We start from the raw sequence: 72,089 nt of genomic DNA on the forward strand, positions 1-72,089 counted from the left end.
GTGAAAGAGGAAAGTGAAAAAGTTGCCTTAAAACTCAGTGTTCAGAAAACTAAGATCATGGCATCTGGTCTCATCAATTCATGACAAATAGATGGGGAAACAATGAAAACAATCAATTCAGATCAGTTTGGTTGCTCAGTTGTGTCAAGACTCTTTGCGACCCCATGACTGCAGCTCACCCGGCCTCCTATCCATCGCCAGCTCCCGGAGTTTACTCAAACTCATGTCCATTGAGTGGGTGATGCCATCCAGCCATCTCATCCTCTGTCATCCCCTTCTCCTCCTGCCTTCAACCAATCCTAGCATCAGGGTCTTTTCAAATGAGTCAGTTCTTTGCATCAGGTGGCCAAAGTATTGGAGTTTCAGCTTCAACATCAGTCCTTCCAATGAATATTCAGGACTGATTTCCTATAGGATGAACTGGTTGGATCTCCTTGCAGTCCAAGGGACTCTCAAGAGTCTTCTGCAACACCACAGTTCAAAAGCATCAGTTCTTCAGTGCTCAGCTTTCTTTATAGTCCAACTCTCATGTCCATAAATGACTACTGGAAAAACCATAGCTTTGACTAGATGGACCTTTGTTGGCAAAGCAATTTCTCTGCTTTTTAATATGCTGTCTGGATTGGTCATAGCTTTTCTTCCAAGGAGCAAGCATCTCTTAATTTCATGGTTTCAGTCACCATCTGCAGTGATTTTGGAGCCCCCCAAAATAAAGTCTGCCACTGTTACCCCATCTATTTGCCATTAAGTGATGGGACCAGATGCAGTTGATTTTCTGAATGTTGAGCTTTAAGTCAACTTTTTCACTCTCCTCTTTCACTTTCATCAAGAGGCTCTTTAGTTCTTCTTTACTTTCTGCCATAATGGTGGTGTCATTTGCATATCTGAGGTTATTGATATTCCTCCTGGTAATCTTGATTCCAGCTTGTGCTTCTTTCAGCCTGGTGTTTCTCATGATATACTCTGCATATAAGTTAAATAAGCAGGATGATAATATACAGCCTTAACATACTCCTTTCCCTATTTGAACCAGTCTGTTGTTCTATGTCCAAAACTGGAACTGGACATTGAAACAATGACAGACTCTATTTTTGGGGGCTCCAAAATCACTGCAGATGGTGACTGAAGCCATGGAATTAAAAGACACTTGCTCCTTGGAAGAAAAGCTATGACCAACCTAGACAGCATATTAAAAAGCAGAGACATTTCTTTGCCAACAAAGGTCCATCTAGTCAAGGCTATGGTTTTTCCAGTGATCATGTATGGATGTGAGAGTTGGACTATAAACAAAGCTGAGCACTGAAAAACTGATGCTTTTGAACTGTGGTGTTGCAGAAGACTCTTGAGAGTCCCTTGGACTGCAAGGAGATCCAACCAGTCCATCCTAAAGGAAATCAGTCCTGAATATTCATTGGAAGGACTGATGTTGAAGCTGAAACTCCAATACTTTGGGCACCTGATATGAAGAACTGACTCATTTGAAAAGACCCTGATGCTGGGAATGGTTGAAGGCAGGACAAGAAGGGGACAATAGACAATGTGATGGTTGGATGGCATCACTGAGTCAATGGATATGAGTTTGAGTAAACTCGGAATTGGTGATGGACAGGGATGTCTGGCATGCTGCTGTCCATGGGGTCACAAAGAGCTGGACAAGACTGAGTGACTGAACTGAACTGAACTGGGGTGTTCAGCCAGGATTTCTATTTCTTCTATTGTTCAGTTTTTCAAAAAAGCTTTGTAAGACATGAAAAGAATCAAGAAATAGGCCCAGGGGCATATATGGCTCATCATCATTTTGATATTTGAAGCAAAACAATCGTAACAGCAAACTGGCTTTTAATTTTTTCAAAATTAACATCGTTTATTTATCAAATTTAACTCTTGGGCACATAGATAAATATTTTCCTATCATGCTGTTTAAAGGGCAAATCTCAGGGTGTTTAAATCCTCAGAGAGTTATTATGCAAAGTTTCTTTATATGAATTACTTAGAATTAAATATTAATAAACTAAATTCTCTCATTCTAAGGGTTGGTTTTTTTTTTTTTTTGGTGGTGAGGGAAAGACAGTAATCTAATTCTGCCTCTTTCTCATAGTGAAAATTCAGTTATCTTATTTCTCAAGTAAGGTGGGTGGGCTTGTTGAATGAAGGCCTTTTCTGTTTTATTTGGACAGGGTAGGATGCAGTGTTCACAAGGTCTGTGAGATCTGGAGAACATCCAGGTCATGGAGAGAAGGCAGGGTCCAGGTAGCATGTACACCATATATTTGAGCAGGAGGTTTAAGGTGCTCATTTTCTCTCTTTACTTATATTTAATGGTTCACTTAATACTTATGATTTCTTGCGCAAGAGAAGAGTGTTTTACCAGTGTGGCACCTCAGGGGAAGATCTCCATTTATAATAATTTACACTAGTAGGTACTGTAGTACTCTTGCTGCTGCTGCTGCTGCTAAGTCGCTTCAGTCGTGTCTGACTCTGTGCGATCCCATAGACGGCAGCCCACCAGGCTCCCCCATCCCTGGGATTCTCCAGGCAAGAACACTGGAGTGGGTTGCCATTTCCCTCTCCAATGTATGAAAGTGAAAAGTGAAAGTGAAGTCGCTCAGTCGTGTCCGACTCTCAGCGACCCTTAGTCCCAGCTAAATTTGAGTCATCTATCAGCACACCTCTTCCCCGCTAACACACTACTGGGTGTCCTGCTCCTCACCTTTTCATAAGAACGCTTGTGAAAAAAAGACAATCCACATGACCCCTTATTAAAAATAGAGATCAAGATATTTGGGGCCTAGACTGGTATCTTCTTGCTGGTCAGTGGGTGATGTATTGACCGTAACAGAAAGGAGAGTCTATTGGTGGAGTAGGAAGGAACACATGTAGATCTCAGCTCCAGAATATTACATTCTGTCCTAATTAGAGACATGGATGCTGCTTCTAAGTATAAGGTGGGCAGAGATAGAGCTGGGCATGTAGCACAGGTAGAATCAGGGACTCAGGTCTCTCTAGAACTTCACTCTCAGTAGAGACTAGATTTAGCCAGAGTGGCAACATTGTTGCTCTTAGATCTCAAGCTTACATCACACAACTTCTCTCTCAGTAACTTTCAACCAGAGTTGGACCAACTCTTCATCAGTGTCTGTTTAAAAAGTCCCGAGGGAAAAGGCTGTGAATAGTTCATTTCAAGCCTTATTGATGAACTATGGCCTGGAGATAGAGTTAGGTAGGAAAAACGGACATATTCTTGGGTGAGTTGGGAAATTCCCATGGTAAGGGGGGAGGGACATTGTACAGATAGTTCCACAGTGTCCTCTACAGAAATCCATCAACAAGAGTGGCTGTAGTTATGGATGTCATATTTTAACTGATTTAGTCACATTGTTAAATTTGGAGAGTCTGGCTTTCTGATCATCAGCTCCAATATTCCACCTCTTCCATTTCCCTTTACATTCATTTTCAGTCTTATCAAAACCAACAGTGGATAATTCAGAGGACTTTTTCCTTCCCCAAATGCAGCCTGCACTATATAAAATTTGTTGAATTTTGCCCCATACCATTTTCTGCTGTTTATCACTTGCTTCCCTTCCTGATATTTAGATTCTTTCTTCCTCTGGTTGGTCTGGATCCAGTGACTCCACCATGGTTCTAGTGACTTAAGCATCTGTATGCAGCTCTCCTGGAGGTGTGCACCCTGACTTTTGAGGCAGTTTGTGGCTGCACCCAGGCCTCCGCTGCTTTTTTTTTTTTTTTCCGTGTCTCATCTGCCCTTGATTCATTGTCTTCACTGCTCTCAGGGAAATCATCCTTTACACCAGTGTTCAAAATCCCCTGGGACTCAATTTCTTCACTCATTTCACTTCACTTTTGTGACCTGTCTGAATCTATTTTCTCTTCTTTGGAGTCTTTCCGTGGACTGGCAGTCAAGCTACTTCTCACTTGGCTTCCTTTCATACTCCTTTTAACAGCTGGTTGAAATGTTTACTGTGCATTTTAAGCTGTATGTTACATAACTCTAGTCCCCTAGTACAGAGTAGGTAACCGTACAAAATTTGTTGAAACTATGAATTAATCAATTATTGGCTGAAAAAATGAATTTATCATGGGGGAAACTAGGATTGAAATGCAAATAGGAATATACAAATACATATATTGCACTTGAGTTCCATTGAGCACCTAGATCCTCATGGTGAATATTCCTTTCTTATTAATTCACAAAATATCCCAAGAAATAATGAATCCACCTAACCTCTAAATATGTTAATAAATAATAAACCATGGCATACCATCTTAAGATTTAGGTAAGTCATTTCAACTTCAAAATTAAGTTGGTCTCACTGAAAAAGCAAGATTAATCATGAAGTTACCAATATCTATTTCACAAAATGGGGTGGGGAAAATCACTGTATAATTTGATGAAATAAAAGTGAAAACAAGGCCTGAAACTTATTTACACCAGTTAATCAATACATGAGATAGAGGATATCTGAGTACAGTTATTAATATCTACCAGAAATCTTATCAGCTATGACTTATAAAATGTTCTAGCAAGTTTGAAGTACTGGTAATCATTTGACTTAAATGACTATTGAATAAAAAATGAACTGTTACATAGCAGATGTAGAGGGAGCTCAAATAGGGTAAGTTTACGCTATAATTTGGAAAAGGCAATGGCAACCCACTCCAGTACTCTTGCCTGGAAAATCCCATGGACGGAGGAGCCTGGTGGGCTGCAGTCCATGGGGTCGTGAAGAGTCGGACACAACTGAGCGAACTTCATTTTCACTTTTCACTTTCATGCATTGGAGAAGGAAATGGCAATCCACTCCAGTGTTCTTGCCTGGAGAATCCCAGGGACGGCAGAGCCTGGTGGGCTGCCGTCTATGGGATCGCACAGAGTCGGACACAACTGAAGTGACTTAGCAGCAGCAACAGCATGCTATAATTTGAGACCAGCTAGAATTTATTTTTCAGGAGTGATTCTTTGTGAAAATAGTACAGGATGTTTGGAGGTAGCGGCTGGTATTATATATCTGTGAAATCTAAAAAATCATATAAAAGGAAAACGAGGCACATGTAACCACAGTTATTCACTAAATAACTGTATCCTTGGGAATGTGAACATAATATGATGCTTCATGAATCCTGCCCAACCCCCAAGCCCTCTCTAAATGCTCCCCCCACCACACCTCCCATCAACTCCTTTATTTATCACACTAGTCTTTGGCCACTGTGGATGGAGTCAGATGAGTATCTCCACCTGCTCTGTGCAGATTCTCCAGAATGACAATGGCCTCTAGGATGAGGCAGCTGCTAAGGGCAGGAGAAACATTACAGCACTTTCTTCAATACAGTCGCATCCCTGCTTTTGCACATGGCACTTGAATCCTTCCAGTAAAATTTTTTTTTCTGCTGAAATCTATTAAACATTCCTTGCTGCTGAGGCTATGGTGAGATATGGTAGCATTGAAAGCAATTATGTTTTCTGGAAAATATTTGGCGAAAGGTATGTTAAGAATACAGGGGCTTCCCTGGTTGCTCAGAGGTTAAAGTGTCTGCCTCCAATGCGGGAGACCCGGGTTCGATCCCTGGGTTGGGAAGATCCCCTGGAGAAGGAAATGGTAACCCACTCCAGTATTCTTGCCTGGAGAATCCCATGGACGGAGAAGCCTGGTAGGCTACAATCCATGGGGTCGCAAAGAGTCGGACACGACTGCGTGACTTCACTATTCACTGTTCACTATGTTAAGAATATTAAAAATGTTCATATCTGTATAATCATTTATACCACTTCTAGGAGTGTATCAGAAAGGATTTATCAGATTCATGTATTTGAATGTTTATGTACAATATAATTTATGATACTGAAAAATCAGAAAAAAATATGCTCAAAAATTTGAATACTAGCAAACTGATATGTCTGTATTTTGTACTGTTATACAGTTACTTATTTATTTTTACATTTGTTTGGCAGTACCCAGTCTTAGTCTTGGCATACAGGATCTTTAGTTACGGCTTGTGGGATCTAGTTCCCTGACCAGGGGTCAAACCTAGGTCCCTTACATTGGGAGCATGGAGTCTTAGCCCTGGACCACATTGTAGGGAAGTCTCCTACAATAAAGATCCAATAACTGTTTTTCTAAATCAAGTATTAAATTGTTTTAGAAAAAAAATTTAATGGTGTAGCAAGCTTCTATGCTATGTCATTAAAGGGAAAATTTGCATACAAAATACATTATGATTTCAGTATCATGATTTAAACATGTATGTGTGTATAATGAATACAAGAAAAGTATAACAAGGTACCCAAATATTAAAATGGTAATTTTTGAGCAGGAGAACTAAATATGACTTTTTTTTTTTACTGCTTTCTTATATAGTCTCTATTTCTTACAATTATCATGTATGTGAATAGAAAAACCATATTAAAATTTTGTGTAAAATAATATATTATTTTAGTGTTATAAGGAAGGAGTTTTTCTTTGTTGCATGACAAACTTTGGAAAGCTCAAAATGGTATATTTATTCCATGTTGTGCAGTGGAAGAAAGTGTGTTCTTCGTATTTTCAATAGCAGGATATTAAATTAAAACCAACAGTATTAAACTATCAGTTGTATCAAGATTTAAATACAAATACATTTGTACTTATTCACAGTTGTCCTGTTTAAAAAAAAACATTTATTTTAAGTAATGAAGATTAAATACATTGAATAACATTATTTTATGTGAATATGACTTTGCTAAATTTTAATAAGATAACAGCAGTTTAGAGAGATACATACACAGGTTGAATATATACTTTTTAAAACAGTAAGGCATATTTTATGATATATAATCTTTTCACCACAAAATATATATACTTCTTAGATCTGAAATAAAACTAACATGACTACCTGGGACTGGAATAACACCTTTACAAGTAATTTAATTTTTATACATGACTACAGTAACATCATTACACAAATAAGCCACTCAGCTGGCATATTTTGGCAATGTGAATCTATAGGACATGGGTTGGATTTCACAAAAGCGTCTGGAACCTGACAACTACTGCTTAGCAAGTACATTTCTTTGTATGAAATGTACAGTAGCAGGTACAAGTGGGCCACAGTTGCTAATAACTAAATAAACAAGAAAGCTTTGCTGCCCTTTGGAAATTGGGCATGGCAGTCTTAAGCTCTTCTCTCCTGTTGCTCCTCTTGAGGTTTAACATATTCTAAGTACTTTCATGTGGAAATCAAATATAACAGAACAAGAGCAGACTAGGGAGAGGGCATTTCTCCCAGTAAAATTTTCCAAATCAACACTTTCATCCAGTTTCTGACATCAGTTCTTTGAGTGGGCATCATCTATCTAATGCAAAACATGGCAGAATGTGGCTTTGCTTTGTTGAGTTGCAAAGGAAAAGAACTTTTGTTCAGAGCTGTAGACAAGTCAGTTCAGTCCACATAATCTATTTTATCCTTTAATTCTGAAATGTAGCCATGCTCATTTGGTAGTGAGGTGTTGTGCAAGAATGTTTTTCTTGCTCCTTCTTTAAGGTGACTTCACAGACAGATTTCAGGTGTATCACTCAACCTCAATGCATGGGGCAGGCTTCTTGGTAGAGGAGTTTCCATTTTCTGAGGGGCGGTAGGAGAGTGTGCTCATTTTTGTTGACAGGTTTGAGTGGGATTTGGCCTTTGGGGGAATGTATTTCAGAAGCTGTAGAAAATATTTTTTAAATTTTTTCCCTAGAAAGCCATAAAAGAGAGGATTCAGGCAATTGTTAAAATAAGCCAAGCAAATAGTGATGGGCATGGCAGTATCAACAATATCTTCAATTTTACAGTCACGAATGAGGCCCAACTGAATTAACACATCCATAAAAGTGAATATCTGGTGGGGAACCCAGGAAAAGAAAAAGAAAAGCACGATTGCCAAAATTATCTTGAAAATATCATCTTTCCTTGGTTTGTTCTTCTGAATTTCATAAGCCTTCTTGAGGGTCTTCCAAATAAGAGTGTAGCTTGTAAGAATGATCAGAAAAGGAAACAAGAATCCCAGTATATTCTTGGTGAGGCCCAGCCCTACCGGGAGGGTAGAATTTTGGGATTCGTAATGGAAAGCGCAAACTGTGATATTGGTATTCTCGATGAAAAATACATTGCGGTGGATTATAGTTGGCAAACTGGCCAAACCTGCCAGCAGCCAAATAATGATGCAGGTGACTTTGGCCACAAGCATTGTGCGCCGGAGGCGGGACTTCATTGGGTGAACAATAGCCAGGTAGCGGTCAATGCTTAGACATGTGAGTAGAAACACACTGGCGTAGAGGTTGAAACTGACACTGGCGGAAGCGATCTTACATAGGTAATTGCCGAAGGGCCAGCGGTATTCCATAGCAGTATAGACAGCCCACAGCGGCAAAGTCAGTAAAAAGCATAAGTCAGCCAGAGCTAAATTCAAAAGAAAAACACTGGCCACAGTCTTCAGTTTCATGTAAAAGTAAATGACAATCACCACCAAGCTGTTTCCAAATATCCCCACCACAAAGATAATACTGTATAAAGTAGGGATCATGATAAATATGTAATTGTGCCTTCCAGCTTTGGGACAGTCATCTTGGATTCTTTTAATACCATCTTCGGTGGAAGAGTTGAGGATCATTTTGATCTCTTGGCTGAGTCAGTCTCAAACACTATGCCAAATGCACCTAGAAAAAATAAAAATGAAAAAGGTGAAAAAAAAAAAAAGAAATTTCCAGTTGTAAACAAATAGTTTTGTTTCTTATTCATAAATACAGTACCTCAAATTTAGTTTTAGGAAAAAAAAAATCAGATCATATTTTCTGGAGAAAAGCTGTGAGCAGAAATCTTAAAATCTAAGATTGCACATTAAAATCTTTAAAATCTTAAAATCTTTAGATTAAAATCAAAATCTTAAAAATCTAAGATTTCTCACTTAAATTAAGTTTCAGAACACATTGCTTTTCAGGGAATGATGAAATTCCCCCAGATCAGTGGAAGTGGGCTCCTAGGTGAATATTCACATAGGTCCTTTGCCTTTTTCTCTAAGAGTAAATCCTAGATTAAAAAATATAATGTAAATCTCAGAAAGTACTACTGAATTAAATTAGTTATTCAGAAAGACTTGAGGTTTTCCTTAGGTATGCAAGGCTAATTGTCTTAAACCTCAGAAATGTGACATAGCTGTACCTTATTCTTTGAACCATTTCTTTCATCTCACAATCTTAGGTATAGAAATTATTAGCATCCTCTCTTAAGTGGTTGGAATTGCTGTCTCTAGGTTACTGAGGAACTGATTTAAGAGGGGATAAAAGGGAAGGCTGAAGGCTTTGGGGAACAGCATTTTTTGTATGGTTTTCCAGGTCATTACATGTAGTCACCAATTATTCTTTTTTTAAATATAAATTTATTTTAATTGGAGGCTAATTACTTTACAATATTGTATTGGTTTTGCCATACATCAACATGAATCTGTGACATGTGTACACGTGTTCCCCATCCTGAACCCCTCTTCCACCTCCCTCCCCATACCATCCCTCTGGGTCATCCCAGTGCACCAGCCCCGAGCACCTTGTAGCATTCTTTAACTTCCAACTCAGTGTAGCAAAAGGGCCTGAATCTCCTAACTTTTGTGCCCACAAGCCATTTCTAGAGTTTAATCTCAATTAACCATTTGTTTAATAAAGGGTGTAAAATGAATAGATTAGGTCAGGATTGCCAATAAAATGTGTTTTGTTGGGGTTCAAGGCAGCAGCAGCAGTTCTTTAGGATTTTAGGAAGAATAAGATGCTCTGAAATGAGCTCCATAAAGATCTCTGCAAATATTTGCTCCAACATTTTACATAATCGACAATCAAGCTTTTCATTGATGTGATTTAGAAAAGCATCATAGTCTGCCCTAGACAAGAGCCGATATAAAAACCCTTGGAGGGGAGCTGAAGGTGCTGTGATGGTCACAAGGCAGGATGGGGCACAGGTATGCTCTGAGGTGAAAGGCGGCCCTAGGCATCAGCAAGGCTGGCCACGTAGGGGAGGGATGTTGGGTAAAGACCCCATTGCTCCACCAGGAGTGTGTCCCTAGATGAGCATGGGTCCCTAGATTTGCTTCCTCTTGTAGCAAAGTGTCCAGGGTAAGAAGAGGAATGGGAATGAGACACTTCTAGTCTGCCCTGCTTATTTAACTTCTATGCAGAGTACATCATGAGAAACGCTGGGCTGGAAGAAACACAAGCTGGAATCAAGATTGCTGGGAGAAATATCAATAACCTCAGATATGCAGATGACACCACCCTTATGGCAGAAAGTGAACAGGAACTAAAAAGCCTCTTGATGAAAGTGAAAGAGGAGAGTGAAAATGTTGGCTTAAAGCTCAACATTCAGAAAACAAAGATCATGGCATCTGGTCCCATCACTTCATGGGAAATAGATGGGGAAACAGTGGAAACAGTGTCAGACTTCATTTTTTGGGGCTCCAAAATCACTGCAGATGGTGACTGCAGCCATGAAATTAAGACACTTACTCCTTGGAAGGAAAGTTATGACCAACCTAGATAGCATATTCAAAAGCAGAAACATTACTTTGCCAACAAAGCTATGGTTTTTCCTGTGGTCATGTATGGACGTGAGAGTTGGACTGTGAAGAAGGCTGAGTGCTGAAGAATTGATGCTTTTGAACTGTGGTGTTGGAGAAGACTCTTGAGAGTCCCTTGGACTGCGAGGAGATCCAACCAGTCCATTCTAAAGGAGATCAGCCCTGGGATTTCTTTGGAAGGAATGATGCTAAAGCTGAAACCCCAGTACTTTGGCCACCTCATGCGAAGAGTTGACTCACTGGAAAAGACTCTGATGCTGGGAGGGACTGGGGGCAGGAGGAGAAGGGGACGACAGAGGATGAGGTGGCTGAAAATGGCATCACCAACTTGATGGACGTGAGTTTGAGTGAACTCCGGGAGTTGGTGATGGACAGGGAGGTCTGGCGTGCTGCAGTTCATGGGGTCACAAAGAGTCAGACATGACTGAGAGACTGAACTTGACTGAACTGAGTCTGCCCAGGAGAGCTGCACGTAGTGTCTGGGAGAGCTGGCTTGACACATGCACCTAAGGTAGTAGTGAAATGGTGCTGTGAGAAGGATGAGGCTCAATTAGCCAGGTTATAAAATATAACACTGGGAAAAAGGGGTTCTTAAGTCATCTCTTTGGAGAAGGTGATGGCACCCCACTCCAGTACTCTTGCCTGGAAAATCCCAGGGATGGGGGAGCCTGATGGGCTGCCGTCTATGGGGTCGCACAGAGTCGGACACAACTGAAGCGACTTAGCAGCAGCAGCAGCAGCAGCAGCAAGTGGTCTCTGCCTCCCCCAAGGGGCGCAGTCATTCTCCCTCCCTGAGGTGTTTGGCTCTACACCCTCTTTATCTTCTCCTTTTGTAGTCAGAGCTGTATGAACTAAATCCCTTTCTTATCTTCTCATTCACGGGCGTCTCAGCATTCACCAACAAGCAAATGTCACATGCTCTGTGGGGCCTTCCTAACTTGCCTGGGCAATTGGCTGTTCCATTTTTATGTGCTCTTTTGGCACTTTGGATGTAGGTTTTGACCTATATATTATAATGGCATGTTGACTTATCTGTCTTCTCCACCAGTTTGTAAGTGATTTGAGGATAAGGCCTGTTTGGAATCATCTTGTTCACTAGTGTAAACCCTCATACCTTCCAGAATGCAGATGTTAAATGTCTGATGAATAAGAAAACAAGTGGACACATGAATGGGTGAATATTATATAACTTAAAGCTGTAAGTGGAAAGTATTGAGACTAATTTCTAGGGGGCTAATGAAATCAATTTACATTCTGCTCCCAAAGAATCTGATAGAAAATGCTCAGTGTCAACCTGAGCCTCACTTTTGATAATAAGCTAAAACCTAAACCCAACACAATTTAAATTGACAAAATAAACCCTTGGTACTTTTAGAAATCTGTAGTTTACAAAACAAAAGAAGATGAAAAGAAGGAATAATTTAATAGAAACTAGGGCTAGGTTATGAGGGAAGTTTGACCTATTTCTTTTTCACCCAGAAGGATTTCTCTACACTTTCCTGATTTTTCAGTTTTTAAAAAAGTCATAGTTACTAAAATTATGCCAGTTTAGAAGTATATATTGATTTAAGTAAACAAATATTCTCTATTAAAAAGTAAATGCTTCATAAATGGCTAGCAGTTATTTACACCTTAATGTGGATTAATTATTTGTTCTTCTAATATCTAGTTGAGATAAGTTGGATTTTGCCTTAGGAAAAATGGAAAATGTCAAGGTTTTAGAATCTCAAAGATTAAAAGTGTCCTGGGTTGAACTCCATAACTCTGTAACTGAAAATAGGGAGAGTTAAATATTTGTTTCGATTTGGGCATAAGGGCACTAAAAGGAAGGAATACATTTGGGTGGCCTGAGTTGGGTGCCCAAGAGCAGGGAGGAAAGTCTCTTTATTCTCTTCATCTTACTTTGAGGGCACACAACTCTGGTTGGTTCCATTAATTTTTGTCTAGAGGGGGTAGCATTTTATTGAGTAGGCCTGAATTGTAACCATCATTTATAAAAGAATTCCTGTGGAAAATTTTGTATTTGAAAGGATCAATTTATAAACATGGATTTGTAGTCCAATTCTTTCACATTGTGAGGTCAGCCTTTTCATAAATTTCCATTGATCTATATTGACTAATATAAAAGGTTGCTCTGAACAACTAGAGAAATATCTCTGGAAATGTGAGTGAGGTATCTATTGTTTTAATGAGTATATTACTTGAGGAACTCTGAGCATAGCACTGAATATACTAATTGGAAGAACATTTTATACAAATGTTTATGTAAGTAATGACCAAGACTTCCTACCTAGTAAGGAGAGAGGGAGAGGAACTTCAGTGATGAAAACATCAGGAACAAGCATAAGGAGGCAGAAATGCAAACCGTGCATTTATCAGGCAGTTATCCATTCATCCCATGTTCACTCAACACCTATTATGTGTTGGGGTAAGGAATGCAAAGCGAATAAAAACAGTCTTTCTGCTCCTCCTGATAATTTGAGGCTAGCTGGGGGATTAGGAGTCTTAAAGCCAGAATTATCTCCAATGTGTTGAATCCTTATACCATACTTAGACATGTGAAATGTTCTGTATTTATTGCTGACCCTGCCTAGTGGTGAGGATTTCCGATAATGATCAGGGATGCTTCCCAGAGATGGCCCTAGGCTTTGGAGGATGTATGAAAATCAGAGTGGTTAGCACTTAAAGGCAGGCATCTGGCCAGCTAAGGTAGACTAGAGATTTTGTCATCGCTTGAACTTCTTTACAAGCGTCTGCAGCTTCATCTATGGGAAACTGCTCCTGTAAATTTATAGATACTGCAAAACCTTCTGGTTATGGATGGTGTATGAATGTGTACTGGATGGAAGGGTGACACAGGCCTTACGGGTGTGTAAAAAATATTGTTCTCTTAGTCTGCACTGTTGCCACTCATAGGCTTCCCTAGAGAAAGCTGGTTCTGAGAAAGAGAGAAGAATGAAACTCCTATGATTGGAGTCGCCTTCAATTGATAATAATTAAATGGAAAAGACTAGGCTGCTTCTCCTATTTTATAATGACATTTAATCCACTGGCATTTTATTTTATTTTTACTTTTTAATCATTGATCATTTATTTATTATTATTATTTTTATTTTTTAATTAATTTATTTTTAAAATTATTTTTCAATAATTAAATGGAAAAGACTAGGCTGCTTCTCTTTGAAGCTTGAAAGGATGCTCTTTTGGTGAGCAGCTGAAGGAGGAAGAGATGTGGTCTTCAAACTTTTGAGTCCTAGAAAGCAGCTAATTTTTTGGTTTCATTCTGCTGCTTCTCCCAGTAGGGTTACAGGCGGATAGGTTATTGAGTGAAAACATAGGAGGGGCCATCTCTCTTTATTCCTGGGTCTTGCTGTAGCTTTTACTTAGGCTCTGTGGTTTACATGAACTCCACAACATCATTTCCTCTTGGGGGAAAGAAAATGGAATTCAGAGTCAAAATGCTCGTAAATGAATTCCTTTACCACTTACAGATACGTGTAGCTCTGAGTAAGTCATCCCATTTCTCTGAATATAAGTCTCAGTTTCCTCATCTATAAGAAATGGGAGCAATGCCTTCTATTGCACTAAATTGTTGTTGTAATTAAATAAGATAACTTAAAAGTACTGGCTCTATCTCTCAAGCAGTAAGTATTTAATAAGTGTGTTTTATGTGGATCTTACTATATTATTTTGAATGCAAAGCAAGGGCTGGTTCAGCCATAAGTCAAAAAAGCATGAGAGATTAAAAAAAAAAAAGTTTATCACTGGTAAGCTCTTTTTCTTGCCATTCAAAGGTTAAAAACACCAAGCTGTTTCTCAACGTATGAGTAAAAAATAATCTTAAGCAGCTGAATACATTTTCCGTGAGTCAGGTGGGAACTCTCAGTCTGCTGCAAACACAAGGTTGGCTCACGGTGGCCACACCACATTTATCTACTGGTTGTTTAGTAGGAATTACCTTGCAGTCCTTGACAGCTTCCCTGGTTCTTAAAAACAAACCTGAGAAAGGTTTTCTTTTTATCTTTTTTTTTTTTAAATTCTAAGAATATTTCCCCCAAGACTTTCAATTAGAATATTTTTTTGACTTTTCAAGAACAGCTTTGTGTATTTTTTTCTTAATTTTTATTGGAGTATAGTTCCTTCACAATGTTTTGTTAGTTTCTACTGTATAGCGAAGTGAATCAGCTTTACATATACATGTATCCTCTCTTTTATGGATTTTCTTCCCATTTAGGTCACCACAGAGCACTGAGTAGAGTTCCCTATATAGTAGGTTCTCATTAGTTATCTATTTTCTAGATAGTATCAATAGTGTATATATGTCAAGGCCAGTCTCCCAATTCTTCCCACCCCGTCCTTCCCCTTGGTATCTATACATCTGTTCTTTATGTCTGTGTCTCTACTTCTGCTTTGCAAACAAGACCATCATACCATTCTTCTAGATTCCACATACATGACTTAATATATAATATTCACTTTTCTCTTTCTGACTTACTTCACTCTGTATGACAGTCTCTAGGTCCACCACATTTCTAAAAATTGATTAGAATATTAATACCTCCTTAAGCTTTTACTCAAGCCCAAACCAATCTAATTAAATTGTCCATTAGAAGCTCCTTTTTAAATGAGTTTGCAATCTGAAGAAAAAAAAAAAACACTCTGAAGTTTCCTATGATAATAAAGAGAGAACTAAAAGACCAAGTAATTATATTTTAGGATAATCTATCAAAGTATCTTTCTTAAATATCAGAAAGAGTAGGTCAGTGTTTGTAAGTTTCTTGTCGTGATGGAGAGCTCAATAAACCATCCTGTTCAAAAGGCATTCTCTTTAGTGATCCTATCTTATAATTCAGTCATTAGAAAGCGACTGATTTTGCTCTGTGTGTTCTTCCCCCAGTAATGAGTGAGGCATCCTACAGGGAACAACTCCTAAGTCAGTACCTGTTTGTGAATTCATTGAATCATAGAAGCCGGCACTAAAATTTTTAGAGTTTCTACTTGTTTCTTTTTCAAATCCACTTGTTCTTATATCTTAACCTTCTGTTCTTATTTTATGGGATCCTTACCTCCTTAAACATTTTGAACATCTGTGTTAAGAGCACCTATTCAATTGCTTTCCTGTTTGTAGTTCTTCAGATGTAAATTCTATTTGTTTCATCTACAGACATGAAAGCATTTGCCTTCATTTTAGATTTTGTAGTCTTTGACTGTGAGTCCATCTCTAGTGAAAATTAGCTTCTTTAGGAGGTCTGAGTGGATGATGGTGGTGGGTGAAATTTCTGCTTGGACATACGACTCTCAGTTGATCTGGGAAAGTTCTTAGAGCCAGTTCTCAGCCTAGTTTTCTACCCCTTACTTTGCAGTTACTGCATATTAGGCCCTCGGTGCTGTGCTGTGCTTAGTCACTCAGTTGTGATATGTCTGACTCTTTGCGACCCCACAGTTTGCAGCCCATCAGGATCCTCTGTCCATGGGGATTTTCCAGGCAAGAATACTGCAGTGGGTTGCTAGTCCTTCCTCCAGGGGATCTTCCCAACCCAGGGATTGAATCCAGGTCTCTTCTTTACCATCTGAGTCACCCCAAAATACTGGAGTGGGTAGCCTATCCCTTCTCCAGAGAATTTTTCCTACCCAGGAACCTGGGGTTTCCTGCATTGCACACAGATTCTTTACCAACTCAGCTACCAGGGAAGCCATTAGGCCCTCTACCCATTTTCAAATTTTTACTGGTCTACAAAAGTTGTTTTAGCCTTAGATCATAATGGGTAGTAGTTTTCCAGTTCCTGGCTTTAACCAGGAAACCCAGTTTAAGTTGCCTTCAGTACATGAGTCTAGTGGTCTTTACTTCCATTCTGGTAAAGTCATTAGAACTTTATGTCAACTGTGTATCTGGTGTTGGTCTGTCCCTGGCCCATGTGGTCTTAATTCTTCTTTGGTGCTCTAATGTGATATTTAATGTAGAGAAAAAAGGTTAATATCCATGATTGCTTAATCCATTGTCCTCAACTTGACTGGAAGTTGCTCTACACGTTATTTGGTGAAAATAGTTAAGTTGCTTGGATCCAATAAGCTTTAGACTATGGTCTTGTCCTTCTTCTTGCTCCATCCTCTCCATTGTGCCCTTTGATGAAGCATCCAGGTCTTTCTGGATGACATTCTCGTTTATGCTGGGGATCCTTGAAGCCATGTAGAAGAAAGCATGGCAGAAAGTCTATATTATAAGGCACATGACCTACTCTCAAGTCAGACACACAGGAGAATGCCATGCTTTTGGTTGATAGTCCCAGCCTGACTCCTTCTCTGTTACTTTCCTTGGAGATGATTTCATTTGCCTCTGCAATTCCCAGATGAATCTTCTCTTAATACAAAAATATGTAGTAAAAGTATTAATGCCATATTAATTAAATACTTAAGATTTAATCTTCTCAAACTTAATGAATACAAGTGTTGTATGTCTAAGTGGTTAAGTAATGGTTTCTGACCCTCTTACTAAATCAATATCATCCACCATGGCCTGCTCTCAGAAGAAATGAAAGCAGTGCAAACTACTTTCTTATTTCTGTTCATACCAAGTGTAACCAACTCTGGTGACAGTGGGTAAATGTTCTGTCATCCTCAACCAGTCCTAACCTTTGCTTTGTCCAAAATAGTGCAAGAAGCTAAAGAACTCAGCTATGAAAGGAAATTCAGAAGTTCTTTCCAAGTTAGGGTATAAATTTCAAGGAAAGTATAATGTTAATACTAAATTTTTGCTTCTTGGAAATTATTCAATACTTTAATATCTAATATTATGTAACACTAGTCTACAACTAAATTTCTCTCCACTTGAGAAGCTCCTGTTTATCAGGAGCTTAAACAAGTTGGTTGTGATGAATATCCCAAGCTCCCCAAACAACTCTCTTCATGCCTATGGTATTTCCTCCCACTCTTGTCTGTCCTAAACTCTTGAGTATTTCTGTTGTATGAGGTTTTTTTTTTTTTTTTAATTTCAAAAAGAAAATATAGGGATGAAAGATATGTGATTCAGTCTAATCAGGTGCTTAATAATCTTCCTTTAACTTGTTGGTGTTAATGAAAAATATTCTTCTTATGTTAAATATAGAAGGTCATGGAAGATTTTCTAGTGAGTATAGAAAGAGTAGTACTCCTGAGACTAGGAGAAAAGGAAAATAGCACCTAATTTGGAAGAAATCTTGTACATAAATGAACTCCTGTTCTTTAATACTCCCAAATTCCTCAAACTTATGGACTCACAGAATTTCCCCCAGGGAATCATAATCACATTTCAGAAGATCAGTATCTCAGCCATCAAGGAGGAGGCTACATCATTTTAATGCTATGGCTTTTGGAGACTGTTTACAAGCCTCTTTTTCGACAGATGAAAGAGGCAGTTCCTAGGTGGGCATCTCAGTCAACAACAGCTGCTTTATCCAACTTTGTGAACAAAACCCCAGACTTCATATGTGAAGCCATTCCACATTTGCATCTTCAAGACTTTAAATAAGGAGCAGAAACTCTTTACTTCATTTCAAATTCCACTTTAAGGGGTATGAGGAAAGTTATTGGGAAGGAAAGGATGCACTAATTAATTTATACCCCTAAGAAATGATGATAATATTATAGAATTTCCATGTATTATGAGTTTTATGCTAGAGATTATTGGCCACATGACAATTCATTGCAGATTAAAGTTTTTAATGTTATACAAATCACATAGCCATAAATTTTAATGAAGCTAGGAGGATTAAATATTCAGTATATTGTACATGTTCCCCCAAAGTGCCCAATTTCCTGATTGCAGCAGGAATATTCTTTGAATGATAGTCTACAAACTGGTCCTGCACAATGTGTAAGGAGGCCTAGGTTCTAATTTTGGCTTTTCAAATCATTGACTAGGTGACCTTGAATGAGTCACTTAGCTTCTCCAGACCTCTCTATTGTCATGCTTCAAAAAACCTTCTGAAACACTGAAATTTCATAATCTTTCTTCTGAATAGGTATGCATCTTTTGAAGACAAAGGCAATAATGGCTTGACAAGTAGAAATTACCTGATAAATCATAAAATCAGCCAACTATTTATCTGTTGATATAGGTATTATTAGTGTCACAGTGATTTAATAACATTGTATAACTAGATCTAAGAACTTTTTTAATTAAAAATGAAATGAAAAGAATTTTGCCTTTTATTGAAGATAAATAAGCTCTACTTAAGATCACTAAGTAGAGTTAAGCTGACTGACTGGAAAAGACCCTGATGCTGGGAAAGATTGAGGACAGGAGGAGAAGGGGGTGACAGAGGATGAGATGGTTGGATGGCATCACCGACTCAATGGACATGAGTTTGAGCAAACTCCAGGAGATAGTGAAGGACAAGGAAGCCTGGCGTGTTTCAGTCTTGGGGTTGCAAAGAGTTGGACATGACAGAGTGACTAAATTACATAAGTTCATTATGTTATAGTGATAGTGGTTTTTCTTCCCATTTTTTTTTCTTTAGATTAATTATCTACCCAAAGAAATGTTTCCTCAGCAGGGCATTTGGATATCTGGTTGTGACTCTAGGTTGATGAAGTCAAGATTATAGGTTTGGACATGATCTAGGCAGAGGATGAGATGGTTGGAAAGCATCACTGATTCAATGGACATAGACTTGGGCAAACACTGGGAGATGGTGAGGGACAGGGAGGCCTGGCATACTCCAGTCCATGGGGTCTCAAATAGTCAGACACGACTTAGCAACTGAACAACAACAACATGATCTTGACTAGTTATTTTTACTCCATTTATGATCAAAGATTGTGAACCTCTCATGCACCCCTGTGTTATTCACTGGCAGTTCCAGTTGCCAGGTAAAGACAGATTGGTTCATGGTTGCAGGACAAAATTAAAAGCATACTTTGCTGTTAGGAAGTCAAGATAACATCAATATGAAAAAAGTGGTACAATGTGTTATTATTAAAATAACTTATTTGGAACGAACCTACTCTCAAATTCTTTGTGAAGAAAATACAACTTTTTAAAGTTTAGCAAATGCTTACAGTAGTTTGGGCCTTCCCTGGTGGCTCAGATAGTAAAGAACATGTCTGCAGTGCAGGAGACCTGAGTTTGATCCTTGGATTGGTAAGATCCCCTGGAGAAGAGAATGGCGACCCACTCCAGTATTCTTGTTTGGAGAATTCCATGGACAGAGGACTCTGGCAGTCTGCCATCCATGGGGCTGCAAAGAGTCGGACACGACCAAGTGACTAACACTTTCAGTTTCTTACAGTGGTTCAGTTGCCTAGGTAAAACAGAGGTAGGGTCAGAGTATTATAAAGGAACCTCACAGTAATATACTAAGTAGCATAATACTTCAAAGTATTATATTAGTTAATGCTTTGAAGACTTAAATGGACTTTTGTGCTAAGAGAATGAGCTGAAGAATTGATGGTTTTGAACTGTGGTGTTGGAGAAGAGTTTTGAGAGTCCCTTGGATGCAAGGAGATCAAACCAGTCAATCCTAAAGGAAATCAGTCCTGAGTATTCATTGGAAAGACTGATGCTGAGCTGAAGCTCCAATACTTTGGACACCTAATGCGAAGAGATGACTCATTAGAAAAGACGCTGATACTAGGAGAGATTGAAGGCAGGAAGAGAAAGGGATGACAGAAGATGAGATGGTTGGATGGCATCACCAGCTCAATGGACATAAGTTTGAGCAAACTCTGGGAGATGGTGAAGGACAGGGGAGTCTGACATGCTGCAATCCATGGGGTCACAAAGAATCAGACGTGACTGTGTGACTAAATAACAACAAAGGGTAATGTTCATTAGATTTTGATTTTATCACAGTTTTTTTCTTCAAATACAGTTTAGTTTGCTATGCTTAATTTACTGTTTTACATTAATATGTTGTAGAGATGGAAAGACAGCAGAGTGGTTTGGCAGAGAAAGGACTGGACTAGAGTATAGTTCAAGGGCTTCTTTTGTCCCTAAAATCAGTATTCTAAGCATGAGTCACTCAGTTGTGTCTGACTCTGCAACTCCATGGACTGTAGCCCACCAGGATCTTCTGTCCATGGGATTTTTTTTAGGCAAGGATACTGGAGTGTGTAGCCATTCTCTTCTGTAGCAGATTTCCTTGACCTAGGCATCGGACTCATGGCTCCTGCACTGCAGCCAGATTCTTTACTGTTTAAACCACTACATAAGTAATTTAGTTTCTTACTTTATTATCTCTTAAATATTATAAAATATTTTGTATAAGAATACCAACACCAGTTCTCACTTCTGTTTCATAGGTTGTTAAATTTAAAAAGTTAGGTCTTTGGAAGATATGAAGGTACTTTGAAAACACAGCCTTTCTATATAATGCAAGGATAAGTGAAATGAATTTAATGAAAGAAAACTGATAACTTCAAAAGATTAATGGATATTTTTCATTCAGAAGTTCAACAGAAATATTTTTCATTATTATAATCTAATGCTTTTGCTTCAATGATTATAGCATGGTACTTGATTAATGCTGAGAGAAAGGTAAAATGATATTGCATAGTATCTGTGTTTATGTTGTAGTAGCAAATAGCTGGGTAAAGAGTGAGGCCCTCAGGCTCAGTCTGACCAACAGATGTATTTTCTTTGGCTCCCCACAAAGGGTTTATAACTTCTGGGATTTGAATGTTCTGTGGTTCACTAATCCCCATCATTCTCTAGTTTCTGATTCTTTCGGCTAGTGCTGTTCAAAAGAAAAATGTTAACTACATATGCAATTAAAACTTTTCTAGTAGCCACATTAAAAATAATAATATTTAACCCAGTATATCAAAATATTGTCATTTCAACATGTAATCAATCCAGAAATTATTGAGATATTTTACTTTATTTTTCACCAAGTTTCTTTTTTTTTTTCCCCAGCATATTCTAGTTCAAATGTGGCTAGCCACGCTTCAAGTCTCAGAGACTGCTTGGGCCTGGCCACCAAACTGGACAGCACAGCACAGGTGCTTCTTTCACATAAGTCACTTACCTATGCCTTCTAGCAATGGTTCTGAAAATGCAGTCTCTGGAACAGCAGCAGCACCATCACCAGGGAATTTCTTTGGAATGCAAATCTTAGGCCCCATCTAATATCTACTGAATCAGAAACTCTGTGGGTGGTGTCCAATAAGCTATTTTAATGAGCCCTCCAGGCGATCCGGGCACACACTTTTAAAAACCCTTAGAAAACTAGAAATAGAACTGCCATATGACCCAACAATCTCACTGCTGGGCATACACACCAAGGAATCCAGAACTGAAAGAGACACGGGTACCCCAATGTTCATCGCAGCACTGTTTACAATAGCCAGGGCATGGAAGCAACCTAGATGCCCAGATGATGGATAAGAAAGCTGTGGTACATATACACAATGGACTATGACTCAGCTACTAAAAAGAATGCATTTGAATCAGTTCTAATGAGGTGGATGAAACTGGAGCCTATGATACAGAGTGAAGTAAGTCAGAAAGAAAAACACCAATACAGTATAATAACACATATATATGGAACTTAGAAAGATGGTAATGATGACCCTATATGTGAGACAGCAAAAGAGACAACAAAAAAGGACTCTGTGGGAGAAGGCGAGGGTGGGATGATTTGCGAGAACAGCACTGAAACATGTATATTACCATAAGTGAAATAGATCGCCAGTCCAGGTTCGATGCATGAGACAGGGTGCTCAGGGCTGGTGCACTGGGACAATCCTGAGGGATGGGATGGGGAGGGAGGTGGGGGTTCAGGATGTACACCCATGGTTTATTCATGTGAATGTATGGCAAAAACAACTACAATATTGTAAAGTAATTAGCTTCCAATTAAAAAAAAAAAAACGACAAAAACCAAAACACTGCCGTACTGGCATCTTCATTTGCAGCCTTTGCTAACAGGCTCTGTGCCTTTCATGATTCACTGCTGTTGTCTGGTCTCACTAAGTTGTGCTTGACTCTTTGTGACTCTATGAGTCTGTAATCCATAGCACTCCAGGCTCCTTTGTCCATGGAATTTCCCAGGCAAGAATACTGGATTGGGTTTCCATTTCCTTCTCCAGGGGATCTTCCTGACCCAGGGATTGAACCCGTGTCTCCTGCATCTCCTGCATCGGCAGGTGGATTTTTTACCACTGAACCACCTAGGAAGCCCTTCGTGATTCATAGGCAAAATCAAATCCAACATACAACGAAAGTACCATCAGCTAAAATATTTTTGTTTGACCCTTTCAAGGTGTTAAAACCTGAAGAAATAGAACAACTTCTTAAATGCAGCTTGAGAATTACTCATTAAGCTGTGTATTTCTTTTAAACATTTAAGACTAGCATAGCTTAAGTGCAGCCCAACAGGAGGTCATCTAGTCAAATAACTCTTGTACCTACTCCTAGGAATTTCTTTAACTGGATTGGGTGATACCCATTTCTGTACTCTCATTAGAATGAAGATCTACCTGGGGGAGGAGACACACTGACTCAGGTGAGAGTCAGAGTTACGGTAGTAGAGGATCATGGGGCTGGGAGTCAAAAGGTCAGAATCAAGTACACGATTTCCCTCTCGTGAGCTATGGAGCTTTTAGTTTTGTACTTAACCTGTGACTCACCTTATTCATCTGGAAAATGATCATAATGAAGTTCATGATGATAATGATAATAATAAATGATAATGATAATAAATGATAATATTATAATAAATGATAAATAACAATAATGTTAATGAAGCAAAAAATACTTGTCCATTCTGGCTCACCTTACTGTTGTGAGAAACTAATGAGGTCATGTATGTGGAGTTGCTATGAGATCCTGTAGCTTTAAGACTTTCATTAGCTTTATTAAACTCACACCGTGGTGTAAGTGACTAATTTTTCCTCTGCAAGCAAATACAGTAAGAAGGATTAGAAAACTATGTGTGATTCTGAAAATAGAAGAAGCTAAAGGATCAGAAAGAGGTGGAAAGACTCAGAGAGGGAGTCTAAAAAGGCACTGCTGACAAGCTTCTGGAACAGTTGTCCCAGTTCTCATCATTCTCTTGAATACCTATATAATTATTTTAATTTTAATTAAATTTATTTATTTTTTATTGAAGGATAATTGCTTTACAGTATTGTGTTGGTTTCTGCCAAACATCAACATGAATCAGCCATAGGTGAATACTATATAATTTTAAAATATAAATTACAATGATACTACACCACTGATTTTAATAGAAAAGTTTAGACCATTCCATCTCCCATTATTTACCTCTCCATTCATTTCTATGTGGGGCTACTTGTGTTTTCTCATTAATCAGCCTGTGATAAGGGGCATGGATGCTGGGCCAATAAAAGGTAAACAACACTTTGCCAACTGAAAAATACAATGAGATACCGGTGACTGCTGCTTCCTGTGAAAACTTCATTAGCAATAAATGAGTTACCAGATGTCACACATCAGATTTGAAATTAAAATATATTCCCAGTATTTGTGTGCAGTCTGAGCAGGAGGAAAAAATGAACTCTTTCCAAGAGTTGCATAAGATAATGTACTTCTTTGCCTCGGATAGTTTGTTTCTCCTATAAACATAGAATAAATGCATCCCTTGGTTTGTAAAGGGGAATAATAGCATTTTTGCACACAAAAGCTATGCAGTGAGGTTGCACATAACTCATCCAGCAGCAACTCTTTAAGGATAAGGTGAATGTTCTCAAACATTCTATGGCACACCGAGACCACGATCTTGTTTTTAACTTGGCCATAGCAATTCCTATCTTTTCTTGCCTTCACCTCCAGCAAGCAATTTCTGCTTTTATTACCAACAATAAAGCTGTTCAGCTCAGCAACTGTCAATATCAACTCCATTCTTCCTGAACTTGCTGTAACAACAACCCTGTTAGTGCTTCCCTTTTTTCATAAGATATAAAACCACTCCTCTTGTTTTTCTAGCTAGCTAAGCTGACTCTGTTCTGTTTCTCGAAGCTACAAGCCTCCAATTGGAAAGCACTCATGGTTAAGGAGGAAACCTCACAGTAGGATATGGGGCAGCATGGTTTCACTTGAGCCAGCAGAAATTTCATATGATAAGCCAGTGTGGTAGAAATGTCTAACACACTCTAGTTTTTATAAATAAATATTTTTGGCAGAAGAAGGCCCATGTTCCTTCACAGTTTCAAAATCTCCACAGTTATTTGGTTCCAACTGAAGACCATGACTGTTTCAAACTGTTTATTTTTTTCTTTCCTAATTTATTTTTGTTCTCATCTCTTGTAAGACTGGTGAAGCCTATAAATCAAATTAAGAGGGTGAATGTAAATTATCATTCTCAAGCCTCCTCTTGGAGAAATATTTACACAGAATTTCTTTACACATAGAAATTTCCCAAAGCACTTAAACGTTTATTTCTGGATCATTTACTACTCATCAGATGCTAGAGATGCTGAATCCACTGCCCTTTGACCTTTGCATAAAGGAAATCAGCACATGTTTGAGATACTTATATATGTCAGTGGGGAAAATATCTGTTTAAACCTTTCAACTGTGTAACTTCAGCACAAAGTGGCACACAAGTGTTCAGACAAACATTCAATGTATAACCATTTTCTACTCTTTGTTTCCTCTGGTATCTGATTCACATAGAGGACTTATAATACTAGTGGCTTACCATTAACAATAGTAATGTTTATGATATTGAATGCTTACTGTATTCCAAGTATTGTGCTGCTGCTGCTGCTGCTGCTAGGTTGCTTCAGTCGTGTCTGACTCTGTGCGACCCCTAGACGGCAGCCCACCAGGCTCCCCCGTCCCTGGGATTCTCCAGGCAAGAATACTGGAGTGAGTTGCCGTTTCCTTCTCCAAGTATTGTGCTACTTGCTTTCATCTCTGTAAGAGTCCTCTTTTGAATGAAATTGTGTCTCTGCCTGCTCCACAACAAATTCATGGGACTTCCCAGGTGGCTCGGTGGTAAAGAATCTGCCTGCCAGTGCAGGAGACACAAGAGATGCAGGGTTTAGTCCCTGGGTTGGGAAGATCTCCTGGAGGAGGAAATGGCAATCTACTCTAGTATTCTTGCCTGGAGAATCCCATGGACAGAGGAGCCTGGTGGCTACAGTCCATGGGGTTGCCAAGAGTGAGACACAACTGAGCAACTGGGCACATGCTCACACCAAATTCATAGGTTGAAGTCTGAATCTCCAATGTGACTATATTTGGAGACAGGGCATTTGAAGAGGTAATTAAGGTTAAATGAGGTCATGAGGTTGGAGCCCTAATCCAGTATGACTGGTGTCCTTGTAAGGGGGAGACACACCAGACAGGAATGCGCTTGCACAGAGGAGAAGTCATGTGAACACAGTGAGAAGATGACTGTCTTCAAGTGATAAAGAAAGGTGTCACCAGGAACCAGCCCTGCTGGCACTCTGACCTTGACCTTCCCAAACTGTGAGAAAATAAATTTCTGTTGTCATTTTGTTGTGGCAGAACTGGCAAACTAATACAAGGCTTATGAGGGAAGGCACCATTATTCCCGCTCTTGAGATGAAGAAACTGAGGCTTAGAGAGCAGATCCTTATATTTTTGACATTTTAAAGTTTCAAGGCTCAGTTCTTTTTGTTTTGGTAAAGTCATCTCTTCACACTCTGGTTTGGCGCTTCTTAATCAGGGGTAATTTTGCCCTCTGGAGACATTTCTCAATGTCTGGAAACATTTTTGTTTCTCATAACAGGGTGAGCAAGAGAAGGGGGTATTAATAGCACCTAGAGAGTAGAGACCAAAGATAATGCTAAGCATCTTACAAGGCACAGGACAGACTCCCACAGTCTGGTCGAAGATGTCAATAGTGCTGTTGTTGAGGAGCTTTTCTAGTTTGGACGTTTTTTTTCCCTTTTCAATTCCTGATAACCTGTAGTTCACATCTTTCATGGGATGAGTTAATTATACAGTATATTTTATTGGTGGTTTTGTTTCATGTATTATATTCATATCTTCCCAGGGAAACTACTTTTGAGATTCCTCAAAAGATAAAATTCTGTCAGGTGGCCTTCAAATGTTCAAGGTTATGTTGAATACTTATTCAGTTCAGTTCAGTTCAGTTCAGTTCATTCGCTCAGTCATGTCCAACTCTTGCGACTCCATGAACTGCAGCATGCCAGGCCTCCCTGTCCATCACCAACTCCCGGAGTTCACTCAAACTCACATCCATCGAGTCCGTGATGCCATCCAGCCATCTCATCCTCTGTCGTCCCCTTCTCCTCCTGCCCCCAGTTCCTCCCAGCATCAGAGTCTTTTCCAATGAGTCAACTCTTCGCATGAGGTGGCCAAAGTACTGGAGTTTCAGCTTTAGCATCATTCCTTCCAAAGAAATCCCAGAGCTGATCTCCTTCAGAATGGACTGGTTGGATCTCCTTACAGTCCAAGGGACTCTCAAGAGTCTTCTCCAACACCACAGTTCAAAAGCATCAATTCTTCGGCACTCAGCTTTCTTCACAGTCCAACTCTTATTAGAGGGTCCAAAGTTGTGAGCTGACTAAATATCTGTTATGTCAGATCTTTCTAGAAATTATCCTCTTTGAGCATTTTCCAGAATTCTAGGATTCTGTACAAGAACAACGGAAGAGAGAATTTGAACTTAGATTCATCATAGGGTCTTCAAGGGATTTGATGGCTCCTATAGTAACCCCAGTTGCCTCTGGAGGGAAGCAATTCCGGAAGTCAAACCCTGCCCTCTGGTGGCATCACTGCCATAGGCAACTGCTGTGTCAATCTGAATCATTAGTGTCCCAACTGATTTTACAATATTTGAATGTAATTTCATCTTTGATTGGACATTAGGCTTTTTTTTTCTCTGTGGATCAATGCACTGAATGTAGCCTGTCATTAAGGCTCTCAGAATTAAATCAAGTAAAGTAAGAGAGGATATACATACTTAGTTACAAACAATAATCTCTTGAAGTCTGTGAACCAGAGTTTCAATTACTTAGTTTGAGTCTCTGTTCTGTGTCTCCTCTGCCCAGCTGCTTTTTAAGATCCATAAGGGCAATGAGTAGTTGTTTTTGTAGCTGAAGAACATTTCTGGAAAATAGAGTTTCTAAATGAAACTCTATTAACAATATTAATAGAATTCTATGACCAAAGTTTTAATTGTTGCATTGGTTCCTGTGGACTCTCCCTACAAATTTCTTATAGACTGGTCCTGCACGAAAAGCACCATTATGTTTGAAATACCAGCTAAATCTGAGGAAATTATACTTCTCCTTTTCCCCATTAAGAAGTCTGTTCTCTCACTAGGAAAACACCACTGTACTTCTTATCACAGAATGCAGCCTTTTCTGTATACTGATGCCAAATGGGTAACATTTTAGTGGGGTATTTGAAGTTGTGATACGTAACTCCATGGGAGACAAGCAAGGTCATTCAGAAGGTCTTTTCATTGAGAACATCAGAGCTTTCAAAAGACGCAGGCAGCCTTTCCTGGATAATTGGGGTAAAACCGAAATAAAGCAAAACACCATAAAGAACAAAGATAGGCGATCAGATGGAAACACTTCGAATTAGGAGGTAAAAGATGCAGTAAATGCTGATGCTGAATCTTATAAATATATAAAACCAATAGCATTGAGTAAAAAGTGACATAATTCAAGAAGGTGAAGAGCAGAAATCAGCTGATTGCAGGGTTTAGCAGAGGGGAAAAAGGACTGAGAACTAACACTAGCCTGGAACTGAGAGATGGAGGACTTCGTGGCTTTTTCTTTGCTGTTCTAGAAATTGAGACCTTAGGCAAATCATTAAACCGTCACTGGACTTTGCTCTGATAAATGGGAATGAGATGATAAAACGCCTACCTTCCCTTGTAAGAACGTTGTGAGATTCTATATTTAAAATAGTTTCCTCAAAAGATAGTTTGTTACAACCCATTCACATGAATAGACTATATAACCTAAAAACAAGTTTAATATATGGCTGAAGTGGAAAGCTAATCTTATGTCAAGCAGTAAATATTCAGCACTGAGAATCTTAAAAGGGAACATTAATGTTAGCAGTGTCTGCTGGCTGGCAGGCATCATGCAAAACAAACCATAGGCTTTGCAGTCACAAAGGTCAGTTAAGATCCTGGCTCAGGTTCTGACTAATCTTGTAACTGGTTAATTTACTCATTCTCTTTGAGCCTTAGTCTCCTCATCTTTTAAAACAGGATAAAAATTTGCTGTTAATATGAAGGTTAAATGAAACTTGGAGGGGGAGAGATTGCTAAACATTCAGTAAATGTTATCTATTATTACTGTCATTTTATATGTTTTCAATATATATTCATATGTCCCCATCAAATACTAGGTAAATTACCCCATAAAATTATACTTTATATATATAATTATACATATATATGTAATTTGTCACATTATTAACACATGGCCAAGAAACAGATTGGAATAATGTTAGAGTTCTGTCAGTACAGTACAGTATGGTGATACCACTTGTTATTCAGTAAAGCAATGGAAAAGATCCAGGAAGGATCCATTTCTAAAATAAGTGAAAGAATAAACATCTAAAGTTCAGATAATTTTAAGTTTACTTTAAGCTGGGAGGGGAAAAATATCACACTATAGACCTTTGGTTGGTGAATCATACCTAATTAAATGGCAAAAATTTCCTTCAAAGTGCAGGATTCAGACAAAAAACTTTCTTTGCCAATAGCTCCCCTAGTATTCATATAAGTCTCTTCCTTGAATTATCTGATTTAACATGTGGTAATTGGTTTTTTAAAAATATGACTTCACAAGATTCACTGTCTAATAATTATAAAACGTTATATTGTTTCTGGTAATAACATTTCTGATATTACTCTATTACTGTATAAAATAATGGAAAAACAAATTAGGCTAAATATTTTTGTACTCAGAATAGAGCAGGCAGATTTGTGAAGTTCATTAGAACTTTGTGAACATAACATAATATGATAATAATTTTGGATATGAAGAGGTTCTAATCCAGAGAAAATATGTTTAGAAATCAATCTATTTCAGTATGCATTGTAATATGCATGCCAACCATCAACTTAAAGCCATTTTCTGGATAAATTACATGGTTCATGTTATACCAGCAAATTAAGATGTTCTCTACATAAAAAGTCATTCTGCAACTATGGACTTTTGATTTAGGTTTGGAGTGTAGCTTTATCTTAGTGTGGATCAGGAAGTCACAGAAATTTGTGCTATAGGAGTAAATTTAGGGGTCAAATTTATTGCTTTTCTTCTTGGGAGAAATATAGGAATATATATCTATGCCCTTAGAAACACCAGGGAAAGCAGATACACAAGGGTGGAGTAGAAGGACTTGAGCTTATCTCCTCTTATGAAAACATCAAAATCACAATGAATTGCTAAAGAACCATCAATAAAAATAATGCCAAAAAAGATATTCTACATCCAAAGACAAAGAAGAAGCCACAGTGAAAGAGTAGAAGGGGAGCATTTGTGATACAATCAAATCCCATACCTGCCAGGCTGGCCACCCATAAACTATATGTTTGCCCTTTACCCCTGTAAACATACACAATTACTATATTCTAAATGGGGTCTTCATTGTCAGACTTCCCAAGAAAGTCTATTTTAACCTATAATGTAGTTGAATCTATAATCTATAATGCTCTTCCGTCATGTGCTTTCATTGAAACAACTTGAATTAGAGATTTATAAAATTTTATTGCTGGAATGGGCCCTGGAAATTACATGCTCTGGGGTTCACATGTTTAAATACTTACAGGCACTGGGAGTAACAGAGATGAGTGAAGCAGGCATGATGGTGGACCTTTCCCCTTTCTCAGAGGATGTGGGGATGGGGAATCTTGATTGTGTCAGTTGTGACTGGGGGAGATACAGGCTGAGTTTTTTTTAAGGCAAGCTGGAAATGTCAAACTTTAGATGGAATATCTTATTTTGAAATGTTTTCGCCTAAAGTAAATGGAAAAAAAGCAACACTGCGTGGAACTAAACCGAACTCTTTAGCAGATCAAATTTAGTTCTAGGAGTGCCAGTTTACAACTTAGGATCCAAGTTTACAAATAAGAAAACAGATCTGAAGCCCCAGCGACATGCTGCAGACCCCCATTCCAGTGTTTTTATAATAAACTAAATACTTCAAGTATACCGCCATTAGACAACTCCCTCCCCAAATTCCATTTCCACATGCAACAACAACCCATGACAGGATTTTCAGGTAGCAGGAAGACACCTGCTACCCATCAGAGATATGATGGGATGAGGTTATTACCCACCCCTGCTTTCATGAGAGGGCTGCCCTGGTGGCTCAATGGTAAAGAATCTGCCTGCCAATGCAGAAGACTCAGTTTTGATCCCTGGGTCGGGAAGATGCCCTAGGGAAGGGAAAGGCAACCCACTCCAGATTTCTTGCCTGGAGAATCCTATGGACAAAGAAACACTAAATAGCAACAACTCTCATGAGACTGCTCTGGTGCAGAGTCTGAGAACTTGTGCAGAATGGCAGCCAGGACTGTGTCCTTGATTATTTGATCTTGATAGCAATTTATCTTTCCTTTTTCCTTTTTATATTTTGGAGAATATACTGTTAGGTTTTCTAGAGCTGTGTTGCATTTCACTAAAGTAATGTCTCCATGTAGGTGAATATAGCACACAGTCTGTGAAATTTGGTTACTGCATGTTATTTTAACTTTTATTCAAAAATATCATCTAGTGCCCGAAAGATGGTCAGTAGTGAAAGCACCCGATGTCATTTCATAGAGCCATAAGGACCAAATGGTCCTGGTTACATAACTGGTGATGAGGTTAAATTTTAAAATATTTTTAGTAAGTACTGAAAGATATTTATTTTTGAAAACTTCCTTGTCAAATGTTTTTAAAGTGAAATGTGATATTTCAAGCATGAAATTATCTACACATTTGTGTTTCAAGGCTGCGTTTGTGTTTCTGATACTATTTTCTAAATTCATTTACTGTGGTTTAGGAACACACACACACAGAAGTACCTAGAGAGACTATATGTGCTATTGACAAGGTGAGTACATTGAGCGAGTTACACATAATTAATACTGGAGGAATATGGAGTATGTCTGATGAATAGTAACATTTGGCTAGCATATACATTTCTTGGGATCATGAAAGTGAAAATGTTAGTCACTCAGTCATCTTCAACTCTTTGCAGCACCATGGACTGTAGCCCGCCAGGCTCCTCTGTCCATGGGATTCTCCAGGCAAGAATCCTGGAAGGGGTTGCCATTCCCTTCTCCAGGAGATCTTCCCAATCCAGGGTCTCCTGCATCACAGGCAGATTCTGAGCCACCAGAGAAGTCTTAGTCCTTATAAAACTTTTTAGACAAGTAAATTTACTTTTTATCTGGGTTGGAGAAATAGTTGAATTCTCATGAGCATATTCTGAATTCTGTAAAAAGGCAATGCGTACATTTTGGTTAACTGTTTCATGATCTGGAAGAACACAGTTCATGATTTTATACATAGTGCCTTGGATAGGAAGAGTGGAGAGCTACAAAAGTACTAACTTCCATTTTAATTTCATTTTGGGTGAAGAGAACAAATTTCATGCTTTTTCAAGCTGCAGAGTTTTCTAGTGAGATAGAAAATCAAGATAGGAAATTGTGGACCAATAATGTAAACTCTTAGAATTCAGGAAATGCCATGTTGAGAACTGCTAGCGGCTACTTTGTTGAGATATCTGTGCTACAGTGGAGTGTCAGTCCATCTGACAATGGTGCCATTTGCTTTAGAAGCCAGAGACAGGCTGCAGGGAATTAAAGTGAGATGAGAAAGGGCCAACTGGAGCCCTTCAGGAAGTCTGTTGTCTTCAGACGGTAAACTCCTCTTAAAGGGAGTCTTCACCTGGGAATTTCAGTATTAAGCAAGTATGAATTATTAGGCTGCTCGGATCAAACTCATGATACAGGGAAGAATATGGTGCAGGCAGTGGAAGGAACGTGCTCAAACCAAGTTTGAGTTTTCAGCTCCAGAAATTCTGTTTCAGACTTTTTAATATTGTGTATGTTGCTTCAATATGTTCAAACATTCCTCTGGCTTCTTGAACATATGGAATGTAGTTATATAGTCATCCAATGTCCTTGTAAATGAATTTTATCATCTGTGTCATTACTAGGTTTGTTTCTATTAATTGACTTTTTTTTCTTTTTATGGATTTTTGTTTTCATGCTTCTTTGCATGCCTGATAACTTTTGAATGGATACCAAACACCGTGAACTTTATTTTTACTTTGTTGGATATTGGATGTTCTTGTATGCCTACATAAATTCTCCAACTACGTTCTGGGAAGCAGTTAAATTGTAGTTTGATTTCTTCAGATCTGGCTTTTAAGCTCGTTTGTTAGATGGGACCAGGGCAACATTTGTGTATGTTAGTTGCTTTTCAGTCATGTCCTACTCTTTGCCACCCCATGGACTGTAGTCCGCCAGGCTTGTCAGTACATGGGATTCTCCAGGCAAGAATACTGTAGTGGATTTCCATGCCCTCCTCCAGGGGATCTTTCCAATCCAGGAACTGAACGTGAGTCTCTTGCATTGCAGGCAGACTCTTTACCATCTGAACCACAAGGGAAGCCTAGAGCAGCATTTAGTCTAATTTTTTCCTATTCCGAAGCAAAACCCTTCTGAGTATGCCACCTGATGCCCCATGAGTTCTGAGTTCTGCCCCTCTGGCTAGTGGAAATTTCTGGTTCTGTATCATCTCTGGGGTTGTTGTCTCTAATCCTTTCGGGAGATTACTCATTCACATGCACTGCAGCACAGAGGGGACCTTTCAGATTTCCATGCTCTTTCTTTGTAAGGCTCTCCAATGTCTGGTACTCTGCTATGTGAGCTCTAGCTCCTTGCCTCTCTGGACACCAGCTCCATCCCCTTAACTCTGGGGAACTTGGGAGCTCCTTCTGGAGTATCCTTTTCTGAGTTATGGCCTGGCACTTTCTCCAGGCAGTGATCTGGGGCTTACTCCATTTGTCTCCTCACCCTCAGAGAATACTGCCCTTTGATGGCTGATGTCCACTGTCTTGAAAATCATTGTTTCATATATATATATATATATATATATATATATATATATATATATAAAGTATATATCTATGAAGGTGAAGGTGAAGTCGCTCAGTCGTGTCCGACTCTTTGCGACCCCGTGGACTGTAACCTACTAGGCTTCTCCGTCCATGGGATTCTCTAGGCAAGAATACTGGAGTGGATTGCCATTTCCTTCTCCAGGGGATCTTCCCGACCCAGGGATCGAACCCAGGTCTCCCACATTGGAGGCAGATGCTTTAACCTCTGAGCCACCAGGGAAGCCCATATATCTATATGACTATATAATATTTCAGTAGCTGTTTTAGGTGATAAAGTAAACCCCTCTCACTCCATCTTGGCTTGAGTTTGACCTACTTTTTGTGTGTTTTATTTTGGAAGAACTATGTAGCCTCCTCTTCTTTGTCTATTTATGAAATAAGGGTAAAAATATAATGACTAATCATATAGTAGGACATATAGGGTAGAACATGTTGTAGTCTATAAGATTAGGCAAAGGGGCAGCCATACATTGAGGGTGGTCTCTAAAAAAGGACCCATGTGGGGTGACCCTCACAGGATCTCCTGAGCACTCCTCTCTTGCTGGAACAGGGATATGTGCCTTTTTTGTTGCCCACATATCAACTAAAAACCCCATCCTTCAACTTGTGGACTTGCTGATGAAGGGTCTCCAGGCCAAAGGCAACTTGACTCCTCTCAGAACCAATGGGGCAAAAGCAAATTTAGCTGAAACACTTTGCCAAAGCTATCCTGCCACATAACTGTAGTACCTCAATAGAGTATATGTGATTTATAATTTAAAAAAGTAGTTTTCTGATTTACACCTTCATTTGAAATAGATCACCATATTCACCAAACTCCTGTGAAGCAGAACGCATAATACTATTAGTTGCAAATATCTGCCCCAAATTATAAGCATATAGAATTCATTCAGCTTATAGTTAATGGATCAACATTTGAAAAGAAACATTTTTTTTAAATGAAAGGTATCTTTCTTCTGAAATATTACAATTCCAACTTACTAAAGTAGTAACATAAGTGACTACTCAAAATTCTCCAAGCCAGGCTTCAACAGTACATGAACTGTAAACTTCCAGATGTTCAAGCTGGATTTAGAAAAGGCAGAGGAACTAGAGATCAAATTGCCAACATCTGTTGGGTCACTGAAAAAGCAAGAGAGTTCCAGAAAAACGTCTACCTCTGCTTTATTGACTACACCAAAGCCTTCGACTCTGAATCACAAGAAACTGGAAAATTCTTCAAGAAAGGGGAATACCAAACCACCTTACCTGCCTCCTGAGAAATCTGTACGCAGGTCAAGAAGCAACAGTTAGAACTGGACATGGAGTAGTAGACTGGTTCCAAATCAGGAAAGGAGTAGGTCAAGGCTATATATTGTCACCCAGCTTATGTAACTTATATTCAGAGTACATCATGCAAAATCCCAGGCTGATGAAGCACAAGCTGGAATCAAGATTGTTGGGAGAAATATCAATAACGCCACATACGCAGATGACACCACCCTTACAGCAGAAAGTGAAGAACTAAAGAGCCTCTTGTTGAAAGTGAAAGAGGACAGTGAAAAAGTTGGCTTAAAACTCAACATTCAGAAAACTAAGATCATGGCATCCGGTCCCATCACGCTATGACAAATAGATGGGGAAACAACAGAAACAGTGAAAGACTTTATTTTTTGGGCTCCAAAATCACTGCTGATGGTGACTGAAGCTATGAAATTAAAAGACGCTTGCTTCTTGGAGGAAAATCTATGGCCAACCTAGACAGCATATTAAAAAGCAGAGATATTGCTTTGCCAACAAAGGTCCATCTAGTCAAAGGTATGATTTTTCCAGTAGTCATGTGTGGATGTGAGAGTTGGACTATAAATAAAGCTGAGCACCGAATTGATTCTTTTGAACTGTGGTGTTGGAGAAGACTCTTGAGAGTCCCTTGGACTGCAAGGAGATCCAACCAGTCAATCCTAAAAGAAATCAGTCCTGAATATTCACTGGAAGGACTGATGCTGAAGCTGAAACTCCAATACTTTGGCCACCTGATGTGAATAACTGACTCATTTGAAAAGACCCTGATGCTGGGAAAGATTGAAGGCAGGAGGAAAAGGGGTCGACAGAGGATGAGATGGTTGGATGGCATCACTGACTCAATGGACATGAGTTTGAGCAAGCTCTGGGAGATGGTGATGGACAGGGAAGCCTGGCATGCTGCAGTCCATGGGGTCGCAAAGAGTCGGGCACGACTGAGCAACTGAACTGAACTGAATGTGAGTGAAAATATAATAAAATCATATGGCTTTTTTACTGCATGTTTATTAAGGCTGAACCAGTATGAAGCAGCTAGATTAATTACTTTTATACTGTTAAGTACTGTACATAGTTAATTATTTAATCTAAGTCATGTCTGAGCCAAACCTGTAAATTACTGTTCATGCAGGGCAATGATAATTTATGTACTCCCTCTGCACTACAGCCTGTTAATATATTATTTTTGATTTGAAATTAGATGTTAAAAGTTTGCAAGAGGGCTTTCAAGACTACTCCATGACATAAGTTCTAAAATTATGGATTTCAAAATTAAGGTTGACAACATGGTATGATAGGAACTTATTTAGACGATGGATTTTATCTGGAAAATATTTTTCCCACATTTTACTCTGATCCGTTGACTCTTATGGTTTCAGCTTGTGCTTTTTATTCTGCCTGATTTTATGATGCGGACGTTGCTTTGGATGCTTAGTAGTTTTTCGGCATGCACAAAACTTGATCTCAGGCACTCTCCAAGTGTGGCTAATCAGATTTTTAATGGTAGTTACAAATGCCTAATGAATTTAAGTGCTAGCAAGGTGCTCACCATCACCATGAACTCACCAAACTAAACAGATGACACTGAATCCATTCTTGAAATGTAAGATCAACTTTACATTACTCGAGTAACAAGTAATATTTGTACATAGTCGAATGAAAGAGAACTTTAAAAGTCTTATAAAGTAAAAAATTAAATTTTGAGATGCTAATAAAGTAAAAAGAAGAAAAAGATGAAAAAAATCAGTAAAACACAAAGTTTAATTAAAACAAATAAGAGATATTGTAGAGTATGCTTGCTGCTCCCCATGTGGTCCTGCAGTGCCAGCATTAGCATCACCTGGGAGCTTTCTAGGAAAGCAGTCTCAGGCCCCACTCCACCTACTGAGTCAGAACCTGAATTTTGCAAGATTTTCCAGGTGAATTGTGTACTCATTCATGTTGGAGATGGACTGGTCTAGAGAGACATGTAGTAATCACCAAAGCCTGTGCAGGGACCCAATAGTTAGCCCCTCATATAGACAAAACCACCCAATCACTGAGCCCCAGCCTAGTGGAGAGAACTGGGGAAGGACAGACCAGCAGTGGCTGAGTGAGTCTCTTGCATTTTCAGAGGGAGCCCTTGGAGTTTAGAGGAAGAAGAATCTCACGGAGGCAAAACTGTGGCCAAGGTAAATAAAATATATTTTACATAAAGCTACTATCTGCTAGCTCCATGCCCATAACAAGTGAATTGGATATTAACCTTTCAGAAGAAAAACAATATAGATTCGGACTTCTTGGTGGGACTTTGATGGGAGGATCCTTGCTTGTTTGGGGAGAACTAAGAGCATCTAAAAGGATGGGAAGTGCTCCATCTTTCCTTGCTACACATTATTACCTTTTTTTCAATATGTATGAAATATGTGAATTTTGCAACGTGAGTAGTTTTAACTAGCAACTGTCTTTCCTCTTTAAAATGCAAGCACTTGATGTACCATTTCCTTTCCCAGCAGAGGTTTTCAAGCTGTTCAACCACTAGAGGTCTGTATTGCCTATTAAAAAAAAATCATACTCAACTGGTTGTCCTTCAGTTCTCAATTTCAACACCTATTTCTGTGTTTTAAGATTTAAAATCTTCTAAAAACATAATGCCAGGGAATAAAAATCACAACACTTTAGGAAATGAAGGAAGCTAGTAGGAACCCTTCCATTCAGAAGGGTGCCAGGTCTTTCCCCCTCTGACCAGGAGACAACTGAGTACACCTGCATACTCAGAAACACAGAATCCACAGCCAGTTACAAATCCGGGGAACACGTTTATTTTCTGGAAAACAGGTTTTCCACCAATATATTTTAAGATCTCTGTTTTCATTTTAAATATAAAGCATTTGTTTTCTTCTCCAAAGCAATTCAGTTCTCAGTATAGCTCAAGCTGCACCCCACCCCCTGATAGTCCTTAGAACACCAATTTTACTACTTTTATGAGGGCTTTTAAATAAGAATTTCTTTTCTTGGTGACCCAATGTTAGACTAAAATTAATGCTCTTTCACGCTTAATTTATAAGACTTTGCTGCAGTTTTATAAACAAATGCATGAGTCTTGGGCTAGCCTGGTTGGAGCTATATTAATGATATAGCTAGCGGTCTTGACTGCAAGTTGAGTCTCCCAAGTTTTCGCTGGGTTCCATGTTTGCCAGGGATTTTTCACTAGCATAGCCCATTTTGGGCTTGCCTTCTGCCAGCAGCAGTACTGACTAAGCCTTCCAGAAATCAGAAATGAGCTGTCCTGTTTACAGGACACCCAGTTAATAGTGATGAAACCTTTCCATAGCATTATAGGGTGGGCCTCCTAAAACACTACACGCTCATATATTCACACACTTAAATGGAATGGTATAAAACACTACAGAGGTAAGGAGCTATAATTTACTGAGTATGTATTGCACCAAGGGTTTGGGATTTAGAGGCTGGATTTTCATAGATTCTAATTACTCCTGCATTTGGAGTAAGTGGGTACATTTGTTGCCAGGCAAGGTGTAATGGTATAAGCCTTGCCTTCTTAAAAGGCATTATGGCATAATGTTCCTGGCCTGGAAAGCCTCCAGAAGCATAAGTGGGTCTTGTGTGGCTTCTCTCTCAGCCTGTCACTTTATTAAAACACAACAATTTGCAAGTGTTATTTAGCAGATCAGCTGGGTTCATTTCAAAGGCTAATATTTAACAGAGGGGAAAATAACTTACCCTAATCCTTTTAAAAAGTGTTTTCTATGTATTCTCGGGCAGTTTGCCTAGTGTTTTCTATAGATCTCAAAGCTAGGATTCAAGGACAGTTTTGTAATGTCTTATACTGCGTATCTTGGAGGAGGCAATGGCACCCCACTCCAGTACTCTTGCCTGGAAAATCCCATGGACAAGAGGAGCCTGGTAGGCTGCAGTCCATGGGGTCACTAAGAGTCGGACATGACTGAGCGACTTCACTTTCAGTTTTCACTTTCAAGCATTGGAGAAGGAAATGGCAACCCACTTCAGTGTTCTTGCCTGGAGCATCCCAGGGACAGGGGAGCCAGGTAGGCTGCTGTCTATGGGGCCGCACAGAGTCGGACACAACTGAAGCGACCTAGCAGCAGCAGCAGCAGCAGCATACTGCGTAACTATGTAATCCAAATGATCAGTTCTACAGCAGAAGGAAACTAATTCACAGTGCAATAAGTTACACTACAGACCACATAATTTAAAGTGGTTAAGTTTTTCATTTCCTGTTGAATTTCTGCGTATGGCTGGTGGCATATGAATTAACAATTTTCTCACTGAAATGTGACAGAAAAATATCTGCTTTACCCAATCTTGAACATTACTTTCAGACCTCCTGACTCTTCTATTATTATTCAAAATTATGCTAGCTTATGCTTGCATCTAATAATGTATAAATATATTAATTAAATATTAGCACAGTGTTTACTTGTGCTAATTTGCTTCAATCATGCCTGACTCTTTGTGACCCTATGGACTATAACCCACCAGGCTCCTCTGTCCATGGGATTCTCCAGGCAAGAATACTGGAGTGGGTTGCCATGCCCTCCTCCAGGGGATCTTCCCCACCCAGGGATCCAATCTACATCTCCTGTGTCTTCTGCATTGGCAGGCGGGGTTTTTTCTTTTTTTCTTTTTTTTACCACTGAGCTCCCTGGAAGCCCTCACTTTTGTGTGTGTATATATATATATATATATATACACTTGTATATATATATATATATATACACTTGTATATATATATATAAATGCTAATAGTGTAGCAGTTAATTAAAAACAGAGAAAGGAAGATCTCAGGCTTTGGAGAATTTGATGAGTTACATCTGGGGGAGAAATGAAAACTAGGATGTTGGCGTTAGTTCCAGATGCCAGTTCTTGTCTTGGTATTGGTTAGTGATATGATGGACCCCTTAGACTCACTGTGAAAAAGTGAAGTCAATGAGAAAACCTGACTTGTAGCTTCGTTTTTGTGAATTAAGTAAGAAAATGGAGATGAAGTGACTGACCCAGTGCCTGACCAAGTAAGCATCCAGTTTTAAAGATGTTAGCTAATGCATTCTTTTTGTATCTGCATTAAAAAACCCAGCAATATAACACAACCGCAATAATCCTAGTTATTTTCAAGTGTTGTGAGAAGGCAATAAGACCCAGTATATGAAACAGTATCAGGCTCTTCCCAAAGTGATCTCCCAAAAGGTTTCACCCATGAAACTAGACTGTAGGTTGGGAGAGTTTTAAAGATGATTCACTCTTGAATTTTTAATTTTTTTTTGAGTGAGAATATTGTACCATTTTGATTACTTTATAAATCTCACTTATTTTTTTCTGCTCAGGATGATGACTTAAGTTTGCAACTCTACTAGACTAAGAAGATACAATGTTACCCCGAAATAAGATCTAACTACAGACAAACTATTTGCAGGGCAGTTAAAAGGATGAAGTTAAGGATAGGTTCTACCTCAGGGAATTGAAAGAAAAAAATGTGATGCTTAAAATACTATTTTCAACCCTTATATTACCTTACCCCCCATGATTGAGATGTTTGTTTTGCCTAAAATACTGTATAGTGTCTCCTTTCAGGAGAAAAATCTGTGGGAGAGGAATTGAAGGAAGCTGTGACCAACTAGCTTTTTATTAGGGACAGAATGCTGATTAAATTTCAGGCATTATTTTAACTCAACTTGTCTTCCCAATACGATTTGCGTTTAGTGTGAACACTGAGGTATTTTGCAACAACCGCTGGCGAGAGCAAAGACCAACTACTGACATAGAACTAAAAGGTTTTACTCAGAGGAGAAGGACTAGACTTTGGCAGTTTGGCCTTTATGCAGCAATTTCCAAGGACACACTTGAGTTTCAAAAGAGATATGCGCTTCCTGAAGTCACAGGCCCTCGCCTGGACAAGTCAATGTCAGTTCAAACCAACTTTCATGTTTTTGTGTGAGAAGAGGAAAGCTCCTCATTTAAAGTTGCATGTTGTATGTTCCCAGAATGTCCTAGTTCTTTTGCAAGGGCTGATTTTATGAGATGTCAATGATATGAGGGGTCCTGGGAAATAAATTCCTATATCATTGTAAATAATTGTTTATACCATCAGCAGCCCTGGGACCTGGAATTATGTCAGAAGTTCTTCTGGGGTTATATTTCATTTAGAGAGCCAGTCACAGTTAAGGACTGAGTCCCTTATCTTTTGTCAACTCAGCACAGCCTTGTTTCCAGAAGCCTCCTTCTATCACCACCACTTTGGAAATAAAATCTGCCTTTCCATTTCAAACTGCATGCCCTATAACTCCTCATGCACAGGAGAAATGTACAAAATTATTTTACTATAGCATTGTGAACTATAGCTGTTGGGTATTGTTTTTCTAGAATAAAGGAAATCATATTGTTCCCCCTCATTCTGTCCATAATCACTTCTCATTTCTCACTTGAGGGAAGTCTCTAAAGGAGGCCTGTAAGGCACAGGCCTATTTGGGGGAAGCATGACATCACAGATGATTCGGTCCTTGGCCGTATCGGCTGGAAATAGTAACTATGTCCTTTGTCTAAGCTGGTAAGAGAGGAGCTGCAGAAAATCAAATTAGCAGGAGAGAAACTATTCGTCTTCATTTTCTTGTTTCCAGCCTGCAAATACAGATTGTTAAATATGCCTGTTCTCTAATCCTCATTAGGAAATCTTGAAGAATAGCAGGACAGGAAAAAAGGCATGAGGGTTATGAGAAAACACCACCACTAAAAAATAATACAAAGTCAGAATCGTTCCTTCTCATTCAGACTGTTTTATGTGTTTAGAGATGGTAGAATTTGAGGTTTTCCGTGAAATTATTTTATTTCAGTTATATGTGGATGGATGCCACATACACAATCCCAAACATATCATTTTATTTCAAATTTTCTTTTTCTTGGACTTGAAGAGAAAATAATTTAAATGGAATACCCAGTGTATGAAATCATTTTGCATTCTGTGGTAGCCCCAGGAACTGTTAAATTCACCGGTATATGTCAGAAGGCAAAACCTTCACTAACAATAATCTAATGGTGATGCCATGCACCACTAAATCTCTGTTATGGGGGGTTTTATTTTCAGGCCCACAGACATGGGATTACAGGTCAGTGATCGGCAAAGTATTCTTGAGGTATACCAAAGGCGCCAAACGTATCAGTGGGTGGTCCTGGAGGAACTGACATCAATTGCAGATTTTTAATGATTAGAGTTCTAGTAGTAGTCACTGATGATGATGGCTACTGAACCAGTCAGGGGATTGAATCATGTACCTGACTTCTCTTCAAAAATCTCTCCTGTGAAAATATTTCACTACATTTCAAAGCAGCTTCAGTCATGAAACCTTTCCAGTTTAAAATGTTCATTTATTCCCCTCTTCTAGCATCCATTCTAAATTATGTCTCTAGTCTGTCAGTTGATAGCCTTCAATTTTTGCTTTACGGATACTGGTCTGTTTGCTGTGTCTTAAATATGCCATTGCATTGCTGCCTCAGGGCCTTTGCACTTGCTCTGCTCTCTCCATAGATCCATCTTCCTCCACACAGTTCCTTTGTTCTTACTAAGGAGGCTTTCCCTAAATTCCTTTTAGAACTGCACCCTTCTCCCTCACTGCGTCTATACTCTATTTCCATTCTTCATGTCATCTAACGTACTCTATACTTTAACTTTTTTTTCCTGTCCACATGCACTGGAATGTTCTGTGAGGGTCAGGACTTTTGTCTGCTTTGCTCACACTTTGTCCTTCATGTTGGGAACAGTAACTGGCATGTAGGTGTCCAAAGAAAATACTTATTGAGTAAATAACAGCAGAATCTGTTGTAAACTGCAGCCCTAAATAGGAATAACTTGTGTTTAATATAATTTTCATTCAGAAGACTTTACTCTCATGATATTTCTTTGATTTTCATATTTTTGAAGTCAGAAGAAAGAAACTTTAGGGTTACCCCACACCTGCTCAGCAATAAACTTCTGGGTCACAATAGTTGCAAGCTGAAATGCAATCAGGATTGAACCTGTCTGCCTGTGGTTTTAAAAGTCAATAGGACCATGAAGACATTTCTAAGTCATACTGTTTTTTCTATCTCTTTCCAACTATTCACTCAGGCTTGGGTATGTGCCTGATTCCACTTTAGGACAGGAATATTCAACTGATAAAATCTAATTACATTTGCTTCCCAACTAAATTGCATGTCACCTTCCCCTCTTGTGATGGAAATGGCCCCTCTTGGGTCCTCAGCATCTGATTATTGCAAACCTAATTGATTTGCGACATTTCATTAATAAAGTTAACTAAAACTAATTATACATATTGAAAAGAAGTTTCCTGTGAAATGAATTATTCTATTTAGCTTAAGGGTTCTTAATTGTTAGAATGAATTGTTGAGGAGGATTGAAGCATTATTTTCTCTTGAGATCTTTATATATATATATAAAATACATATATATGTACATATAAATATGGATTGGTGGATGTTTATACCATAGTAACTAAAAAAAGGAAGAAAATGGTTAAAAATGAAGGTTAAAGATAACAAAACATCCTCCTCAGAAGATAAAAATCACAAAATAGGTTGTGCATAGATCTCTTCATTTTAAGATGTTAAATTGGGATCTGTTACATTTATCATACAAAGGAAGCTAAAATCAATTTTTAAATCGTTTGACATGTATTATTTTATTCATAGCATAAATTTCTCTTCACTGAACTGGTTCATATTGTATTTCTCACTCTTTAATTCAGATGCCATGTGTCTAATTCACCAATCTAATTAAATCAAAATTCTAGCATAAATCCAGAGGGAGCCTATACTATTTCAATTGCCCCAAACCACGCAGATGCATTGTGGGTCAGTACTTTTCACAGGGTCATTTTCAACATTCCCTATTTGTTCAGTTATATGTAGATAAATATGTTCTACATAAAATGAAGATGAGCATTCATTAATGGTTTGCTGCTAAGTCACTTCAGTCGTGTCTGACTCTGTGTGACCCCATAGACGGCAGCCCACCAGGCTCCGCTGTCCCTGGGATTCTCCAGATAAGAACATTGGAATGGGTTGCCATTTCCTTCTCCAATGCATGAAAGTGAAAAATGAAAGTGAAGTCGCTCAGTTGTGTACGACTCTTTGCGACCCCATGGACGCAGCCTACCAGGCTCCTCCGTCCATGGAATTTTCCAGGCAAGAGTACTGGAGTGGGTTGCCATTGCCTTCTTTGCATTAATGGTTTAGAGTTGAATAAACCATGGCTGGGCCATTACTGTTACAGAATAACCTTCTGTATCACGTAAGAAGCTGTTCTCATCAATGACTTGAATTTACATAGCTTTTACACTGCCAAAGCAGGTGCCAAAGGATTTCCTTCTTTGCATTAAGTAAGACACTGAGTTGTTTTATCCTCTTGCTCTGTATACTGACTGCACTGGCCAGACCATGAGGCAGCAAAATGCCCATCCTGTTCTTCCCCCTTGACCTGAAGCATCACTGAGGAGTCAAGGTTCAGACACTAGGTCAAAAGATAGCCTTTATCCACTGTCTGGTTTTATCTACAGTGGCTTTGTTTGCTTTTTATGGTGGCCAGTGCTGTGTGCAGAAGTATTTTGGCTTTGCCTGGGTAAAAGGAGAAGGAAGGCTGCTTCCGATGGGACTTTGGACTTGCGATGTGACATTGTTTCTCTTGTCCCAGGGACGCCCTGGGAGAGTCCAATATTTCGTTTCAAATCTGGAAAGGTGCCAAAGACCTAATTCTAGATAACTGGTTATCATCTGCCAAGTTTGTACTGTACTATTACATTTCTGAGATATTTTAGATATTCCCTGAATTAAATCGTTTTCAGAGTCTTAAAAGGAATGACCAGCTAGTTGAAGGGAGAGGATGACAGCACTTCTAGTACTGGTGAAAAGTGCTTCCTGCCAGCAAAACCAGACCATGAAATTAAGAGGCCAATTCTCTGAGCTCTTTTAATTATTAAAAATATTAATAGAACCAGTTTAAATTAGAATCTCCTATATAGTTGTATGCTGTGCATATCTAGCTATATTATTTAAACCTAGGATGAATATTACTGTGAATAAACTATATGGATAATAGGTTATTTACAGTAAACCTGTTATTCTATAAAGAAAAGCTATTTTTTGGTTTATTAAAAAAAAAACTCCACAGACAGCTAACATTTACTCTGCCTTTTTTTAATTGGTAAGATTTGGATTCATATTTAACAATTCAAAACTGGGCCTACACCTCTATTATTTATGCTTTCACTGAAACATGATACTATTAAATGTGTAAAGGAATATTGACTGGGTAGTTATGTCTTTTTCATAGCTAGTGATATAGCTATTTCAAATCCTTGATGCTTCAATGACTCAAAGATAAATTTGCTTTTAATTTCTTGCCTTATGTAACATATAACCATTAGTCCAGGAACCAAATTTAATTGAACTACTAGATATAAGTGACTGGAAAATAATTGAAACTGATATTAAATGATGGGATCACAGTAGAGGAACAATGGTGAATAAGAAGTTTAAGTATACACTATAAAAGGGGGTGATTATATTAATTAAAATTATAAACAAGCTATTATTCTTTTTTATACAATAAGTTGGAAATCCAGAGACTATTAATATAATACACATTTCCATAAATGAAATAGAAATAAATGATCTAATAGTTATTTTGTTTGGTTCTTCAGTTGCTTAAAAAAATAAAGCTTTAGTAAAATCGGTATGATTGAGACCCATCTATCACTGTAGGAAAAATAAAATCATACAGAATATAAAGAACAAAGAAAAAATACTGGCCTTTAAAAATGACCCTACATCTTTTCTAGTTTTGCTTACTTGGAGACGTCAGTGATTCAGTAAAAAAGCCAACAGCCATATATTAGGTCAACATAACTATGTGTACAATTTTTCACAATTTTTAAGGAAACAAAAACCTCTAAAAACAAAAATCTCTAAAAATTTTATAAGAATACATAAAATATTTAAATAAATATTTAAGTAAAACAGTTAATTCCACATATCTTAATATGCAATTAAATAGGAAAGAGGAAAGGGGCTTGTGAGAGCCATATACCAGATAACCTACAGCTAAGAAAATTAGCATTTAAAAATATTTTTAAATTTCAAAAGACTTATAAAAGAGCCCAAAACTTTCTTACCAAGTAGCAATGGAAGTCTACTGCATTATTAATAATTTCTTTATAATAGCACTGTCAAGTAGAACTTTCCATAATGATAGAAATGTTCTATATCTGTGCTATTCAGTACAGTAGCCGCAAACTACATGTGTCTATTGAGAACTTGAAATGTGGCTAGTATCATGGAGGAACTCAGTTTTTAATTGCATTTATAATTAATGTAAACAGCTACACAGGGCAGATAATTACCATAGATTTTAAGCTCCTGAATATTTTTATTCTTTTATATCTATTAATCATGTTTTCCCATTTATCATAAGTAGGTTTCAGCCTAAGTATTTTTGTTTCTACAATATAAAACAAGCTCTGAAATGCTGTTTACACATTACTGGTTTAAATCAATAAAAGATCAAAGTTCTGTAGTTGTAAGTTGATGAAAGTTTTAAAGTGACAATACAAAGTTCAGAAGGCCCTTGGAAAACACTTTTTGTATTTCAATATAATGACCATGGGTTGGGACGGGGCTTGAAGATTCTTCCAAAGGCAAAGTTGCTAGTTAGTGGAAGAATTGACTGATGTTAGTTCTTCAGTGGAAAATAACTTCTTAGAATTAAGCATGTTTTTGCTCATTCATCTGAAACTTAAAGGTCTGAAAAAGTTTAACAGTGTATAGGATGTTTTTGTTCAGTGTTTTCTTATTTGTAAGCAAAATGTCGTAGTTATTTGGAAAGTTTTACTATAAATGTATGAATGTTAATCAGAAACTTAGGGGCTTCCAAAATACAGGAGCAGAGGCTGATCTAAGGACCATTTCCAGGAGGAACGCCCCTGTATTATTATCCTGATTCTTCTACTTTAAGCCTGAGGGGGTGAATATGTAAAGAGCTCCCTCTGTTCAGTACTCTTAGGATGTAAAAGAAAGCTTCTAGTTTTGGTGTCTTCCTAACTTGGACATATATTTTAATATATTTTCCCAGAGCTGGATTTTTGCTGAAAATGTGCATAGCCCAGCTTCCAAAATTTCAACTACATCTCACACACAAAAAAAACCCCTAAAGATTTCCAGTGGCAGAACTCTGAAGAATGTTACTATTTTTGTCTTCCAAGATTAAAGTAGTCCTAAATAGTTTTCTAACACCACTGTGGACTGCCTTCCAGCAAGTGTTTCCTACTTGTCAATCAAAAAGACTAGTTACCTCTAACATATGCCTGCCCACTGACCACCTATCTTATCTACCTTCTACTTTAATAAAATCCAGCCGTGACACATTCAGAAAGGGACAAGCTACTCTTTTCATTTTCCTTAGAGGAACTAGAGAATGTCTCCCCTGTTAATTTGGGAAGCTGAGGGTTTGTTCTTGGAGCTGAGTGTATGTTAGGAGAAAAAAATCCTGCTAGCTGGGTAAATCAAGGAGTCTTTTTATGAAAAATATCATACAGTCAGTGTGATAGGAGTTGAACAGACAGAGCACCCCCCTAGTTGCTCTGTGAGGTTCTGAGTGGAATGCCCCGCTGTGTGAGTCCATAGGGCTTAGGTCTACCAGGGGTTAAACTGCTGTGGCATTAAAGGCTACCTCTGTACCCAGTTCCAGAGACCTTTTTTCTATACCTTATTGGAGTAAGGGAGACTTTTCTAAGAAGGAAACCCTGAGACATTTGGGTTTTCTGAACGTGAATAGGTGGCTTCAGGGTTTATAGTCTTTAGACATATGCCTCAAGAAGTGAGATCTCGGGATCACGGAGCACCAGTTGCCCATTTGGTGGCTGATGAGAGAGCGTGATCATTTCCCTCCTGTCCCTCCTAAAGCCCTACATCGCGTAGAAAGCACTGCTCAGAACAGTCACCTATGACCACGAGGAGATCCCTGCCAAGGGGTTGCAAATCTCTCACATGGTGTATCATCAATACACGAATATCTTGGTAATTCTGACATTGTTTACACTTAAAATCATGTTAGGGGGACTTCACTGGTGGTCCAGTGTAAGATTTCACCTTCCATTGCAGAGGATATAGGCTCAATCCCTAGCTGGGGCCCAGAGATCCCAAATGCTTTGGGGCCAGAAAGCCAAACGATGAAACGGAAGCAATCTTGTAACAAATTCAATAAAGACTTTAAAAATGGTCCACATCAAAAAAAAACCTTAAAAAAATAAATTCATATTATTAATAATATGTATGTTCTTTATATATTGGAAGGAATGGGCTCAGAATGTCATTCTTTTCTACAGCTTCTGTTTCTGTCACCTGACAATAGTGTGTGTGGCTTTTTGTGCTACCTTCACGGTTGACACATTAGCGAAAATTACTACCAGATACAATGTTATAGGTGTAAGCCAGTTACCTGGATGCAGACCTTCTGGAATGGCTTCAATGACTTAGTCAGATAAAACCTGTCATTTTAGATCAGCTTATCATACGTCAATCTGTAAGGAAAAAAAACCAAAAACATTAAGTGATTCACTGAAAAAGGTCAGATTTTTATTTTCTAATTTATAAAATAACATTAACACTACATCTTAAGAATGTTTTCGAATGGAATGAAGCCATCTGTCAACATCAAGCACATATTTTTCCTTATACAGACTTAGGCTCTACTGGGTGACCGTCTGTCAAGGGACCTCGTCCTCTTCCTGACTATAGTCAACATCTTCCCTCATACCCTTGGAGATGAATGCTAGAGAAAGCGAAAAAGAGTTTTGGGGTCAAAAATAATGCAATTTCTAAGGCATTTCTGTAGATATAACTACTAAATATAAGAAACATCCTTATAGATTAGATTTTTACTTGTAAAATAACAAACTTTGATATATGATTATTAGAGTATAACTGCTATACAACATCGTGTTAGTTTCTGCTATACAATGGAGTGAGTAATTTATATATATACATATATCCCCCTCACTCTTGGACCTCCTGCTCACCACCCCTGCCTCCATCCGACCCATCCAGGTCACCACTGAGCAATGAGATGGGCTCCCTATGCCTTATAGCATGGTAGTGTGATTCTGTTTTACACATGGTAGGTAGTGTGATATATAATTCTTTTCATATAAAGCTTCAGTTCAGTTCAGTCACTCAGTCGTGTCCAACGCTTTGCGACCCCATGAACTGCAGCACACCAGGCCTCCCTGTCTATCACCAACTCCCGGAGTCCACCCAAACCCATGCCCATTGAGTCGGTGATGCCTTCCAACCATCTCATCCTCTATCGTCCCCTTCTTCTCCTGCCCTCAGTCTTTCCCAGCATCAGGGTCTTTTCAAATGAGTCAGCTCTTCATATCATGTGGCCAAAGGATTGGAGTTTCAACTTCAACATCAGTCCTTCCAATGAACACCTAGGACTGATCTCCTTTAGGAAGGACTGGTTGGATCTCCTTGCAGTCCAAGGGACTCTCAAGAGTCTTCTCCAGCACCACAGTTCAAAAGCATCCATTCTTCGGTGCTCAGCTTTCTTTACAGTCCAACTCTCACATCCATACGTGACCACTGGAAAAACCATAGCCTTGACTAGATGGACCTTTGTTGGCAAAGTAATGTCTCTGCTTTTGAATATGCTGTCTAGGTTGGTCATAACTTTTCTTCCAAGGAGTAAGTGACTTTTAATTTCATGGCTGCAGTCACCATCTACAGTGATTTTGGAGCCCCCAAAAATAAAGTTAGCCATTGTTTCCACTGTTTCCCCATCTATTTGCCATGAAGTGATGGGACTGGATGCCATGATGTTAGTTTTCTGAATGTTGAGCTTTAAGCCAACTTCTTCACTCTCTTCTTTCACTTTCATCAGGAGGCTTTTTAGTTCCTTTTCACTTTCTGCCATAAGGGTGGTGTCATCTGCATATCTGAGGTCATTGATATTTCTCCCGGCAATCTTGACTCCAGCTTGTGCTTCCTCCAGCCCAGCGTTTCTCATGATGTACTCTACAAGTGTTATTGTGCCATAATTTTGAAAAGAAATCTCCTTAAAAGTTTTTTTCTGTTTTAACTTTTCATAGAAGTAATATATATATATGGTACAAGTGCCTAGTTATGGAAATGTATAAAGTAAAAGTACACATCTCTTAATTCTCTAATTCTCTCTCCAGATCTACTTCCCAGAGATATTTACTAGTAATAGTTTTTTATGTACCCTTTAGAACTTAAAAAAAAGTGGACACATGCATATAAATGTGTATATCCGTGGCTTCTCATTTTATGCATCATATGTTCTGTACTTTGCTTTCCTTTAAAAAAAAAACAGTAATATGGCTTGTAGAACTTTCTACATCAGATACACAAATCTATCTCACTCATTTTGATAGCTATTTAGTATTCTATCCATTGCACTGAAATATGATAATTGATATAATCAGCCCCTAGTGGGCCTTGGGGGCTTTCCAGGTGGCTCAGAGGTAAAGAATTTGCCTGCCAATGCAGAAGACTCAGGAGACGCAGGTTCAGGCTCTGGGTGGAGAAGGTCACCTGGAGGAGGAAATGACAACCCATTCCAATATTCTTGCCTGGGAAATCCCACGGACAGAGGAGCCTGGTGGGCCATAGTCCATGGGGTTACAGAGTCAGACTAAGTGACTCAGCACATATCATGGGCCTTAAGGTTTTTTTTTTTCCTTCTATTTCCCTTTTTTTGGATGTAAAAAAGTCTCAATGATCATATTTATATATATGCATTTTTGTCCTTATAGGATTATACTGGTCGAATAAATTCCAAACATAATTGTCAATATAAATTGTTTATACACTCTAGGTTTTTGGAAGATACTTACAAAATGTCCTCTATAATGGCTATATGGATTTAAGATACCAAAAAATCTGACTTGTATAACATTTTGCATTTTTTTCTCAGTCTGATAAGTGAAAAATATATATTTGTTTTGGTTTACCTTTTTTTTGGTTATGAATGAGGTTGAGCTTCTTTTTGTTTTCTTATTTTTGCAGTTATTTTTCTACTAGTTTGCCTAGTTATGGCCTTCACTCATTTTTCCACTGGGTTCATTGTTTCTCATTTTAAAAAGCTCATGTCGAAAATTGGCATTTTACATGTAATGTGTGGCAAATAGCTTTCCTCTTTTGTGTTTGTATCTGGTGCTTTTTACTACATAACCATTTTAAAATTTTTATGTAGCCAAATTCATCAATATTTTCATTATGGTTTGGGGATTTTTTTAAGTAAGAAATTGTTTCAAGTTAATGAATTACTCAAGAAGATTGTGTAAAGGTTTTTTTTTTTTTTTTTCCTAGCAACAACGTATACGAGTTTTCAAGTTTTACTATCACATTGTGGTACAGGAGCATTTTGGCATTAGAAGAATATATTTTTAACTTATTTTTTGGTGTTTTTTTTGTCATAGCAAAAATTTTCCCATGAGATATTTTTTCCTATAAAATGCCACTCTGGTGTAAAATCTGTGAACTCTTATAGGGCTCTAGTGTACCTTAGGGAAAAAAATAGAGACAAGGTTGACTTGCCAGGATCATTCTCAGAGGGTTAATGGTGGTTGTTTATGATCTGAAATCTAGAGTGAGTTAGAAGGAAAGGAAAAGAAATTCCAAGATAAACAAAAAGTGCGAATGGAGGCTCATGATAGGAAAGTCTGAAAGCACATGCCAAAAAAGAGGAAAGAAAAGTCACGTTTGATCTTAGCCTTGATCTTAATAATCCTCAAAAGCTTTAAAGATTTGTTATATATTTTGTCTAGTGTTTCTTATCTGTTCGTGCAAATATGCAGGCATTTAAAAAATCTCTAAGTGATTTTGCTCTCAAATCAGTGCTAGTGTAACTGAAATGTTTTCATTAGAACACCAATGACCCAAATAAGACATTAATGGCACCTTGACAAGAATCTATCAAAGACACATGCACACACACACACACACACACTCTCTCTCTCTCTCATTGGATTTATGTTTTATACATTGCTGTATTCACTTGTAATTATCTTTCCTTGTCACTAGATATTTAAAAATATATACATATAAAATACACAATGACTGTATAATAGTCCATCATATGGCTTAATGTAATGGGAATTTAAAAGAATAGATTTGTATTTCTCGCAAAAATCCACTCTGTTAACCCAGTATATCAAACGCTAGAACACAGTCAGGAAATTATTACATAGGAATCACATCAGATTATTTTCCATTCCTGATAAAGTGGCAGCAATTAACTGTGTGAAGTTTAAGTGCTGGAAGACATCATGGTGCAAAGCATTTTATGTGAGATGACATCATTTGAATGAAAGGAGAATTCGATGATTAAACCTGGGTTAATGCAACATTCTTGTTCTAGCAGCATACCACGTTATTTATAAGTGTGTAAGATGCATCTGAATTGCATAACAAGAAGAGTTTGGGTCCAAAAGTGAAGAAAAGCATATATGATGATGAAATTGTAAATGGATGAAGTTTAGAAGAAATGCTGTAAGGTTTTTCTTTCTTTTTTTTCTTCAGTTTATTTAGAAAAAAAAAAAAAACTAATGTTGATTAAATTCAGCCACAGGCACAACTATTTGGGGTTAGTGAGATGAGCAGGACTGTTAAGAGTCACAAGAGAATCATTGGTACTTTATCATTGATCAGCACTAAGAAACTCTGCCTGCTAGTATGCAGGATGTCTCCTGGGCACAAGTTCCCTTTTGAGCATTCACCACTTGGCTTTATGGCATCCCTGGGTTGATTTTTGCCCTCATCTATAACTTACAAGTTAGACACTGTACTATTAGTGCTGCCAAAAGTTCTAGATCTAAGCAGCTGGTAACATTCTGTCTCTCAAGGATGTCCCTTTATCACGGAGAAAATCGTGGCTGCTTACTTCTGTTGACATGCCTCTCCTCTCAAACATGATCACAGGGAGCCCAGACTCAACCTCGGTCTTTTGACCCACATCAATGAGCCTCTGTCAAAACAACAGACATTTGACCCAATCCAACTGACAGCTCTCAGAGAGTCTATATGCACTGGGAAAAATGTTTCAGAGACTCATCATTTGAGAAGTCACTGGCTTAAAATAAGGTACCTTTGTTTGCAGACTGACTGATTAGTATTATATTCAACTAAAGTTTTATAGATGCTTATAGATAAATGTGTTTATATTAAAACTATGCTTATAGATAAATATGTATTTATATTAAAAGGTGAAAGAATGATGTATAATTTGAGTTGGAAAGATAAACACTATATATGTAGGATATGGGTTGTAGGAACTTTTTTAAAAAGTTCATCAGAACAGAAAGGTAAAAAAAGATAAATTTCAGGTAAGTTTTGGGAAACTAGAGATATCAAATTTTAAGTTTTAAATTATGAACTATCATAGTTTTCTTACTTGTTTCCCAACTAAAGAAGGAATTCCTAGAATTTCTCATTATTGAAGTTAAAGGTAAGACGATAGGAAAATGTTATAGATCTTGCTTTTTTCTATGAGGAAAACAGGACTTGATTTCCAATTATAACTTTCTAATAATTATCCAATAATTAATTGGTCCAATAATTAACTGGTCTTAAAAAGCAGGCAGCCTAATGTAGAGCAGACAGTGTGGGTAGCAACAAAGAGCACAGAATCAAAATTGTGTTCAAATCTTGACTCTAACAGTTACCAAAATTGGGTACGCTACTTATCACATTATTACTCAGTATCCCAATCTATAAAATGGGGATGAGGCAGTGACTATTATAGAGGGATGTCGTGAGGATTAAATAAAACAGTGTTGAAAGGCTGAACATTGTTTGGCTCATTCAGCCAGTCAGTTCAGTCGCTGTCGCTCAGTCGTGTCCGACTCTTTGCGAGCCCACGAATTGCAGCACTCCAGGCCTCCCTGTCCATCACCAACTCCCGGAGTTCACCCAATAAATGTTAGTTTTGTTAAAAATGTTATTTTATTAAAAAGTCAAGAAAATAGCCTCTAGGTAATCATTTGAGCAAGCCGGAGGTACTGTCACTTGTGCTTTTCTAGCTTTAAAGTCCTTTCGAATCATGTGAAGATCTTGCTAAAATGCAGATTCTGATTCAGTCGGTCCAGGTGGGGTCTGAGAGTCTGAATTTCTAATAAGCTCCCAAGTGATACTCGTGATGCTAGTCTGGGGACCTTGACACCTGAAGTAAATGTGGCGGTTCTCAATAGGGAAGAAATGGGTGCAGGCCCTCTGTCCCCAGGTCTGCCCAAATAAAACTTAATGGGAAAAAAAAAAAAATAGGGAAGAAATGGGGAAAGGAGAAACAGGGGAAGTGCAGACAATACGTACAGATTTAAAGCACTTTCCAGATGATTTTCATATGCTTGCCTTACCTGCTCTGTGATGCCTGAAGAACCTCTGCTTTGATATTTCAACCTTTTATTCTTTTCATAGCTCTTTTTCTTATTCTTTACCTTTCTCTTGCCTTATTTTTTTTAATTTATTTATTTTAATTGGAGCTTCCTTGCCTTAGACTTTTAAAGCTTTAGATTTAAAGCAATTGTATTAATGCTTAGTTATTCCATTAGTAAGACTAAAGCAACACTTTTAAGTCACTTTATTGTAATAGGAAAGGTTTCTAACATTTCCTCAATATAATGTTTTCCACAAATTAAGCCAAAATCAGACAAACAGGCAAGAAAGTGACTTTAATAACAGAATACAAGGCAGTTGGGTGTGGTGCATACTATCAAAGGAGTTAAAACCCCATGGGGAAAGGAAAGTTGTGGTGGTTATTATGGAAGGGGCCAGAATCAAACATGAAACCACATTAGATATTCCACCCAGTCTGAAAGGTAGAAGGAAGAGAGGGTTGTTTTTAAATGGCTTCCTACCCCAGCGGCATTGAGATGACTGGCGAGACCTATATCTAATATGTACTTAGCTTGACCAACATCTCTCTAGGACAGAGACCATTTTAATACTTTAGTGTGTCCTCAGGACCTAAGGTCTCTCAGATCCATTGCATTCCCTCAGTAAGTATCTTCTACTATTGTTGATATATTTCATACATATAATTCTTCCTTTTCCAAGGCAGATAAGAGGAGCTTTGATTAAAATAAGAAATAACTAAAGAAAACTTATAGAGGAAATTAGCAATCATTAACTCTCTTTAAAAGTACAGAATTATATCCATATAACTTTTATTACAGTATATTGTTACAATTATTCTATTTAAAAAGTACAGAACCAAATGTATATATGTCAGTATTCTTACTCTGAAGTTAACTATGTAGCCAAAGTACTTTAATTCATTGATCTAAATGAGATTTTAACATCATCTGATGAAGAACAAAGCAGCTTTGATTATATGAAGAGAATAAGAAATCCCATAAAACTTGACCTAAACTGAATGGTTAATAATGCTATGATTTTAAATATTAAGGGCATGTAGAATTGGTACTTAGACTATGAAAAATAAAGCATACCTATTTCTTACCCATTTTTCCAAGTTGTGTTAGAAAAGTAAATGGGCAACACAATTTAAAATATTCTTGACTATAGGAAGGAAAATCAAATGATAACTGGAAGATTCTAGACACTTCTAGTATATGTGTGTATGTATATATATATATATTCTTTGTTAGTAAAATATTTTGAAAGAAATTTTGGTTTTCATAGTCAAGGAAATTTTTTCCCACAGTGATCATCTGCTATGAAAAGAAAGGATCAAAATCAGATAGAAAACTTTTAATGTTAATACAACCACAGCTAAGATTCACTTGTCATGTTATGATTGTTCTAAACATATATTTTGTTTTCTAATTGTCAAGTTTGTCATTAAAATAACCACCAAACAAAGCATCTGGCAAATTTATAACTCTGTAGATTTTTTTTTTTTTGCTGTGATGTATTTTAGAGCTTTAATAGAATAATAGTAGTAATTTGCCAAATCATTTGCCTATTACCTTAAATCCATACAGATACTTCTAGATTTAAGATGGCTTTGTATATTAAGCCATTGAAAAGCCGATTTTTCACAGCTGAAATTCCTATTGTGATTAAAAATAAAAAATGTAAAATGATAGCTAAATTTAAGCGGGAAATGGAACAAAATTTACTTTTGCTGTGGAAGCTTTAGTGTACTGTTTTAATAGACACTAATGAGAAAAGAAACAAACCGTGTTATCCAATGACTTCAGACAATTTTGAAAGAGAAAATTTATAATCATTTTGAAGAAAATAATAGTACTTTCCAGTAGCGATGTGTTAAGAAGCTGGTTTTTCCAATTTGCTAGATAACAGGGGTAAGTGTTTGGTTACACTTTTTATACTTGGACATTTTGTTGCTCTGGCTCTGTATTTTTTTATTGCCACAGTCTGTCTTCAAAACAGCTTTTAATTTTTTACAACACTTGGATGTACTTCAAACTTCTAACTAAAATTTTTAATTTTTCAGACTGCTCTGAGAGACTCTGGCATTGCTCAGTCATGACTGAGCAGGAAGAGGACTAAGTAAACTAGTGAGCTTGGGGCAAAAGACCGGGAGCCTGCATCAGGCAGCCAAAACATCTAAGTGTGATGGGTCTGGATCTTGGTCCCTGTATCAAATTTGAAAACAAAACACAGCGACTGTCAGCTGCATTAAAAGGACACCGTGAAAGCACAGATAAAACTATAAGAGACGTGAATCATGCATTTTAACTGTGAGTTTCAAACTCCTTTTCGAATGTGTGAATGTGTAACTCAGTCGTGTCCAACTCTTTGAGACCCCATGGACCGTATGTAGCCTGTCAGGGTCCTCTGTCCATGGAATTCTCTATGCAAGAATACTGGAGTGGGTTGCCATGCCCTACTCCAGGGGATCTTCCTGACCCAGGGGTGGAACCTAGGTCCCCTGCATAGCAGGCAGATTCTTTACTATTTGAGCTATCTGAGAAGCTCTCAAGTATTTTACCTGGGCTTTGGGTAAGCTGCAAATTTTCTTTCATTATTTTTCATCTAGCGCAGGACAAGAATTAGTCATAGTATCAACAACAACAACAGTAATAAGCAGCAGCAGCAGCAGAATACCCCCAAATTATATACCAGCACACACACACAACTCTTACTAAAAGTAGGAAAAGAAAAAACAAAGAAGAATCCTGAACAATTCACAAAGTCACAGTTTGAGCACTAAAGCAGAGTAAGAGGGGGATAGCAGAGATTTGTGCTCAGAGCTCCTGGGATGCAGAGAGTTGCCAAAGCAAGAGTGACTGGGAGACACTTTATAAAACTTGTCTCCCTTTGGCTTCAGTGGAAGAAAACCAGCTTTCTTTTGGGTTGGATGATGGGACAGTTGATTCAGTTTAAGATCAAAGAAGAATCGAGCTAGAAATCGAGGCCTCATGATGGACACAAAAAACAAGGAAATTAGGAAGAAAAAAAGGGAGCTGCAATAGAGTAGATAACGGACTAGATATTACTAATCATGAAAACTTTAGCAAAGTGTTGAGATCCAGCAACTTGGGGCCACTCCCTGATCCTTCAGCCAGGCTGTAGAAACTTCCAACTGTAATCTAGGGGATGGACACTTGGACCTAATGATTTTCCAGAGCAGAAAATTTACCAGGAGAGCTATTTAGACAGTTTTGAGGAGCACAAACATGGGCTAAAAGGGTAATTGTTTTAGACTTTATTTTTTAAAGCAATAACTAGGAAACAAAAGGAATCAAGGAATTTTATCACTAGAGGGACCTGAGGTTTGAGTTGTGAAGTAACTCTAACAGCACATGGCCAGTTATGTGGAAGTCTCCATTCCCAGCTCTCTGTGCTTCCTTGCCCCTGCACTGTCTTCCAGATGGGTGTTGGAATCCATCAGTCTCCAGAGAGATTATCCATGTGGTGGGGCCTTGAGAGCTAGGGAAACACTAGCAGGCAACAAGGGAAACAGGCAAGTTTCCTTTAAGGAAGACGTATAAAGGTGTTACAGCTTATGCTAAGGAGAATAAACCTTGGAGACCCAGGGTGGTATAACTTCCAAGAGAATCATGTTGGGGATGACAGCACCTTGAAGAGGAGATAGAGGTTGTTCGAAAAAGTTATAAAACAGAGCGGCGGGGTGCCAGATTTCCTCCCTGCCTCCTTGTTACTCTCATCTAGGAATGACACTAGAAGTAGCCAGGTGGAAAACGTGATCCCAGGGGAAAGTGAGCACCCAAACTTTCACCAAGAAGGCAGGGCTCAAGAGGGCCACTCGTGGGTGTTTGATTCTTAATTAAGCCAACAGCAAAGAAAGATCAGGTAAAGAGGCCCGCAATGTGCTCAATAGCTCAGGGCAGGAGACTCTTCTGGAGACAAAGCATCTGGCATTGTGGGTAGATCAGGCTGGACATTTAAGAGAACTGGAGAATGGGGTGCTAGGTAGAGGGGTGTATGAAGGGAAGGCGTCAGCAAGAGGTTCTGCTCGGTCTTGGAAGCAGAAGAATTTCTCCTAAAATCCCCCTCAGTGACAAACATGCTCTGGCCAGGGCTGTGGGGATTGGCGTGTTCGGAAAAGCTCCGTTTTCCTTCTCCCCAGTTAATTCGATGCGGACTCAGCATCCCGGGCCAAGGACCCAGCGTTATCATTTGAAGAGGGGAGGTGGGGAGGTGAACCTTGCAGGTGCCTGGCAGACTGTGGGGGCGATCAAGTACTGCTTTAAACTGGCACAACTTTTAAAGGTACTTCCGCCTCGAGGAGTAATATGCACAGATCACAGTTTAAAGACACGAGTTAGCTAAAAAGCCTCGGGAAGAAAGTTTCCTTGGTTGCATCCCATCTCTGCAGATGCCTCACTTGTGATCCACAGAGTTTGGTCAAATCAGAATGAAACGTCGGGGGCATGCGGCAAACAAGATCAGACTGCTTCTTCCCACATCTGATTTGGGGAAGGTCCTCCACCTTCCAGTGGGTGCCGGGGGACCTTAGCTCGCTCTAGCCACCGTCTCCAAGAGCCTCCCGGCACCGCGCCCGCAGCTGACACCTTGGCACGAAACTGACACCCCCGCCCCAGCCCCCAAGCTGGCGGGGCAGTCCGCGCCACTCACCCGCGCTCACTCGGGACGCTGCGCCGGCGTCGGGCCGAGCTGGCGGCGCCGGTTCAGGGTGCGCCCTCACTCCCGGGGCTCGCTTGGGTTCCTCCTCATGGATCGCCGTCTCGGGTAGGCAGAGCTGCTAATCGCGCGTCTGCCCGGGCGCTCAGTCGCCTCAGGCCCTTGACTGACTGGCGCTGGAATCGTCCTCTCTGAGGCAGCTCCAAATTTATAGCGAGGGGCGTTGCTGCTTCGAGGGTTCCAGGGGCGAGGCTGTGTTTTGCACTCTCTCCTCCTCCGCCCCGCCCGGGAGACCCTCTCGGCCCAACCCCCTTTCCTCTCCAGATGCTGACGGAAGAGGGATGATGCCACAGCCATCCCCGGTGTCACTTACTAGATCTGCGAGTACCTGGCACTGAACCCGGCATCGGGGGAGGGAGTGGAGAAAGTGGGGAGAGCCGAGGGTGCAGGACCAGCCATTTACACCAAGATCCGGGTTACTCCACTTTTTTCTTTTAAAACTTGGGAAACTTTTAAGGATGAATTAGGGAACTTCTTTTTCTTCCCTGGATGTAGCTCAAACTTTGATAATACCATTGTTGGTTAAAGATCGCTGCCGTAGATTGTAATTTCAGACTTGTTACAAAGTGAAAGGGTGGACATTCATTTCCTTCTATTGGGGTACGTTGTTGGAGTTACATTTTAAAAAATGTAAAAATTTAAAAAAATGATTAAATATTTAAGGAATAATTAATATAAATTCTTTATCGATTCTTCCGAAGAAGATGATCACTTTGCAACTCACGCTATAGGTCAGTATCACCCTTATACCAAAACAAGATGAGACATGAGGAGAAAATCTCCCTGATGAATGTAGATAAAAATCCTCAGCAAAATATTAGCAAATAGATCTAGTTCAGTTCAGTTCAGTCGCTCAGTCGTGTCCGACTCTTTGCGACCCCATGAATCGCAGCACGCCAGGCCTCCCTGTCCATCACCAACTCCCAGAGTTGACTCAGACCCGCTTCCATCGAGTCAGTGATGTCATCCAGCCATCTCATCCTCTGTTGTCCCCTTCTCCTCCTGCCCCCAATCCCTCCCAGCATCAAAGTCTTTTCCAATAGATCTAGTAACATATTAAAAGGATTATACACCATGTCCAAGTGAGATTTATCCGAGGAATGCAAGGTTGCTGGTAAGTCGCTTCAGTTGTGTCCGACTCTGTGCGACCCCATAAGACGGCAGCCCACCAGGCTCCCCCGTCCCTGGGATTCTCCAGGCAAGAGTACTGGAGTGGGTTGCCATTTCCTTCTCCAATGCATGAAAGTGAAAAGTGAAAGTGAAGTCGCTCAGTCGTGTCTGACCCTCAGCGACCCCATGGACTGCAGCCTTCCAGGCTACTCCGTCCAGAGGTTTTCCAGGCAAGATTACTGGAGGGGGGTGCCATTGCCTTCTCTGGAATGCAAGGTTAGTTTATCAAAAATCAATTGTTATAATATACCATATCAATAGAATAAAGGATAAAAGCCACAAGATAATCCTAATAAATTAAAAAGCATTTGACAAAATCTAACACTTTTTATGATAAAATCATTCAGCAAACTAGAATAGAAAATAATTTCTTCAGACTATGAAATCTATTTGTGAAAACTCACTAACATCATACTTAATGTTGAAAATAATGTTTTTGCATCTAAGATCAGGAAAACGGCAAAGTTCTTTGCTTTCCACATATCTATCAAACATTGTTCGAGAGGTTCCAGCTAGGGCAATTAGGCAAGAAAAAGAAATGCAAGGCAACCAGATTAGAAAGGAAATGAAACAATTTTTATGTGCAGATAGCATGGTCTTGTATTTAGAAAATCTTAAGGAATCAATTAAAAAGCTGTTAGTGCTAATAAACAAGTTCAGAAAGGCTTCATGATGCAAGAGCAGTATACAAAATCAGTTGCATTTCTGTATGTCAGCAATGAGCAATCAAAGAATATAATTAAGAAAAACTACATTCACCATAGATCAAAAATATTAAACTTTAGGAATAAATCTAATAAAAGGATGCAAACATTATATGCTAAAAACAGAAAATATTGTTGAAAGAAATTAAATTAGACCTAAATAAATGGAATGACTTTCCATGTTCATGGGTTGGAAGACTTAATATTGTTAAAATAGAAATAATCTCCAAGTAATATACAGAGTAAACACAACTATATAAAAATCTGAACAAGTTGTCTTTGAAGAGATTAACAGGGTGATCCTAAAATTTAGGAAAGCACAATGGACTCAGGATAATCAAAATAATCTTGAGAATGAACCAAGTTGGAGGACTATAACTTGTCTCATAATATCACAGACATTTGGAACCATTTACCCTAAGACTTTTTGTAGAAAAGCCAAAAGTAGGTGACAAATTCCAGAGTCTGTGAGTGATACTGGGAAATGTTCCTGTGATTATTGTTTTAAGAATCAGGGGAGCTTTATGTTTTTCAAATGTATTTAGTGCTATAAATCATTAACCATAGTCACACCTGTACTAAATTCCACCTTGATTTTAGAAATGATCATAGTTTTGAGAATTGGAAGTTTGTTAACAGTCAGTTGTTTTGGGTGAAACTTCTCAAAAGGGTGGGGTTGACTCACTGGAATGTTATATCACCAGACACAAGCAGATGAAAAGGAGAAGATTCCAAGAAATTAATGGCATCATTATTACTGTGCTGAATCAGCTGAGAAATAGGATGGTTTAAACACCCAACACTTTTGCTGAACCCAGCTTTGCTGCTTGTGCACAGATTTACACTCTGATATGGATTTTCAAAATATATAGAGTAATAATATTCTCGAAATTCTTGTTAGGATTAAGAGAAAGTGTATATATAAAAGCTTCAGATACTGTGCCTGGTACATAGTAAAGTGCTTAATAAATTGGCAGTCATTTTCAGTGAGTAACCGGCTGTTTTCCATGCCCTTCAGGGTCGTATTGACGCATTTTTGACGCTCTAAAAAAGAGAGCGAAATCTCTTGATATCCTTCTGATGATTAAATTTGTTTCTGGTATTTAAAATTTGAAATTTTGCATAAATGAAATCTTCTCATACAGTGGACAAAGGAGTAGGCTTTTTCCCCCCTCTTTCTTCTCTCTATATGCCATGTGAGGCAGAATCAGTGAACCATCAGCATGAGGCTGGAAGTGGGAACACGAAAGGGCAGTGGGCTGTTGAAATGCTAGATGAGCAAAAGCAGAATGCAGAGCCTCACTGCTGCTGAGGCCAGAGCTAGGTTCATGTCAGATGATAGATCTTTCAAGAAAGACTCAGTTTGGGGTAAAAATGCAACAGGACATGGAAAAAAGTGCTGTGCCCAATAAACATGAAAAAGTGTTTACTCTTCAAAGTAATAAAAATGAAATTTAAAGCAAAACGGTGCAGTTTTTCACCTATAAAAGCATCAGAGATTAAAGAAAAAAGATGACACCAGAATTCAATTTTTACAAGGTAGTAGGTAAGTTGGTACTCTAGGAAGGATAATGTATATTCCATATATATATATACACACGTGTGTGTGTATGTGTGTGTGTATATATATATATATATATATATATATATAACAATCCTACAGCATTTATATATATACACAATGCTGTAGGATTGTTGTATAGGCTTCCCTAGTGGCTCAGACGGTAAAGAATTTGCCTGCAATGCAGGAGACCTGGGTTTGATCCCTGGGTTTGATCCCTGGGTTTGATTCCTGGGTTGGGAAGAACCTCTGGAGAAGGAAATGGCAACCCACTCCAGTATTGTTGCCTGGAGAATCCCATGGACAGAGGAGCCTGGTGGGCTACAGCCCATGGGTTTGCAAAGAGTTGGGCAAAGAATTGGGTATGACTGAAGTGACTTTGCATGCTTGCATGCATCCAAATTAAGTAAAATACACACCCGCACATATACACACACATATATATATATATACACATGCATATTCATGGGAAAAAATCAATGTATAGTCACTAAAGTATGTACAGTGATTTATTCTGAATGAAGAATACAGTAATTACCGATGCTTTAAAATTGTATTTTCTTTTTATGTTTGTCTATATTGCTAAAAATTTACATTGCAATTAAATTACCATAAAAAGTTAGTAGAATAAACAAGAAGGCAGGGAACTTAGCACAGGGAGAGTTTGGAGATCAAGGAACATTGAAGGGCACCTCTCTTGGGGACAGTTTTTGCTGACACTAAACTTGAATGCCCCATGGCTTCAACTTTGTGAGTATGCCTATACCTGTACTGTTTATGAATATATAAATTAGCATGACTTTATGGGATGATATGTTAACTTGGAATTCAGAGACCTGGAGCCCACTCTCCATTATCTCTAGAGACATCAGTGGAGCTAGGCCAAGCCAGCTGACATCTACAGCTCTCCTTAAAATAAAAGGTTTTCCAATATCCTATTTACTAGCTGTGTGAACTTGGGCAAGTTATTTAAGTTCCTGTCTTTTAACTTACTGACCAACAAAATGTATTAATAGCACCTAATTCATTTAGATGAGGATTAAATTAATTAATGTGAAACAAATAGAACAGTGCATGCTCTGTTGTTAGTACTCAATACATACTAGCTTAAAAAAAGTTAGCTCTAATAATTCTACATATGTATGTTGTCCAGATATTCAAATACAGTCACTAGTCTAAGAAATCCTTTTAATAAGACAGGGATTTATCTTACTCAATATACTTTACCAAATTGATATCCCTGCCTTAGTTTTACAGGAATATAAAAAGATGAATATGACAACCAAACAGCATTGTTAGCATTCTTGACTGGGGAATGTCAGTAGCCTCATTAAATATAACTGAATTTTACAATACCATGTATTTTAATGAGGATCTGTATCTCAGGAGGCTTATTTCAGTTGTCCATATAATATACTGAAGAAACTAATATGTAGAGTGAATAAACAACTGCTTTACCCCTCTTATTTTCTAAGTTTTATAAATCTGACTGCTTTAAAAAAACAGTTCTAAACTTCATAGGTCATGTCTATGGATTCCATAGATCATAAACAGGTTTTCTGTTTTCTTACCACCCCATTTGTAAAGATGGAGAATGAATATTTTCAAGGTTCTGTAATTCACCAGAGCTTAAGGATATTATTCAATGAATATTATCCAATAATACTGGAAAATGTGATAACATTTGTAGAGGCTTGGAAGACTCTAAAAGAATAAAATATGTTTAACAAAATTAATTTTGCTCTAACTATGAGTTAAATTTTTAGAATTATTTAAGTGCTTATGAGGAAAGAGGAGAAAGGTAGTAGGCACAAAGCTATTCTTAATGTTAGAATTGAAGTCAGAGGTAGTAAATGAAGATGGATCAATTTTGTATAGAATTAATTTCTAAAAAAGCAAGGTTGTTATATTCACCAATTAAGTGTTGCTATATAATAGGAAAGAATGAAACATTATATTTGCTACACAAATATAATTCCCAAGTGGATAGGTGTAATATATGACTGTTTCTTGTATATGAACATCATTGTTAATAAACATTGAATAAATCCATCATACTTTGTATAGAGGGACTGACATACTAAGAGTTGAATCAATTTCCTAGAATTTAACTGTAAGAGAAGGAAGTTTTATATGGCAAATGTTAAAAAATGGAGATGTTTAGAAATGAAGTATCTGGAGAAAGCAAGGTTGGTATTTAGGATGGGAAAGAGGATATATTAATATTTTGACCCATATAAAAGCTCAGCAGACTTTCAGATATAAAAATTCTAGAAAAATGTATGACATTTGCAAAACTGTGTTTGAATTTAACATTCTGAGGAAAGATACAGAGAGGAAGCTGTCCCAATTTAATTTTAATTCCCATTGTCTTCAAAGTCCAAATATTTTCCACTATATTTCTTATTTTGTTCAATTCTGGTGAGTGGCTCCTTCTTTCCTGTCAAATAGTGTGTTCACACAATCATGTTGTCAGTTCTGTACTCACTACAGAGGTCACGATAACACACTGTCCTCTGTGGCTGACGCTTCTCTGGCACATGGCTACCTTGAGAACACCCTGCTGGCTCACAGCACACTTCTGCCCTGCTGTTGAGCTGCATGATTCCTGGTCCAAGCAGGAGGTTCCTCCCTAATCAGTGAAAAGCCCATGTTTGACAGAGGGTGATACTTATAGGTGATCTGAGCTCCATTGATCAGAGAGACCTCCTAATGAATATAGCTTTTCCTGGCCCAGTTAGAATTTTCAGCTTGACCCTGCAGTCCAAATATTTCCTAACACATAGGCAAATTATATTCAAAAAGTAAAACTTGATACACTCACATGTAACCCCTGGATTGCTAGCTGCTGTCATCTTGTCAGGATTCCATCTCCACTAGTTTTCATGCTGGAGTCATTCACAAAGAAGTCCATATTTAGCTGACTTGAAAACCACTTATTAGCAGGGCTTGAGCGAATTGTTTTTTGGGAGATGAAGTATGAATATTGATTGAAGTAATGCCATTGGCTTTCATATGCATTACTTGGAGTTTGGTGGTGGAGGCTTGGTTGGGTTGAAGATATCTTCTGATAGCAAGTTTTTAAAATAAGTACTGTCTTTTCTAGTATAGCAGTCAAATGTTAATTTATACTTATAGGTTTATTTTAATTGAAAACAACTTTTCCACCTGACGGTATAAATGGTATATAAAATTGGTATAATTTTATATAGACAAATTCAGGGTTTTTTTGGCTGACTCTGCTTATACTAACACTTTTTGTTTGCTTTGTATTTCATGATCTTTCTGCATGAAAACATGCTGGTAGTTGTTCATTAAATTGTTCTTACCTAAGTACTTCCTGATCAATTCTATTATTATTTGTTCTTTTCTTTCCTTGTATTGATGTGAACTGCTTGGTAATTTCCTGGATCTCCCCTTTGGCACATCTTAAAGATGAGAGTAGTTTTAATTATTTTTCTTGAATCTTTCTGCAGCTCATCCATCCTTCTCTATTTTCTGCATTGTTTATGACTTAAAGGTCTAGAGAATATAGATGTATTATTCATATAAAGCAAATATCTTATTGTAAGAATAATATTCTCAAATATTTCTTAGCAAAGATATTTGTATTTTACTAAAATATGATTTGAAGATTCTAAAATAAGGAAAAATTTAGAGATTAAAATAAGCATTAACAGCTAAATATGTCTTTATTGGCAGGTCATTTAGCTTTTCCTGAATGAACAAAATATAAAATTAAAAATTTAAAAGTTTATAACTTAAATATGCAAATAACATATTATTTTGTTCATATTATTTATACATGAGCAATATATATTTCCTCTAAATATATTTTACTGTGTATTTTTTTCTGATATTGCTTGTTACAGTTAACTGTAAAACCAATTAAACCAGTTTTTACCCTTTAGTCACAGAAGAGACAAAACTGATTAATCAAAGCATCAATAATGACTGCTGAATTAGGCATGGGGACATCAGAAAGACATAGCCCCTGAATGTAAGATAAACACAATCTAGCGAAGTAAGAAGCAGAGGTGTATAATACTGTGTTTAAATGACAGAGATAAGCTCAGAGAATACAAAGAAGGCCAGCATTAATTCTGATATCTACAAGTTGGAAAGTTTCCACACCAGAGGAGGTATTTTAGCCATTCCATGAAAGTTAGGGTATTCTAAAGAGAGATCACAACATGCGCAGATGGCACTATGACAGTGTGCCTTTTCTAAAATGGGTAGGGGGAGATGCAATGGTACTTAGTATAGTCTTGATCTCTTCTGCTGGATTGGAATCCCTCAGCAAGCTGAGACCGTCCTGGTCTTATTCACTGCTATGCCCATGGTCTGGCACAACATTTGGCACACAGTATATGCTCAATAAATATTTGTTGATGGAATGAATGGAGGATTGTGAAAGTCCAGGTGCAAGTGTTTGGATTCATCCTGTGGTAGTAAGAGTTGAAGGGGTCATTGAGTAGGCAGTCCCTATAATTCCATTAGTTGTGTAAGAAGATGAAAAGTGACTCTGGTGGAAATGTAGAAGATAAATCCAAATGGGGCCAGCCTACAAGCTCACTGATTTTGAAATTCCAGAGAAGAAATGAAGAGGACTTAGCATGATGACTTTGTGGATGGTGGGACAAGCTTCTGAGATGCAGGGGAAAGGATTCATTGACTAGTTGAAAATGAAGGGTGAGAGAGAGGTAGAAAGGAAAGGATGAGATTTCTGGGTCGGGAGAATGAGTGGAAAGCTGTGCTATTAACTGAGATCAGGAATATGAAAAGGCAACATATTTTCAGAGGAAGGATGAGTTCAAATTTGGGTGTACCCAGCTTGGTTTCTTGAAGGGCATCCAGGTAAAGCAAGACCTGGCCCTGGATTTGTAGTTTTGGAAGTCATGAGTATGGAGAAGATGCCCAAGGGCAGGGGAGGAAATGAGTTTATGAGACAGGATGTGAAGAGAAAAGAGGCACAGAATAAAGGATGCATCTTGAGGAACACACATCTAAGGGATAGATAGAGGGGGAAGAGTTAGCACACAAGGGTGTTCACATTGATTGAAACACAAATTGTGGGACAGATGCTGTTTTAGGTACCCTGAGTATGTTTTGTGTGATCTTCACAACAGCTCTAGGGGGCCCTTATTGGAGAAGGAGCTTTACCAGGAAAGGCATCTTGACATATTGTCTGGAGGGAGTTTAAGTAGGTATATGCAAACTTTTCCTCTAAAGGGCCAGATGGTAAATATTTTAGGCTTTTTGAACTATACTGCCTATGCAATAACTACCCAACTCCACCTATGAGGCTGAAAGAAGCCACTGTTGTTCCCTTGGTAAGTAGTGTCTGACTTTTTGTGACTTCATGGACTGCAGTATGCCAGGCTTCCCTGTCCTTCACTATCTCCTGAAATTTGCTCAGATTCACATCCATGGAGTTGGTAATGCCATCAAACCATCTCATCCTCTGTTGCCCCCTTCTCCTCAGGCCCTCAGTCTTTCCCAGCATCAAAGTCTTTTCCCAGTGACTCAGCTCTTTGCGTCAGGTGGCCAAAATATTGGAGCTTCAGCTTCAGCATCAGTCCTTTTAATGAATATTCAAGGTTGATTTCCTTTAGAATTGACTAGTTTGATCTCCTTGCTGTTCAAGGAACTCTTAAGAATCTTCTTCAGCACCACAATTTGAAACCATCAATTCTTCAGTATTTAGACTTTTTTATGGTCCAGCTCTCACATCTATACATGACTACTGGAGAAACTATAGCTTTGACTGTCTGTACCTTTGTTGGCAAAGTGATATCTCTGCTTTTTAATATGCTGTCTAGGTTTGTCATAGCTTTCCTTCCAAGGAGCAAGCATCTTTTAATTTCATGGCTGCATTAAAAAAAAAGTAGCTATAGAGAAGCAAATAGAGATGACTATGTGCTAATAAAATTTTATGGACACCACCATTCAAATTTCATAGAATTTTTCTGTGTCAAAAATATTCTTTTTTGACTTTTTAAACTGTTTAAAAATGTGAAAACTAATTCTAAGTTCATGGGCTTTATTAAAAACAAGAGCAGGCTGTGGTTTTCCATCCCTTGTTTTAAGGAAAAAGAGAGTGTTAAGTGTCAGATGTAGCCATATGAGCCCTAAAAATATCACTGAGTGTTGCAAACAGGAGGTAGTTAATGACCCAGTAGGGATGGTGTTAATAGGGTGAAGGGGAAAAATCCTACTGTAATAGGATGGGGAATAATTAGAAGGTCAGTAGAGTAAGTATAGGAATTTTTAAAAAACAAATTTGGCAAGGATGAAAAGATAGAATTAAGGTGATTCTTTAAGGGAAAAGCAATGCCTAGAGAAGTTTTTTGTTGTGTTTCCTTATTTTAGTATTTAGGCAATTTGATCATTTTTTGAGTATAAAGGAGCCAGATTAAAAAGAAAAGGAGATTATTGATTTAGTAGAGACAAAATTATTGGCAGAACAACATCATGTGGAAGATAGGAAGACATAAAGTTCTGTGCACGGGGGAAGATTACCTTTGGTTGAGATTTGGACTAAGTCATCATACCCTTCTCTGTGATCCCTGTTCTGAATGGTGATTTTAAAACAGCTTTTATGATGGCTAAGAGAAATTCTATTTGATCCTTAAAATAATCCTCCATGACAGATAACTCTGGTGTTACCCTTCACATTTTACAAGTGAAGAACCAAAGGATCAAGAGTTAAATGTATCCAGAGACATCTAGCTAACAGATGGCAGATTAGAACCTAGTCAGGCTAATTCCAGTTCTCTTTCCATTGTATTTTGTTTCCTTTCCTACTTCTAAATAAATTTGCAACACTTAAGAGAGTTTAGTGGGCTTTCCAGATGGTGCTGTGGTAAAGAACCCCCCTGCCAATGCAGGAGACCAAGAGATGCAGGTTTAATCCTTGGATCAAGAAGATCCCCTGGAGGAGAGCATGGCAACTCACTCCAGTATTCTTGTCTGGAGAATCCCATGGACAGAGGAGCCATGGGCTACAGTCCGTGGGGTCGCCAAGACTAGGACACTACTGAAGTGACTTAGCATGCATGAAAGAGAGTTTAGTGGTGATATTTTAAGTAAGATTTGAATGAAACATTCATTTATTTACTGGTATTTAGAGAGCTTTTGACTAGGGGCTTATGTTAAAATGGAGTCATATCCCTGTAGTTTTCTATTCTGGAACTCTGAAATAAATGAATATAGATTTCTTTTATAATTAGAGTTTAATTTTTGGATTCTAATTGTTTAGATCTTTTAGGGACTGTGAGTTATAACTCTGAGCTATATAACTGTGTTTAGGTAATTCCTATATATATACACAGGGGTCTGATCTACTGATATCCAGAGTACAGTTGACTCAGCATGGCCATCCCTCAGTTCTTTCTAGCCAAGAGACAGAGAGCAGGCAAATGGATAATTACTGAGTGTTAAAAAAATTTGCCAAAAGCATAGGGATGTTTGTAAACATTTGAAAAATAATGGAGAGAGTTTGTTTAACATATCCTGAAATAATTTTAATATTCACTATATCAAAAGTGCAATTTTCTTTTTACTTTCAGGATAATTGAGGAATGTTGTTGAGACATTATGAGATAATGTTGTGAGACATTATCTAAAAATAGTGAGGGAGAAGAAGCAGTCATGTTTAAAAACTAAGTTCTATCTGCAGTTTGAATTTTGCTAGGGCCTACATAGGTCCAAAGTAGTTTGGAGACTAGGCTGTCTCACTTGACAAAAAGTAACTGTTTTTCCTTTGGCTAGTCCCTTCCTCCACTCCTCACCAATGGGACAACCTTACTTCAGTTCTATCAGTCCTTAATGTATGCTAACCAGAAAGAGCAAGAAGGCTACATGGAAAGTCATTTAAAAGGAAAGATGAACAAGCATAACAACAGTTCATGCATTTGGAAACATTTTAGGTCATGAGGATATGTTGGGAAAAGGAGTTTGACAGAGAAGAGTGTCTTTGTGTAGCTTCAATACACATTTTCATTTCAAAATAGAAAAAAAAAAGTTAAAGAAAAATGGCAGGAAAGGCTAATACTCAAACCTACTAAGTTATTGTTTAAATATTTTATATGTGATATCTCTGACATGCTTGTATATGAAAGAAAAATAATGCCAAGATATAATAGAACTTTTCTAAATTTCAAGAAGTAGAAATCAAATATATTATATTAAGACTGGATTATCCTTTGACTAAATGATTTACTGGCTCTAATTAGGATTCTGTGTTAAGTTACATTTACTTTCATCAGGCCCCTTCCCTCCTGTCCTAGACTTGCTCTCTTTTCACTTCTCTGGCTGCATCCCTGAGAATATCACTTTCTCATCATTAACCTTGACCCTTACCTTGATAAATCCCTGAGCCAAAAGTCACCCAGAATCCAACTTTATATATATATTTGCACACTAACATTATTTTAATTTTTATTTAATGGTGTTTCCATACCCTAATTCTTTTCTTCTGAGATCAAATCATGCAGTTATATTTTCTATGCTCTATTGGCTTCCAAAAGCAGATGCTTGGCACATGTGTTCTAGGACAAATTGTCTTCATCAATAGAGAAACACCTAAGATGTCTTTTCCAAAGAGGTTTCATAGACAAAATGTTTTGGCTTTTCCTTCTAACTTATTATATTTGGTAATTAAAGATTAGGAACCAAAGAAAATTATTTCAGAGCTCAGAGTTCCTGGAAAGGAACGATTTAATTACCAAGAAGCTGCTCATTGTAAAATTCAAAATTTTCAGGTTAAGGAAACTCAGGTAATAATTTTAAAAACATTTTTATTGTGAAATATCATGCACATATAGAAAAATACACAGAATAAATGTACACTGTGGTAAATAATTCTAAAGCAAACATCCATGTAAACACTGCCTATTATAGAAGGGATTGCATCCTCCCCAAATTCATGTGTTGAAAGTCTAAACCCAAGTGTATTTGGAGACAGGGCCTGTAAGGAAGTGATAGAGGTTAAGAGAGCTCATGAGAGTGGACCTTAATCTTTGTTGGACTTGCATCCTTATGAGAAAGGAAGAGACACAAGAGAACTCTCTCCTACTCCTCAAGTGTGCAGAGGAAAGGTCATATGAGGACGCGTTGAGAAGCCAGTCATCTGAAAGCCAGGGAACAAGGCCTCAATTACTTCCCAAATGGCTCAGTGGTAAAGAATCTGCCTGCCAATGCAGGAGAGGCCAGAGATGCAGTTTTGATCCCTGGGTTGGGAAGATCCCCTAAAGTAGAAATGGCAGTCCACTCCAGTATTCTTGCCTAGAGACCCCCATGGACAGAAGAGCCTGGCAAGCTATAGTCCGTGGGGTCACAAAGAACTGGAAACAACTGAGCACGCACACACTGCACTTTGCAATGTTGAAGGTTCACTCTGTGTGTGTGTGCAAGGCCTCAGTTAATAATGGCACCTGGATCTTGTACTTCCAGCCTCCAGAACGTGAGAAAATAAATGCTGATTAAGCCACTGAGGCTGTGGTATTTAGTTATGGCAGCCCT

At 38.3% G+C, this 72,089-nt stretch overlaps 1 protein-coding gene across 1 annotated transcript; it reads right to left on the bottom strand.

Moving 5' to 3' along the window:
- Positions 1–6,556: 6,556 nt before the first annotated feature.
- Positions 6,557–59,254, bottom strand: AGTR1 (angiotensin II receptor type 1). The gene is made up of 3 exons (XM_068965877.1): positions 59,064–59,254; positions 48,451–48,532; positions 6,557–8,690 (listed from the first exon to the last, which is right to left on the bottom strand). The coding sequence occupies exon 3, from the start codon at positions 8,642–8,644 to the stop codon at positions 7,565–7,567; it is 1,080 nt and encodes a 359-aa protein (XP_068821978.1). The 5' UTR covers positions 8,645–8,690; positions 48,451–48,532; positions 59,064–59,254; the 3' UTR covers positions 6,557–7,564.
- Between the last annotated feature and the right edge of the window lie 12,835 nt (positions 59,255–72,089).

Source organism: Capricornis sumatraensis, chromosome 1 (genome assembly GCF_032405125.1).
Source record: "Capricornis sumatraensis isolate serow.1 chromosome 1, serow.2, whole genome shotgun sequence".
Classification (NCBI taxonomy): domain Eukaryota; kingdom Metazoa; phylum Chordata; class Mammalia; order Artiodactyla; family Bovidae; genus Capricornis; species Capricornis sumatraensis.

What these genes read in the sequence shown, in the direction of transcription:
- AGTR1 (XM_068965877.1), bottom strand. Translation starts at nt 8,644, where the DNA reads ATGATCCTCAACTCTTCCACCGAAGATGGTATTAAAAGAATCCAAGAT.